This window comes from Pelmatolapia mariae, linkage group LG10_11 (genome assembly GCF_036321145.2).
Source record: "Pelmatolapia mariae isolate MD_Pm_ZW linkage group LG10_11, Pm_UMD_F_2, whole genome shotgun sequence".
In the NCBI taxonomy this organism is placed as follows: Eukaryota; Metazoa; Chordata; class Actinopteri; order Cichliformes; family Cichlidae; genus Pelmatolapia; species Pelmatolapia mariae.
This window is the reverse complement of record NC_086236.1, coordinates 17315609-17386892: the sequence shown is the minus strand read 5'-3', so window position 1 is coordinate 17386892 and position 71284 is coordinate 17315609. Positions and strand designations below refer to the sequence as shown.

Here is a 71284-nt window from a genome sequence, read left to right as displayed (position 1 = left end):
GGTACATTCAATATTCACAGTGCAAATTGTGGTTGATTTTAAAACACATCACCTAGCAAAGAGGTAGATTTTTAGGGTTTTTTTTGAGGATTTGGAAGGTATGTTTCTGTGCATCACATATCTCTGTCTTCAAAAATGTTGTATTTGTGTTTTGCCCTATAGTAGAAGAAAATGGCAATACATATGTTGCAAATAATCAGGGATACATCATATTTCCATTTTAAAAGGAGTGTTTTCAAATTCAGTTCATGTGCATCAAGTTATGTTAATGTCTCCTGTCAGGGACAACTTGAACTCTTCTGAATTTAATGATGAGCAATTTTTTGTGTACTTGACATTATCTTTTTGAGCCTATATAGTTTTACAATTTCGGACTTTGCTTAATATTGTGTGAACACAATATTAGCGTGGGCCTTGAGCCAGCTGTGTACGTCTAATACTTTATTAGGGCCAGCATAGAGAAACAGGCAGCTACACATCACTCATTCACAACTATGGCCAGTTTATACAGACAGTTTATACAGTACTAGTTACTTTTAAATGTACGAAAAAAACCTGGAGAGAACCCATGCACATAGAAACCCCACATTAAAAGGCCCCAGCTGAGGCTCAAACCATCACCTGGTGACAGTGTCAGTGACGACTTTGGTCAAATGTAGGAGTTGCTTTTTTAAAAATGTAACTGCAGTATATATTTATTGTTTGAAATATATTTATTGTTGTTCAAACAGGTATGCATAAATTCGGTGGCCCCTAGAGACAAAGCATGTACAAACTCCAAAACACTTACAAATTCCAAATAGCACGCACAAAATCCAAAACACGTACAAAATCCAAAACACATGCAAAATCCAAAACACATACAAAATCCAAAACACATGCAAAATCCAAAACATGTACAAAATACAAAACACATGCAAAATACAAAACACGTACAAAATCCAAAACAAATGCAAAATCCAAAACACTTACAAAATCCAAAACACATGCAAAATCCAAAACACATGCAAACTCCAAAACACGTACAAAATCCAAAACACATGCAAACTCCAAAACACTTACAAAATCCAAAACACATGCAAACTCCAAATCACAACGGAAGAGCTCCAGGACGCTAGGGGCAGTGTTGAGCTCGATTTGCAAATGGGACGGTCTAGTCTCCGTCGCGCTGCCCAGGTTGCCTAGCAACCATGATACTAACCGCTGGAAACGTGTCATACAACTTTGTTTGACAGAAATGAAGGAAAACATATTTTGTTCATTTGTTTGTTTGTTTCTACAAGAGCTTTGTGTGATTTGATAAGTATCTGAGGCTGAGACCACAGGACTGTAAAAACATGATTTTTGGGCTTCATTTCTGTACTGAACGGTCATTTTAAGATTAGCTAGTAAATAACAATTAGCTAATGTTTTTCATGAGACTAAAGTCATATCACTTTGGTAATGTAAATATAATATGGCCAATATTATAGTTATTATATTAATCATTATTAGCTATTACAGCAGTGAACATGAACTCTGTGTCAAATACTGAGCCTCAGTACAGATTCAAGTTGCAGTTATTTATATGTCTTATCACCTTAAATCTTCACTCAAAGACAAGTATCTTTGACAGTGCATATATAGGTGTATCATATATAAGAGACAAATGTTGTTCCTTCAGTATGTTGGCATTACTAAATTTGGCTCATCTTAAAATGCGGCCTTTAAGGCTGCAGACCCTGAATTGGGATACAGCCCAAATCCGGTCATTGGTACTTCCTGGCTTGTGTAGTTACTAGGTAACAAAAGCTCAACACTGCCCCTAGCGTCCTGGAGCACTTCCGTTGTGATTTGGGGTTTGCATGTGTTTTGGATTTTGTAAGTGTTTTGGAGTTTGCATGTGTTTTGGATTTTGTATGTGTTTTGGATTTTGTACGTGTTTTGTATTTTGCATGTGTTTTGTATTTTGCATGTGTTTTGGATTTTGTACGTGTTTTGTATTTTGCATGTGTTTTGGATTTTGCACGTGTTTTGGAGTTTGCATGTGTTTTGGATTTTGTAAGTGTTTTGGAGTTTGCATGTGTTTTGTATTTTGTACGTGTTTTGGATTTTGCATGTGTTTTGTATTTTGCATGTGTTTTGGATTTTGTACGTGTTTTGGAGTTTGTAAGTGTTTTGGAGTTTGCATGTGTTTTAGAGTTTGCATGTGTTTTAGAGTTTGCATGTGTTTTGGATTTTGCATGTGTTTTGGATTTTGTACGTGTTTTGGATTTTGTACGTGTTTTGGATTTTGCATGTGTTTTGGATTTTGTACGTGTTTTGGAGTTTGTGCGTGCTTTGTCTCTAGGGGCCACCGTACATAAAAGCACTTTTTCTGTGTTACACTTTGTTGTTGTACTTTGTTCTATCAGCTGTCCTTAAAATTGTAACTGTAAAAATACACTGCCTGTTTTATTGTCAGCTCTGAGAATGTCAGTACATTTTTGTTTCTTTGTCTTCCAGCTTGTAAATAATTATGTATGTTAATCAAAAAATTTATAGTGATTAGATGATTTTTGATCAATTTTATAGCCAGGATTGATCAGGTGACCCTAGGCCGTCCCTTTGTTGTGCTGCGTAAGGCCTTATCAGCTGGGGGTCTTCTCATGATGCACTGAATGTTATTCTTCACTCACCTCTCCTACTCTGTACACCACCCATATCATTTATTATGATTTATTTCTGGCTCCTCTACACAGTATGTATTTTCTAGTGTCTCTCTCCCCTCAACACTAACTGGTCGCGACAAATGGCTGCCCCTCCCTGAGCCTGGAGGTTTCTTCCCGTTAAAAAGGAGTTTTTCCTTACCACTGGTGCTGAGTGCTTGCTCACAGGGGCTCGTCTGATTCTTGGGGCTTCTCTGTCTTAATGTATAGTATGCAGTATTAATAATAATAATAATAATTGAATTTATATAGCACTTTTCGAGACCCTCAAAGCGCTTTACAATTCCACTATTCATTCACTCTCACATTCACACACTGGTAGAGGCAAGCTACAGTTGTAGCCACAGCTGCCGTCCCACAAGCGAGGCTTCCATATCGCACCATCGGCCCCTCTGGCTATCACCAGTAGGCGGTAGGTGAAGTGTCTTGCCAAAGGACACAACGACCAAGACAGACAGAGCTGAGCAAACTCTGTCCGGCAACCTTCCAGTTACAAGATGGGCTTCCCATCCCCCTGAACCACAATTGCCCCCGTAGTTCAGAGAAATATAATACACTCCTTCCCGTACCACTGTGCTGGAGCATGATATCGATGTAGGGGACCACCCTCCAATCAAACAGCATGACTACCGGGTGAGTCTCACTAAACGTGCTCTTTTCCAGACAGAAGTTTCTTCTCTGCTGGAAAATGGTCTTGCTGTTCCCAGAAAATGGTCTTGCTGTTCCTAGCTCTAGTGCATGGAGTTCCCCATGTCTCCTAGTGCCTAAAGCGGATAAAACCCCGCAGTTTTGTATGGATTTTCTGAAGGTGAACAGTGTGACCAAACCTGACTCCTATTCTCTTCCCAGTATGGAGGACTGTGTCGATAGGGTCGGTTCGGCAAAGTTTGTTACCAAACTGAACTTGTTGAAGGGCTATTGGCAAGCTCCATTAACAACACGTATGGCCGACATCTCTGCTGCCCCTGATTTTGCACGTCCTTTCAAATTAGAGGTAGATGGCAGTGCCAACGGAGCAGGTGCTTGGGTGTTAACAATGAAAGTGAAGGTCAAATGGTTAGCCAACCTAGGTATTCATGTCCCCCAATGCCTGGTATATTGTTATGAAGTTTGAAGCAAATTTATAAAAATTCCTGGATAATATAGTGTTCACTGATTTTCACATTTGGTATGACGTTGACCCAGTTTTCATCACAATGAAATCAGCTCAAGCTTTTATTGGTATCTACCATTACACAAAATGAAATCTTGGAAATTATGCTCCATGCTAGACTACTAACAAACAGACAGAAAAACAAATAAACGGAATCAATTAAATACTCCCTCCTTCCAGGGGAGAACCAACAACTGTGTCAATGTGTCACGGTCTGCCACTCAGACCGTGGGGACGAGGGAAGTAGGACCCAAAACGCGGGACTCTTCGATGCCACAGTGCACTTTATTTACAGTGAACAGACAGGTAAGTCCAACAATAAACTCAAAGGTGCAATATTCCAATGGTGCTCGTCTCCTGCTCCCAGAGCGTCCCGTGCTGTAGCTCCCTTAGTGCGTGTGCTCCCCAACTCGCTTCTCCGCTCGGCTATCCTGGAGGAAGAAGGAGAGTCCACAATTAGCCACACGCTGGCCGACTAACAAACACACACTGCTCGCATGGACTATACCAGTTCAGAGTAATAATCCCACGTCGACTGTCGCCGCGAGTCCAGGTTAAATACCTCTCTCCAGCCGGGAGGGATGATTACCAACAGCTGGTCAGGTAATCAGCTGCAGGAGGGCCGGTAACAGTGAAGAGGGACTCCCAATGACGACAGTCGCCAGGACACGCCTCTCCCACGGCGTGCACTTCTGTAAACAGCCCAAGGACCGGGGAGAGAGAGAGGGAGAAGCAAACCCACACGCAAACACACACTACACATTCAACTGTGGACCGAACAGTAGACGACACAGCCCCTAAATAATAATAATAATAATAATAATAATAATAACAACAGTCCATAACTGCTCACGGACCCCGGAGTCCTCCAGAGCCGGGTCCGTGACAGTACCCCCCCTCTAAGGGTCGGCTCCCGACGACCCAAAACAAAAAGCAAAAAAACCAGGAAAACCACCCCAGGGCGGGCGGCGGGGGGCCAGGACGGAGGGCCCCAAAACCCCTCCAAACCACACCACTAAACCACAAAAATGAAAAAACACAGTTCATCAGGCCAACCCCCTGCCCTAATGGCAGCAAACATAGTTCTGGCGGCTGACCCGGTGGACGGCAAAACAGGTGAAACCTGCTATGGATAGGCAGAGGCCGACGACCATTCAGGAGGCCTACCTTCAGTCCATCGGTGGAAACGCTGGATCTCCGGCGGACGGCCATGGGTCCAGCAGCAGCGACGAAACAGTTCTGGGGGCCTGCCACTGATCCAGTGGCGGCGGTGCTGCATCTCTGGTGGCCTGCCAGGCGTCCAATGGTTGCGGCGCTGCAGCTCCGGCGGGCGGCCACGGATCCGGTAGCAGCAGTGTTGCAGCTCTGGCGGGCGACAGAGTAGAACAGCCCATAATGCCCGGCGCGCTGGACGTGGACGGCGTGGAGGGCGCGCTGAACGTGGAGGGCGCGCAGGACGTTGACGGCGTGGAGGGCGCGCTGAACGTGGAGGGCGCGCAGGACGTTGACGGCGTGGAGGGCGCGCTGAACGTGGACGGCGTGGAGGGCGCGCTGGACGTGAACCCTGCACACTGACCCCCCGCGTAGACTGATCGGATTCCTCCCGCCCGCCGACCTCCGATGGCTGTGCGCGTTCCTCCGGCCTGCCGAGCCCCTCTCTCGATGGCGGGCACTCCTCTTGCTCGCCAAGCTCCTGCTCCGGCTCCTGCTGCAGCTCCGGCCCCTGCAGCTCCAGCTCAGGCGGTGCGCGCTTCTCCGGCCCGCCGGGCCCCTCTCTTGACGGTAGCCGCTCCTCCCGCTCGCCGAATTCCAGCTCCGGCTCACAGAGCTCCTCCTCAGGTGGTGCGGGCTCCCTCCACTCGCCGAGCTCCACAGTCGGCGAGGCGGGCTCCTCCTCCGGCTCGGCGAGCTCCTCCTCCGGCTCGGCGAGCTCCTCCTCCGGCTGCGACGTGGGCTCCCCCCGCTCGCTGAGCTCTGCCGGCTCGCTGCGCTCCACAGCTGGCGAGGCGGGCTCCTCCCGCTCGCTGAGCTCCACAGTCGGCGACGCGGGCTCCCCCCGCTCGCTGAGCTCCTCCTCCGGCTGCGACGCGGGCTCCCCCCGCTCGCTGAGCTCCTCCTCCGGCTGCGACGCGGGCTCCCCCCGCTCGCTGAGCTCCTCCTCCGGCTGCGACGCGGGCTCCCCCCGCTCGCTGAGCTCCACAGTCGGCGAGGCGGGCTCCTCCTCCGGCTCGGCGAGCTCCTCCTCTGGCTCGGCGAGCTCCTCCTCCGGCTCGGCGAGCTCCTCCTCCGGCTGCGACGTGGGCTCCCCCCGCTCGCTGAGCTCTGCCGGCTCGCTGCGCTCCACAGCTGGCGAGGCGGGCTCCTCCCGCTCGCTGAGCTCCTCCTCCGGCTGCGACGCGGGCTCCCCCCGCTCGCTGGGCTCCCCCCGCTCGCTGGGCTCCTCCTCCGGCTGCGACGCGGGCTCCCCCCGCTCGCTGAGCTGCTCCTCCGGCTGCGGAGCGGCTATAGATGGTTGATCCGGAGGTGAAGATGGTGATGCAGTAGCTGCAGGTGGCGAAGATGATGGTCGAGCGGGTGATGTGGATGCTGAAACAGATGACAACTGAGTGACTAGCTGGGCGGCAGACTGAGTAGAAGGTGATAGGGCTAACATGAGGGGCTGAGAGGAAGACAATGTTACCGCTGCCTCTGCAACGTCCAGGGGGCCAGAGCCGACTGAGGCTTCCAGTTCGGCCTCTGGGGAAGCCCTGGGGAGAATCCCAGCCTCCCGATTGCCTGTAGTGGCAGAACCATGTTCTAGCACCGGGTCCGTTAACAAATCAGCAGCCACAAAAACAGTTTCAGGATGCATATTAGCACAGTGCAGTAACTCAGAATTAACAGCTTCAGTCCATTTAGCCGCCACCCCAGCGCCTTCAGAGTTCACCGTTTTAGAGCTAACTGGCTCAGAAACGAAGGCTCCGTGTCCAGCACCAGAAAAACAATCAGCACTACTCCTTACATTACTAAATGACCCAGGAATAGCTTCCGGCCCACCTCCACTTTCTGGTAATGCAGACCTTCTAAGCTTATTCCCCATTGCGATCCCGGTTTTATTATTAACTGATTGGGCACTGTCCCTAGGTTTAAACGAAGCCCTCTCTGTTTTCATAACAGCAACATCTTTACCAACCACAGAGTCCGTTTCACTCACTGCGGCTCCTTGTGCGGCTAGTCCTGCGGCTAGCCCTGAGTCAGCTGGTTCTTCCGAAACAACCGGAGTGAGGTGAGCTTCGGTTTGATGAAGATGACGCCGACGCCGTCTCTTTCGTGATGGCGGGGCCGCGTCAAAGGAAACTGTCCCCTCCTGCTCGTGAGAGACTGGATTAAGTAAGGTGACAGAGTCTGGTTGACTCACTGTGGTTACCAGCGCTGCCGATCCTTTGTCTGCCGACACAGAGGACATTGAAGGAACGAGAGGAGATGGAGTAGGGCACCGTCTTCCCTGCAGTGGAGGGTCCAATAGGTGAGCAGCAAGCGGCGGTGGAAAAACTCTCCGCCTATGAAGAAAAAACCAAGCAGCAAGGGCTGCCAGGGAGGCAGCCGCATCCTCCTTGCCCGGACAGCCCAAACCAAACAGTTCGAAGCTGGAGCTTGCCCGCAGCTCAGTTACAATGTGAATGAGTTTGTCAATATCCAGAAAGCTCGTAGAGAAGGTAGTGGAGGAAAGATAATTATCAAAAAACACTACCTGTATGTGTCTCATGTGTGGATCCACAGCCTGGGTTACGCTCTGGCAGTAACCCCACAGCTGTGTGAGCGATCCCTCCTCCGTGGCAACTCTTGAGTCTGCTGGGTCCATGGTGGTTGGTGGGATTATTCTGTCACGGTCTGCCACTCAGACCGTGGGGACGAGGGAAGTAGGACCCAAAACGCGGGACTCTTCGATGCCACAGTGCACTTTATTTACAGTGAACAGACAGGTAAGTCCAACAATAAACTCAAAGGTGCAATATTCCAATGGTGCTCGTCTCCTGCTCCCAGAGCGTCCCGTGCTGTAGCTCCCTTAGTGCGTGTGCTCCCCAACTCGCTTCTCCGCTTGGCTATCCTGGAGGAAGAAGGAGAGTCCACAATTAGCCACACGCTGGCCGACTAACAAACACACACTGCTCGCACGGACTATACCAGTTCAGAGTAATAATCCCACGTCGACTGTCGCCGCGAGTCCAGGTTAAATACCTCTCTCCAGCCGGGAGGGATGATTACCAACAGCTGGTCAGGTAATCAGCTGCAGGAGGGCCGGTAACAGTGAAGAGGGACTCCCAATGACGACAGTCGCCAGGACACGCCTCTCCCACGGCGTGCACTTCTGTAAACAGCCCAAGGACCGGGGAGAGAGAGAGGGAGAAGCAAACCCACACGCAAACACACACTACACATTCAACTGTGGACCGAACAGTAGACGACACAGCCCCTAAATAATAATAATAATAATAATAATAACAACAGTCCATAACTGCTCACGGACCCCGGAGTCCTCCAGAGCCGGGTCCGTGACACAATGTGCATATCACATAAACAGCAATTTACAAGGTCCAGTAGGGGGCACTAAACTTAAGACAGAACCCCTGGTGACCAACTGCAAGAAACATCTTACAGCTGATGTTCATCCATTTTTATCATGGTTCCCTTTGGCTTGTGGGATACCCAGGGACTTGTAGCTTCCCTGTATATTTGCCTTCTGGCAACTCCACCCTTTTAGTGTGCATCACCTTCCCTCTTTTTGCAACCATTTAGCCACTCTTTTCTTGTCCAAATGACATCCCAACATTTTCTCTGCAGATCCTGGTGAGATGGATAAGTGAGTTTATATCTTTCTCACTCCTGGCATACAACTCAATCTTATCCATGTCCAGGAAGTGGTTGATAGTCACTGAATCTATATCCATAAACACCCTTAGCAATGAGCGGGCTTTGGGGTCGATGCCTAATCAGAATAGCATAGGGACATATTGCGCATGTTGGCATATTCCACACTTGATGGTGACTTGTGCAGTAGCCTTGGAGTTAACCTTTTGTTTTGTCTTCCACAGTCCCATTTAGTTGTTGATGAATATTATCAATGAACATACTTAATCATATTTCTCCCATACTGGTTTCTCTTCATTGGCTCACATTACATCAAGAACTAAAATTCAAAATATTTCTGATCACATATAATATCTTTAATAATCTGAACCCATCTTATCTTAAAGGCCTCATGGTACCATATCATAGAATGGGGTGACCTTGAAATCCACCCTTAAAAGGCCTGGGCTGCTGGGGGCTTCCTGTGATGCAATATTTCTTTTTCTCATCTTTTATGACTGACTGTTTATACACAACTTTGCATTTAATCATTGGTTATTATTAGTCTCTGGCTTGTTTCTACAGTCTGGTTTTGTCTATTGTCCCTCTGCTCACCTCCAGCCGGTCGCAGCAGATGGCTGACCTTCCCCGAGCCTGGTTCTGTCTGAGGATTTTTTCCTGTTAAAAGGGAGTTTTTCCTTCCCACTTCCCACTAATGGTGTATCACTTCAGCCTAGTGAAAGAACTACTGCTTCGAAGATGCCTTCCTGTTCATCAGAGGTTCCACGCTTGAGCTTGTTGGAGGCATTTGCTGTCCCAGAATATCCAGGGTGTGGCTCAAAAATACATTTTGCTGAAGCTTAAAACAATCACTATTTCAAATCCTATATTACATAACTTTTTAAAAGAACTAGTTTAACGGCCATACAAACAAACGTGTTTTACATTTGAATAACTTTTCTAGAGAAAAAAAACAACCTCACTGACTAACACTGAGTCTGATAAACAAGGCAGATGGAGTCTGTCATCTGAGAGACTCACTCAATGAATGACTTCCACTCACCAAGCACCTTCCTGTAAGAGGGGGTTAAATCTTTGAGTATTTCAGTTTGCAAGACAGACAGCAGCGTGGAAATGCACTTTGGATATGAGAGGGGGAGGGTATAGTAATATGCCATCAGATAGAGCAGTCCCTCATTAAGATCCTTCCGTGGTTCCAACAGCTATCATGCTATTGCCTTCAGAGACAAGCAGAACTGGACATGCCAGGGGTCGCTGACGCACGTAGCCTTCAGGGTCTTCTTAAGTCTACATGACAGAAAAAAAGAGGATTAGAACAACACCGTAAGAAACACAATTTTTGAGTTGCATTACAGTTTAAAATAGATCAATTTTTTCTGTAGGTTTTATTAACATCAACATGTTATGGGGATCTGAACTTTAAGAATATTTGACTGACTCCACAGTAAAATATATAAAATGAAAACATGAGTAACTGCAAAATACAACAATATATGCACATAGAATATTGCAGCCTTACCTTAAGGACATGGAAAAAAGCCTCACTACAGATGCCCAGCTTCTTAGGTGGTACTGTGCTGGAAGGGAAAAGCATTGGAAGGGCTCTGAACACAGCTGCTGCATGTTCCACTGGTTTGAAAAAAGAAAAATAAGACAGGGCAACACCATTAAGCATTGCAAATAATGTAATCTGCAAAGCATAAACGTAGACAAATCAAGCATTACCTCCATCCAAAGTTTTTGGCGGCTTTATAACTTTCTTCATGACACCATAAAACTGCACCTTCGAGTAGAAGATTTCCCATCTATCCTTCATCTCAGAAATGTATTTCAAGTTGCATAGTTAAATAATTCTCCGCAGCTCATCAAGGACCTGAAAAATACAGACAGAAACCCAACTAAGATAGATCTGTCTAGCTCTGTATCTCGCCTTGACAATAAGTGATAACAATTTAAACACGGGGGACAGTATTTAAGAAATTTGAAAATCATATCAAAATGTCCCCAAAGAAATAACAGGATGGTTAAAGAAATAAGCGCTGCTTACATGATCCAGTTCTCTGAAACAAGGATATGCCTCTAGTATCTTCACGGCTCTGTCAAAAGTCAAAAAGTCAAAAGTCAGTTTTATTTGTCAATTTCTTCAAATGTACTTGCCATACAAAGGAATTGAAATTACGTTTCACACTGTCCCATGCGTAGACATTGACAACAATAAAGTGCAGATGCACAACAAAAACAGTCCTAACAATGAGGTAATATTAAATAAAAAAAAAAGTGCAGGTAAACTTAAGACAGGTAACAGGATATAACAAGACAAGACCTAACATATAATAATAAAGTGTTTCAACAGTGTGCCCTGGAAAGTAGTATACTAGTCTACTTGAGGTAGTCCCAGGTTGTGGTTGGTAGGGGTTTTTGTTTTAATGCAGCATAAGACTGTAGCAGCAGTAGTAGTAATATAAATAATATAAATAGTACTAAAAAAATACTAAAAATATATAGCAGCAGGTGTGTGCAATTGCAATGCAGAGGTAGTTGTTTCCAGTCAGGAGTGTTTTCCAGTTCTTGGTTCAGAGAGTGTTTCCTTGTTGGGGAGTGTGCGTGGGTGGGGGGTGGGGGTAGAGTCCAGTCTGTCTTCCTATACTTCTGCCAATCTGGTGGTTCTGCTGGCTGGGAGCCGGGAGGGAAGAGAGTTCAGCAGTCTCACAGTCTGGTGGATGAAGCTGTTGGTGAGCCTGGTAGTGCGGGAGCGGAGACTTCTGTATCTCTTTCCAGAGGGCAGGAGGCTGAACAGACAGTGCGCGGGGTGGGTTGCATCGTTGACAATTGTGATGGCTTTGCGGGTGAGGCGAGTGGTGTAGATGTCTTGCAGGGAGGGGAGTGGTACACCAACTATCCTCTCAGCTGTTCTCACAATGCGTTGTAGAGCTTTCCTGTTATAGTCAGTGCAGCTACCGCCCCACACAGTGATGCAGCTGGAAAGGATGCTTTCAATGGTTCCTCTGTAGAATGTTGTCAGGATGGGTGGTGGAGCACTTGCCCGCTTGAGTTTGCGCAGGAAGTAGAGGCGCTGTTGTGCTTTCTTGGCCAGTGATGCTGTGTTGGTGGTCCAAGAGAGGTCCTCACTGATGTGCACCCCCAGGAACTTGGTGCTGCTCACCCTCTCCACCGCAGCGCCGTCGATGGTCAATGGGGGGTGACAGGTGTGGCCTCTCTGGAAGTTGACAATAACCTCCTTGGTCTTACTAACATTTAGCAGGAGGTTGTTGTCTCTGCACCACGTGGTCAGGAGCTCAACCTCTTTCCTGTAGTGGGTCTCATCGCCCTTGGTGATGAGCCCCACCAGCGTTGTGTCGTCCGCAAACTTCACAAGGTGGTTGGAGCTGTAGGTTGGTGTGCAGTCATGTGTCAGCAGGGTGAAGAGCAGAGGACTGAGCACACAGCCTTGTGGAGCCCCCGTGCTCAGGGTGATGCTGTTTGAGACCTTATTGCCCACACGCACCGCTTGAGGCCTCTGGCTGAGGAAATCCAGCAGCCAGTTGCAGAGGGAGGTGCTGAGGCCCAGTCTGTCCAGTTTACAGATGAATTGTTGTGGTATTATGGTGTTGAATGCTGAGCTGAAGTCTATGAACAGCATTCTCACATATGAGTCTTTCTTGTCCAGATGAGTTAGGGCTGGGTGAAGGGCAGAGCAGATTGCATCCTCTGTGGATTGTTTCGCTCTGTATGCGAACTGGTATGGGTCCAGGGTGGGAGGCAGGGTGGATTTGATGTGTGACATGACTAGTCGTTCAAAGCACTTCATAATAATGGGTGTCAGTGCCACGGGGCGGTAGTCGTTGAAACAGGCTGGAGATGGTTTCTTTGGCACAGGTATGATGGTGGCAGTCTTGAAGCATGATGGGACAGTGGCTTGCCTCAGGGAGGTGTTAAAGATGTCTGTGAAGACATCCTTCAGCTCCTCTGCGCAGTCTTTCAGCACACTACCAGGGATGTTATCTGGACCCGCTGCTTTCCGGGCGTTGATGGTGATGAGTGTCCTCTTCACGCTGGCAGCAGACAGGCACAGAGGCTGGTCGTGTGGAGGTGGTGGTGTTTTCTGTGGGCGTGTGTTGTTCTGTGCTTCAAATCGTGCAAAGAAGCTGTTCAGGTTGTTGAGCAGAGTGGTGTCGCTCTCACAGCTACGCGCTGCAGGCTTGTAGTCTGTAATAGCCTGGATGCCTTGCCATAGGCTTCGTGCGTCCTTGCTATCATTGAAGTGGGAGGTTATCTTGTGTGTGTAGTCCTGTTTCGCTTTCCTGATGCCACGGGACAGGTTGGCTCTCGCTGTTCTCAGGCCTATTTCATCCCCAGCTCTGAAGGCCTTGTCTCTGGCCTTCAGCAGCCTGTGGACATCTCCTGTTAGCCATGGCTTCCGGTTGGCTCGAGTTGTGATACTTTTCACTTGTGTAACATCATCAATGCATTTGGTGATGTATGAGCTCACCGTGTCTGTGTACTCCTCAATGTCTATGATGTTATTGTAGGTGGCTGCTTCCTTGAATATGTCCCAATCAGTTGACCCAAAGCAGTCTTGAAGAGCAGAGGTGGCCTCCTGTGGCCACACTCTTACCTCTTTCATAACAGGTTTGATGACCTTCACTCTCTGTCTGTATGCTGGCATTAGCATAACAGTGAGGTGATCAGAGGTGCCGATGTGGGGGAGGGGGATGGCTTTGTATGCTCCATTTTCCTGTGTGTAGACCAGGTCCAATATGTTGTCTCCCCTTGTTGGAAAATGTACATGCTGATGAAACTTTGGGAGAACAGTTTTAAGATCAGCATGATTAAAGTCTCCTGCGAGGATGATGAAACCGTCTGGGTGAGCTGTTTGTTGCTCACTGATGGCCTGATACAGTTCGTTCAGCGCCGCATTTCTATCGCTGTTGTTGCTAGATGGAGGTATATAAGTAGCGACCAACAGGATCGAACTTATTTCCCTGGGCAAGTAGAAAGGGTGACACTTCACGATCATGAACTCCGCCAGTGATGAGCAGTGTTTGCGTACTACAGTGGCATCACGACACCACTCGTCACGGATGTAAACACAGACCCCGCCACCTCGGGTCTTGCCTCCGTCTACGAGAGCCCTGTCGGCTCTGTAGCATGCTAGCTGCTCCAGTTGTATGGCCGAGTCTGGAATGTTGTCATTAAGCCATGTCTCAGTGAAAACTAGCACACAACAGTCACTTACTCTGCGATTCGCTGATCTCAGAAGTCGTATGTTATCCATTTTATTGTCCAGAGATCGTACGTTGGCCAAGAGGATCGATGGTATGGCTGGGCGAGTTGGCTTAGCCTCGAGCCTGACTCGGACACCTCCGCGCTTGCCCCGCTTCCTTGTCCTAGCGCACTGCTTTCGACGCCTCCTTGCCCGGGGAGGGGTAGCAGGCGAGTCCGGTGAGTTGCTAGGCCAGCTAGCAGGCTGTCGCAGAAGTCCTATCTCCCTTAGCATCTCAACGTTGGTGTTCAAAACTTGGCAAATCTTGCTTCTCCGAATGTGTAAGAGAGCCTGCCGACTGTACACATATTCCGACGTGGACTGACGAGAAACACTTGCAGAAAGACACTTACTTGACGAACAAAACACCGCATTTTCAGGAGAGCGTGAGGTCGCTGCGTCTACACGCGCCGCCATTTTAGTTGTCCTGCTCCTTTATAGCATCAGAGTTAATGAATTGTCTTCTAGACTCAAACTCCAGGTTCAGCAGTTGCGTGACAGCAGTTTTGTTTGGTTTTTTGGTCTTGTATATTTCTTGAAGTGTCTTGTAGTGTCTTGCCTGGGTTTTTTGGCTGTCAAAGAAGTCAGCTGAACCAGCTAAACACACAGAGCAGAGGTGTGTAAATCATTTATTGCCACAGTAAGGCTTTATATATCTATATCTGCAATAAAACCAAAATACCAAAATATATCTGTAAATTAGATCAACAAATTAACTAACCACCTATCTTTAAATTGTTCATTCATCCTGTCAAGTTGTCACTATTAAATGGAACGCAAAGATTCCAAGAAAAACAGTGAAGTAGTTGCGTTCCATTGTTAGCAGAATTTTTAAGAAAAAAAAAAGTATCGTCCAAACCACATTTACACTCAGGTGTAATAAGAGGGTGCATTATATTATACTTGCATTCTTTATCACTGCCATCCTGGTGGTGCACTGGGGTGCCCATGGATCTAACTGGTGATTTATCTAGAATAATAGTTGAGGCACTGGACTCCCCACTGCTGTCACTTTTTGCAACGCTTTCATTCCCATCCTTTCTTGGCTTCTTCGCAGGAGGTTTTTTGCCCTTCCTTGGACTTTTGACATTGGAGAGTCTCTTCATTAGCTTTTTAGCAACATGCTCCTAACAGGTACAAACGGTAAAAATTAAAAGATGATAAGATACATCACTCATGATTAACACAGAGTGGTATTGAGCAAATGCTACTTACCCACTCACCACACGTTTCTTTAAGCATAGGGTAGTACTCCATCAATCGCTTTGCCATGGCATCAACCTCATGTTTGCTGGGGTATTTGGAGTCCTCAGCTGCTCTTGCTATCGAAATCATGTTTGTCATGGTGTTTCTTACGAGTCGACAAAAGAGTTCTTTTGACAAAGGTTCAGCACACTCTGTCCCCAGCTGCTTCTTTTCAAAGTAGCAACGTCGAGCTTGCTCAAGTTCACTGTCTATGAAGACTATATACTCCGGGCTGGACATAGTCACAAACTTAGAAGTGCTGGGTTCCTCTCTGGAGAAGTCACCATCTCCAGCGGTTGTTAGCGTTTTTATCAGCAGCAGTCTTGTTCTAAAATACAGTGTACACAGGGCTAATTTCACATAAAATTGCACAAGAACTTTAGGTCTCTAAGACATGAAAGAAAGTAGAACAAAATATCAGTAAAGTATTGAACAATAAAAAATATGCATATTTAATAAATGTGTAGTCAAAATAAATGTTTAAGTCAAAATTAAAAGATGATCAACATCTCCTCTACTGTCTAGCCCCCGTCTCTTCTCATCTGATTAGTGTCAGCTGTGTTTCGTGCATGTCTGCCAAATTTCTCGTTTCCCTGTGTGTGTGTATATTTAGTGTGTGCTTCCCTCTGTTCTTTGTCGGATCGCTGCATTTTCTCCTCTGTGTCATCTGCGTTCCCTCCCCTCAGGTTTTCATGTCTCATGCTCCTTGCTCCAGGTTGTAAGGTTTTTGCAACATTTTACATGTTTCCTGTGTTCTTTAGTTTAGCTTTCCAGGTTTAGGTTTTTGAGGATTTGTAAAGCTTTTAAACTACAGTTAAGCTGCCAAATATCAATCAGCAAAAAATTAGTATCAATTTATTAAACTCAGCCTGAAAACATACATATTTTAGAGTAAATTATCAAATGCAGAATATAATTATTTAGAAATTATCAATGTAACTTGTAATTAATGTCCTTATCCTTAAGTAGTCAATTAATCAACTAATCTCGATTGCAGTTCTAGGAGGGAACCCTCATCAGCGGTGAACAGAAGTCTGAGTAACATGTGGGCCTACAGGACTGATCCAGTGGTCGAAAACCAGCCAACAAGCCAGCCAACAATGGATGCAGCTGTAGACACCAGATTGAACTCAGGAGAAGATGCAGTGATTGAGCAAAACACAATACAGCATGATCCAGACAGTGTGTGCCCAGAACATTTTGGTACTTTTGACAGTAATATGACATTGTACTCTGGCTTTGATGATGGCGCCCATATCTCGCAAAGGCCCCTTGTTCCATCCCAGACCAACAATTATACCTCGACTCCAAACATTTCAGCCGCTTGTCCAAGCTGGTTCGCAGATGGAGTAGCATCATCCCAATCTATGCTAAGTCTATCACTACTGAACAATAACAACTTCTTTTGATAAAACATTTTACCAGTTTATTACACTCCTATATTTATTTCTCTTTTCTGAAGGATGACTCCTGCCACGATGTTCTTACCAGACCAGCAACAGCTCTTATATTGACTGCAAGAGAGAAACATCGTCTTTTACAGGCTTGTGCTCATACAAAATTAGAATGATTATTTTAACATATGGCTATATTTATGTTTTTTTTTCTCATCAACAATTTTCCCTAAACTGTAATAGCCTTTAATTCATTCTGATTATCCTAATAGTAACTATGGAAAACTGAGCATCACTTGTATGTGCCTCCAACTTTCCAGTTTACCTAAGGCAGTCATAGTCTCCAGCAGTCCATCCATTCGCCTCCATATTACAGGTTCACACACAAAGATATGACATATGCAGTCATGAAATCTTACCTATGTGATGTAATTGGACTACACATGAGCTCAACAGATGTTTTATAAAAGCTACACTCCTTTACATGCATGAACTGTATTATCAGGTTATTGTTTTGGACAGTTTTGTTGTTGATTTTTCTATCAAATCTGACAGTTTAATGAGATTGTAGCATTGCCATAGTGAAGATATGTCTACTGATACTTCTATGATGCTGATCTATTAATCTGTTTGACCTGGCCTAAAGTGAATGAGTTGTGCTGTTTCTGTTTTTCAAATGGGCCTGTATTTCATGTTTACCATGTGCTTTTAGGTCCAGCTTTTGTTCATGTACTGCATGTTGTGTCAAACTTGACAGCAATTATATTACACTTTAGTGTCAATAAATACATTTCTTAAACTGAGCAGCTGTTTAAGTGGCCTTACTCTTGAAATGAGAAAAATAATCTTGTTTTTATTCTGGAATATCAACAAAACCATTTTCATATCTTGTAACTGGTAAATAAAGCTCAAGATGAGCTGAAATATCCTTTTAAGCAAAGGTTAGACATATTTTCCTAGATTAAGATTTATTTTCTCGTGCAAAACTTGCTTGTTAAGAATATATTTTCTTTTTAGACAGAAAATAAGAAAAAATGTCCATAAACAAGGGTTTTTTACTTTCTTGAAAATTGTTTTTTGCAGTGCAGGTTTTAAACTGTTCTGGCAGTTCAGACCCCTCACTTTGTAACATATTGGCACAGTATAAATTTTGAATTATGACAAAGGAAATGCTGAACATTTAAAATCCTATATCAAACAAACAAAGGAAAAAAACAACATTTGAAACTACCCCCCACCACCCACCCCCACCGATACCACACACACACAGACACACACACACACACAACACACAGAGTAGCTATTGGTTTGATAAATATAAACACTGAGGGGATCTGCAAACAGCTAGAACTTCATCATCAGGGGTACTCCAGTTTGCATAACAGAATCATGATGTGCAGTACTGCTGTCTGCATTATCAGAGCTTAGGCAATATAAGATTGTAAGATTTTTTGCCAATGGATCTTTTCAACTCTGCACTTGGTAAAAATATTACTTTTTTGCGTCCTGCATTTTTCATTATAAGTGGATTTATTGGCATCCCTAATATAAAATATTATTATGCCTTTCTGTTTTTTGTTTATATTATTTCTGTCCTGGCAAACACAGCTGTCATGGCCGCAATATATTTGGATCACAATCTAAGAACACCGAAATATACTGCAGTTTTCAATCTTGCATTGGTTGATCTGTTAGGTAACTCTGCCATGGTGCCAAAGGTTCTCGATATCTTTTTGTTTAATCACCCCCACATTTCATATAATGACTGCTTGACATTCCTGTTTTTCTGCTATGTATTCCTTTCGATGCAAGCTCTAAATCTGGTTGCACTGTCGTATGACAGAGTTATGGCAATCGTTTACCCACTGCATTATCAACTGAAGGTGACTCACAGGTTCATGTTCTGTTTAATTGCCTCTTTCTGGGTGTTTGTCATTATTGTTGTACTTATTGCAACTGGCCTTCTTACAAGGCTTTCTTTCTGTGAATCAGTTGTTATTAAAAGCTATTTCTGTGACCATGGTCAGATATACCGGCTTGCATGCAATGATTTTACACCTAGCGATATAACTGCTTGGATTTTGCCAGCTCTTATTCTTTGGCTTCCTCTTACAATTGTTTTGTTGAGTTATCTGAGTATAGGCTATGCTTTAGCTAAGGTAGCCACAGTTCGAGAAAGAATGAAGGGCTTTAAAACCTGCACATCTCATCTTTCATTAGTGGCAATCTATTTCCTCCCAATATTAATCACATTTACTCTAGGTGCAAACATAGAGCCAAATGCCAGAATCATAAACCTGTCTCTGACATCAGTCTTTCCTCCAATGCTGAACCCTATCATATATGTTCTTCAGACACGAGAAATCAAAGAATCTCTAAAAAAGTTAAAGGGAAGAATCACAACACACTACAAAATTAGAAAAGTCAAATTTAAAAAGTAAGAATAAATTTGGCATAAATATTTTTACCCCTTTGTTTATTTAAGGAATGCATATAAAATAAAGAAAAATATGTTCAAGTATGTTTAAATACTTCCAAATAGAACCCAAATTACAAATGTCCCACTTCACGGGCCAATGTGTGGTTGATTTGAAAACACATGATGTAGCAAAGATTTGTGATTTGTAATTTTTTAAGCAACTATAATTGTTACTGTTAGGACCAACACAGAGAGACATACAGATACTTATTCACAACTATGGCCAGTTTATGAACGTGAAAGTTTAGGAGTTTATCATAAATAAAATAAAATAAAGCCTGTTGAGAAGTCATGCACAAACAGGGAAAGCATGGAAAGGTGAAAGATTAGGTTCAAAGCAGGGACCTTTATGCTGTGAGGTGATAGCGATAACTAATCATATTTATCTTTAGCCAAATGTAAGGGTTGCCTTTCTGAGATGTATACATTGCAGCATGACATATGCTTGTTGTTGTTTTTTTTTATTCAGTAAAGCTACTATATAACTACAGAAATACATTTTAATGACTGTTTAAATAGATCATTTTCTGCTATGAGAATATGTCAGGAAGCCTTCCAACTTCTCTGTCTTCCAGCTTCTATGTGGATATGGTACCGCCTTTAATTAGTGTTTCAAAGAACGTCCAACCAAAATGTAAATATAATGTAAAGGACTGACTAAACTGGTAGAAACCTAGAAATGTTATTTTTTGTGGCAAATAAACTGAATCATTGTGTAGTGACCCGATTGAGTAAATTCTACTTATAACAATATGATCACATGGTTTGATTACAGAGGGAACACAGGGCTACTAAAAGTGACAGACCATGTGGTTACATTTTAACATTGGTTCTCTGAGTAAAGACATTAACAGGCCAGCTTTTGAGCTCCTCCTCATGGTCACGTGCTGGTGTTTTATAAACAGGAAATTTTTGAGTCCTTAAGTTGAGACTATGATTCGTATTCTTTATATTGATGAGAAAATTCATATTCTCTCACTAATAAATTAAAAAACATTGGTGAAAAAAAGTTTAAAAAGCACAGGAGGAATCAGCAGTACTGAACAGGCCAATTGCTATCCGGTAATCAGGTTACACTGTAGGGTTTCTGAGGGATTTGCAGTTAGTAGTAGCTATGATGTAGTTTTCCTGCTAAAGCATAAATCCCCAGTAACAAACCACCCAAAGTGTAAACTCAAAGTGTAGACTCTACACACTGGGTACTCTTCAAGGGGTGGAAAAGAAAATCTCGCCAGTCTGTACAAGAGCAAGGTCTAACCAAGTGTGTTAGCTCACATACTGTAATATGTAATTTGCTGGTAATAGAATCACAGTCAGTCTTCCAGTAACAAAGGACAAAGAAACATAAGCAAAGAAAACAATAATCCTGGGAGACTACTTACAGAAAAATGCCTAAACATATAAGGTCAATGGACAGAAAGTTGTAACTCATACAAAACACTTGCACTAAGAACACTTGAGTACAACACATGCTGTACTCACTAATTGTACTCACTATACCTGCTGAATCAAATCATGTTATATGTACTAGTGTCCTTAAAGCTGGATGTGCGTGATAGTGAGCAGGCTCAGGGTCACTATTGCGGGGACCCAGTATTCTTGGAGTTCTTGGTTAGCTGGTGAAAGTCACCCCACTTCGGGGCTCCATTATTATACTGGGGGACTTTTCTTGGTCAACAACAGTGGGGTGTGATTGGGAGGAATGTCCTACACCCATGACAAACAATATGCTTAAATATAAGTGTGTGTATACCTCTAAGTGCACATATGCAAGGGTGCCCTAACTAAAAAATAAATAAAAATAAATAAGTAAATGGAAGCGTACAATTATTCATTTTCTGTGCTGCTGTCACTCTCACCTGGATGGTACTGGTGGCATAGCGAGAAACATGTTTTTCAAAAAAATATTTTTCCAGTACCCTTTATACCATCCAGCCATTTCTGCTAAGTGAGATTTCCAGTACAACAGTGGAATATGCCACCTGCAGAAATCTTCTGATGACACTGCAGTGGTTGGGCGCATTAGGGTGGGAAGGAGTTTGAGTACAGGGATCTGGTGAGGAAGTTTGTAGAATGGTCTGAAAGAAACACTTCTTTCTGAATTTCAGCAAGACAAAAGATATGGTGGTTGACTTCTGGAGGAAAAAAAAACTGTGAGTTGGCCCATCACAATATCATGGGTGAAGACCAATCACATCTGCTGCACTCCAAACTTCCAAGGCAGTGCACAACATCTGTCTATCTTTCCATTCCAGCCATCCATCCTCTTCTGTCTTGTGAAAAAATATTTTACCTTTGATGAGTCTTTTAACATATGTTAGCTTTTACCATTATTGACTGACTTCTATTAACTAAATTTGCTACTTACGAGCTTATTGACACAAAGTAACAGTGCCAAACAGCAAGCTTGGCAGGACAGCAAAGCCGGTATTTGGTAATCTTAGATTAATATCAGGAGTAGAAAAAGGGTACACATTTTTCACTAAGTACCCTTTCCAGCTTTTTAATTCATCCGAAACAACATGATGTTGAGTTGTATTGTCAGTCTGAGGTTGACCAGCATTCAGAAAAAAATTCAGGATAGCATAGATGGCAGTCAGAAAATATTAACCATTATGTAATATTCCTATTAGTTAAATTGTCTGTACAAAGTTGTAACCATATGGTTTGATGTCATAGGGGAATGCAAAGTGACTATAAGGGACAGAACACAAAGGTGCTCTGCTTCCATTTGGAGCCAGTCTTAACTAAACAAGGTTTGCCCAAACAGAAAATAAAGGACATTAACTTTAACCTTACAAGATTAACAAAAAAATATTCAAATGGAATTTTTGAATTCAGCTGTTGGGAAAAACATCACATTTGTGAAACCTGCATATTTCATAATAAGTGCGTTTAATGGCATAGCTAATATTAGGTATTACTTGGTCTTTCTGTGCTTTATTTACATTTTTTCAGTGGTGGGAAACACACTAGTGATGATTGTCATAATTTTGGATCATACATTGAGAGGTCCAAAACATATTGGAGTTTTCAACTTTGCATTTACAGACCTGTTAAGTAGCTCTGCTTTGATGCCAAAGCTTGTTGACATTTTTCTGTTTAACCATCACCATATCTCCTACAATGACTGCTTGGCATTCATGTTTTTCTGCTTGACTTTTTTTGCAGCACAGGCTTTTAATCTGGTTGTATTGTCCTTTGACAGAGTCATGGCTATCATATATCCGCTGCACTACCAAATGAGAATGAGCCACAAGCTCATTTTATCTTTGATCGCTTTTTTCTGGCTTCTTGCAATTACTATCATACTCACTGCAGTTGGTCTTCTCACAAGACTTTCTTTCTGCGACTCTGTGGTTATTCAGAGCTATTTCTGTGATCATGGACCTGTGTATCGGCTTGGCTGCAATGATCTTACTCCAAATCGTGTAATTGCTCATTTGGCACCAGTTCTTGTTCTTTGGGTTCCACTGGCATTTATCGTGGGAAGTTACTGCTGTATTGGTTATTCTTTGTCAAAAACTGTTACATGTAGACTAAAGGCTTTAAAAACCTGCACAGGTCACCTTTCATTAGTGGCAATTTATTTCCTCCCTACACTATTTATCTTTACCTTTGGGAGTACAATACTTCCAAATGCAAGGACTATAAGTCTATCTTTGGCCACTGTCATGCCTTTGACTTTAAATCCTATAATCTATGGTCTTCAGACACAGGAAATCAAAGAATCGTTGAAGAAGTTATTAAAAGTTAAAATGCAATTTAAAATTTCTGCAAACAAATAAAAAGCATTCAGATTTGAACCTTGGCAGTACCCAATCATCCTTTGTGGGGGGTTTTAAAAAGCTGAAAACAGACTAAAAATTCATATAAAATAATCCAAAATATGGCAAACAAAACAATAATGTTTCATGTCTCATAATAACAATATAACATTTTATAATTGTTGTTGAAAATTGAGACTATTTAAAATGTAAAGTATAAAAATCCTAAAAACAATGTGTGAACATTTTATTGTGAACAAAGAATGTTGCTGGAGTAATACATTTATAAGTAGAAAATATTTTAAATCTAATTTCCAGTGTTGAGGTCATTTCTTTCAGTGGTACAATGCCACAATTTATGCTATAATTTTTTGCTCTTAAAACATCACGTATACGGTTATTGTGTGTGTTTTTGTGAAAGACTGTAATGTAATAGTGTATTTGATGCTGGTCAATGAACATTACAAAGCATAATTATTAATTTTAATCATTTCTTTACATTCTCATTTGACTTTAAACCACAAGGCAGTTAATAAAAGCCCTACTGTGACTTTCAGGATATCTAGCTGTGTTAGTGGAAGTTTCTGTTTTGTGTATGGTCTTAGTCTCTAAGTTTTGTGTGGTTATTTAATTGTCACTTCTTATGGTGGAAACTTATGTCCAGAGTATATTTTAGCTGTGACACCTTACTATTAAATGCACTTTAAACCTGTTTAAAACCCTTTATTGACCATGGGCCCACCGGCAGGCCCATTTTACAGGTAAATTTGAAGGGCCGGTCAATAAAGGGTTAAGGTAAATAATTTTAAGAGTAAAATATATACTGTAAATCTAATTACAGTCTTTCTCATTTGAAAACACAACTTTATGATATTATACAGTTATTTTATTGCAAAAATCTACTTTCGTAGTACTTTAGTGTAGTACTACTGGTAGCTGTTGTAACAACCCTTATTGTATTATAGCACCACTGGGGGGGGGGGGGGGTTGCCCTACTATTGTAGTAGTTGTGGGAGTCTCCTAGTGGGTGTGTGAGTATAGGGTGGCAGCCATTACATGCTGCTCGTGTGTCTGTTCTCAGAGAAACCTTACCGTTGTAACGGGCTGGCGCTGGCTGCTACCGATCCCCGCACATGTATGTTTGGACAGAGTAGAGCCGTGGAAACCTGGCTTGTATGGTCTTGTGTTGCTGGCAGCGAATAAAGGTCTGTTGTCTGATTTAACTGACTGGCTTTGAGTTATCCGGCTAACCTTCACACCCTATGCCTGCTGGACCTGCTAGCCGCTCCTTCCTCGCCAGACTGCTGTTACACTGTGCTCACCAGAACTTTACGGTTCAACACATAAGAAATTATACTTGACTGGCATTTACGGTCATCCACTGCTTATGGTTAATTGAAAAGGTAATAGCAGATAAAGTCCACTGCAAACAAAGACACACTGTTAACTTTAAAAAGCTTGTGGCATTTACACATTCTATGTGAATACAGATTTAAGAGATCAAATTAGTTTCCAATATGTCTAGGGATGGGAATTGCTACGAATTTACTGATTTTAATCGCATTTTCAAAGTCAATTATCAATTTGATTTCTTATAGATAACTGGATGTTGTGTGGTTAAATGTTTGTCTGTGTTGGAGGTATTTCCCCACTTTGTAGTGATCGGTGTGGAAGTTGTTAATGAAGTAATGTATTACACATATTACATGGAACATTTTTCTTAAGTTATGCAGTATGTTACTTAATTACTCCCAGAAGAAAGTATTTTATTAGACCGCTTATTACTGCTGATTGTGCTGGTTAGGGATGGGAATTAATAAGAGTTTAGCAATTCCGATTCCATTATTGATATGACTTATCGATTCGATTCCTTATTGATTCGTATTGGCTCCAGTTTGAGAGTCACCACCATCTCTAAGCAGCATATCAAAGACATTACATTCATGCAAGTTAATTATGTGCTGCGTAGTCAAATGTTTGGGCATGTTGGAGGTCTTTCCCCTCTTTGTTGTGATCAGTGTTACTGAGGGTCATTACTCAAAAAAGTAATTATTGCAAATATTACACAGAACACTTTTCTTAAAAGCAATGAAGTATGCTACTTAATTACACCCAGAAGAAAGACATTCATTATACTTCTTGTTACATTGCTTTCATGTTACTCTGTTACTGTTACTCTGTCTGAAACATACTGTCTCATAATTACTATTTAACAATATAAACCTACAGGCTACAGCCCCACACACCAGCAAAAATATCTATCCTAATTAGGACAGACGTGATCTTTCTCTTAGTATTCTAACATTCACATATGCTCTCAAGCACCAGAGGTTTTGATCTCAACACGATTTATTGTATAGGGTAAAGGAAAACAAGCCGTTAACCCCGTGGAGAGTCCTCACTCTCCAGCTCCGAACAAGAACAACAGCAATAACCCCGTCCCCTTCCTGCACACACTCACTCACTTTTTCTGCAGCACAACCAAACATGTCTCTTAAAGAAACAACAACAGTCCACAGAGATAGTTGACCTGTCAGAGTAAAATAACCTTTAACAATCGTTACAGTGTTTAGTTATGAACACAAAGTCGACAGCACCAAAATCAAAGTTGTAAACCAGCACAAACGGACTTTAAAGCGATCATCACAATGATTCTACCGTAGAAACATGAACGGGTAGAAACGGACTGCAGCCTGACTGCTCGTCAGTTTCTTACCTGTTGAAGTTCATCAGCGACTGACTTTATCCCAACTGACGGCTCACTTTAGCACAGTGTTGGGCTGGGGTCAGCATTTACTTAGCTTTAACGTCACTCCGGGTTCTTGGCTAGCTTAGCATTAGCATGCTAGCTGTGCAGGTGCTTGTGAGGAGCTGAAGTTGTGTTAACAGTATGATCGGCTCTTGTGAGAGTGCAAGAACCAATTCGGTGCAGGCCAAATGACACCACCCACCCCCAACCAGTGGTGAACTACACAATAGATGGTGAGACACTTGTGTTAATAGCTGACACAGGGGCAGCCATTTCTCCATCAACTCAATGAAACGATTGACCCACAACAGCTTCACTGAAAGTTGGATACTCAGGGGAACCACAACATCAGTATTTCACAAAACCATTGGATGTGACTTGTGGAGATCAAAATTTGAACATCAGTTTCTCTATGCACCATATTGCCCTCTCAACCTACTAGGCTGTGACCTGCTGACTAAATTGGGTCTGACTATCTCCTGCAATGAACAAGGACTATTGGGCCTGACTATCTACTGCAATAAACAGGACTCTGAATCTGCTTGCCACTAAAAGAGCAACTTGGCCACAATCATTAAGTCCTACATATGGCACTAAAGCAGAATCAGAAGAAAATCTGACTAAAATCTTTTGGTCATGACTAGTACGCAGAACCCAAGACATCACACATTCACTACCAATTCATGGCCGTGTGGCCAGCTGCAGAGATGAAACAGTTCAGGGGGCTGAATGGGAGGCCGGTGATGAAGACGGAGCAGATCTGGAGGCTGACAATGATGGCGAAGATCCTCAGCTGACGGGACCGGAGGCTGACAATGGAGAAGACAGAGACGGAAACTATAAGGTGGCCTGGCAGATGGCCAGTGACAGAGACCCTCAGGTGGCTTTGCTGGAGGCTGATGTTGATGAGGAAGGAGACCCTTGATGGAGCAGGACTGGGTTTTGGCGAAGCAGGACATGGCAGTGCACTGGCTACCAACTCGGGTGGAGCCCAGACCTCTGGCTCAGGACCTGGTGGTGCAGTGAGCACAGACTTGGGCAGAGTGCAGACCTGTGGCTCTGGTGGAGCAGGACAGTACGGTGCAGAGACCTTTGGTGGAGCAGAAACAGTGCCAATTGTTGTGGAGACTGAGCTGGTTGGGGCAGTGCAGGGGCACAGGGGGCTGCGCGTGGCACACAGCCTGCTCCAGATGCTTCCCAGATTCGGGCAAACAGGGACCCTCCAGCTCAAGTTTGTGCACAGATGATGGGTGTTCTTCAGGCTCAGGCAGATGGAAACCTGCAGGCTCAGGCGGCAGTGTGGAGTCTGCAATAGGCTGGGTCAGCTCAGCTGAGCTCCCAGCTGACACAGAAGTCTGAGACGGCTTGGCTGAGCTCCAGATGCAGGAAGGAGACCTTCGGTGGTCCAGAGTAATTTAACCTGGCGCAGGTGAGGGTTCTTCCAGAAGACTGTCAGTCGGGCTGAACTCCAACGAGGCAAAGTCCATGAATGCCCCGAGGTGTGGGCAATGTGCCTCACCAGACTCTAGAAGTGGACCAGATCTCTGTCCCTCCTGGGGTGATTTGAGCCCGCTGAATTCATGTTGTGGTCGTGTCGTTCTGTCATGGATAGCTGTGTGGCAAGCAGGAGTAGGAGCCGAACACAAGACTCAAAAATCGAAGGGATAAAATACAAGGGGTAGCTTTATTGCTGTACAAAAAAGTTGAACGCTACAAACAAGAAAACAAAACCTAAACTAGAAACATGGAACTAAGAAATGAGAACAGAGAACTAGGAGCAGCCAGGAACATGAGGAGCACAGGGAAACACACAGTGACATGGACAACAAGCAGAGCAAGACAGAGGGCTAAAATAAGCACAGGGTAATGAGAGGATGGGAAACAGGAGGGAACACAGCTGGAACTAATCAGACATAACAAGACGGGGTCGAAGCAAAACTGAACATACTAAACACAGAACGAGAGACTGTCAAAATAAAACAGGACGTATGATAACCATGGAGACAAAGATTAAGACATGCTGGCTTGACACTGGGATTGGGGGAAAAACAGACATGGGAACACAATTGACTGGGCCACAGAAAGGGAACACTGAAGGAGGAGGCTGGCAAACATGGAACGTGGAACACAGGGGAGTCATGGAAACAACCTAAAGACCAGAAAGTGCAAATATATCATAAAACAGAAAACAACAAAGAATATTACTTAAACCAGATTCAAACTGTCTGAAAACATAAACACTGGGTCATGGACCCAGGACCATGATACCATGAAAGATCGATGGGCGTATCTGAAAGGGAACTATATTTGCTTTATTTGCTTTGGACAGCAAACAGGAAGTTCTTTTGTTCTGCTCAGTCAGACCAAGCAGCGGGCCACACAAGGCATTTGGAATAAGCCAGTGATTTTAGGTAGAATACTATGAAGTACGCTTCTATGTGCCTCCAAATAAAGATGTATTTGTATATGTTTCATGTGAATGGGTTGTCAAGCTTTATAGTTAACAATGAGTTAAAAATCATTAGGTTATTTCTTGTTCAGTTCTCACTTTGACTAAACATGATGCAGTTTCTTGTTTCTTTTTTTCTTTGATATAGGACTGTTTGGACCATCTGAACTGTGCATTTGTGAGTGGGGCCTAAACAATGCACTACAAGTACATATTGTGTTTTTAATCATAACTGTTGGGGTCTTTTTAGCAGTTATATATGAGTTTTGATGTAATTGGAAAACAACCCACTATAGCTGTTGACCCAGTCAACCACAGACTATTTTTTGCTGTAAGGAAATTGAGAAACTTGCTGCTATAGTAGTCAGACAAGCTTGACCCTTATTCAGTTACCCCCATTGCCTAACCTTCCTGTATTCAGCTTTAATCACCGTTACTTCCACAAGGGAACAGATAGCTGCTATAAGGAACAAAACACAAAGCTGCTTTGCTTCTATTCAGAGGCAGGCTTCACTAAAGAAAGCTTGGCTGAATTGAAAAAAAAAGAAAAGAAGAAGACAAAAAGGTCTTCAAATGGATTTTTTAAACTCAGCTGCTGAGAAAAACACCACTTTTGTGCGACCTGCAAATTTTATAATAAGTGGATTTGTTGGCATACCTAATATTAGGTATTACTTTGTCTTTCTGTGTTTTATTTACATTTTTTCAGTGGTGGGAAACACAGCTGTGATGCTTATAATAATTTTTGACCATACATTAAGAAGTCCTAAATATATTGCAGTTTTTAATCTTGCATTTACAGACCTGTTAAGTAGCTCTGCTTTGGTGCCAAAGGTTCTTGACATTTCTCTGTTTAACCATCACTATATTTCTTACAACAACTGCTTGACATTCATGTTTTTCTGCTTTACTTTAATGTCAGTGCAAGCTTTTAATCTGGTCGTTCTGTCCTTTGACAGAATCATGGCTATCATGTACCCGTTGCACTATCAAATGAGAGTGAGCCACAAAATCATTCTGTCTTTGATCACTTTTTTCTGGCTTCTTGCTATTGCTCTAACAGGAACTGCAGTTGGCCTTCTCACAAGACTATATTTTTGTGAATCTGTGGTTATTAATAGCTATTATTGTGACCATGGCCCTATATATCGGCTTGGCTGCAATGATGTTACCCCTAACAAAACTATTTCTGCTTGGTCAAGAGCTTTTGTTCTATGGCTTCCTCTGATATTTGTCTTGGGAAGTTACTGCTGTATAGGTTATTCTTTGTCAAGAATTTCTACATGTAAGGAAAGAGTGAAGGCTTTGAAAACCTGTACAGGTCACCTTTCATTAGTGGCAATATATTTCATTCCTATTTTAGTTGTTTATAGTTTTGGAAGTACAATACATCCAAATGCAAGGATTGTAAACCTATCTTTAGCCAGTGTCATGCCTCCCATGTTAAACCCAATAATCTATGTCCTTCAAACTGCAGAAATAAAAAAATCTTTGAAACGGTTGTTAAAAGCTAAAATACAAATATCACACAGAGTGCTGTAGTTTAATGAAACACATGTAGCAAAACATTTACAATTCAGTGTGTACGTAAAAAAAAGTCACATTATATAACCATGACACTAAAAAGGACAACCATTTGTGTAGGATTTCCCAAAGTGGGAAATCCTAAAATAAGTAAATTAATGTTTTATTTGAATGTTTCTTAATTGTATTCTGCAGGGGTAATTCCTTCCCTTAACATGTAGAAATGATTGCAACTTGTATCCAATGAAAAAAGTATTAGCAGGACAAACCACTATACCTTTCCACAAGCAATAGCTAGCTGCATATGAAGTTTGTTTGTTTTGTTTTTTTAATGTCTTTCATTAAAAAAATAAAAGGCAAAAATGAATTTTGTTTTTCTAGAAAGAATACTAAAGGATTGATATTTTGAGCATCTTTCTAATTTCAATGCATTATACGTACATCAGGAAAAATTATTTGAGTTTTATGTTGTGATTTATGAACTTTTTGTAATCATCTTGGCTTAAATGTAAGTGTTGCCATTTTAGGACATAATGCACCATTGTTTAAAGTTTACTTTTTTAAAACAGGTATGTAGAAAAACATATTTTCTCTTCTATACTTTGTTTTATCGGAGTTCACACTGAAACTAAAAGTAACTTGCTAAAGATGTTTATTTATTGTTTGATCTAAGAATATTTCAGCATGTACTTCTGCCTTTGTCTGTCATGAAAATGTATATATATTACTGCAAATACCATTTTAACAAAAGTCTGACCAATTTTGTAATAAGATCTGACCAAACTGAAAGAAAGCTAGAAATGTCAAGCAAGCTCAACCATTACTTAGTGACCACTATTCACTAAATTCTCTGCATAAAGCTATGATCACCTGATTTGAAGATGCCGGGGAACAGACAACTGCTGTAAGTGACAGAACAGTGTTGCGTCTATGTGGATCCAGTCTTCACTAAACAAAGCTTGCCTGAACAAAGAATACAGGGCTTTGATTTTATAGAAGATTAACAAAAAAAGTGTTTATGTTTTGTTTTTTTTAAACTCAGCTGTTGAGAAAAACATATCCTTTGTGCATCTTACATATTTTAAGTACTGGCCATTCTTTCTTAATAATTTATACATATAGAGAAGAATAAGGCTTTAAAACCTGCACAGGTCGTCTTTAATTAAAATGAATCTATTTCCTCCTTAGAATATGTATATTTATTTATATTCAAATGCTAGGATTATAAATACCTCTTTAACTTCCGTTATGTTGTATGTTAAACCCAATAACTTTTGTTCAGACTGGAAATCTAGAATGCAATATAAAATTACAAGAAAAATGTGAGAGTAAGAAAGACATTTGCCCAGTAACATCCAAGCTAAAGGTTTTTATTAAGGTTAAAAAATGTACCGTTTATGTATTTCATACTATATACTGCCTAATGCTACATATCCACTCAAAATTTTCTGACTTGTATCCATAAAACTAAAATATTATAAAACTGTCTTGGAATGTGTCTTGGAATCCCACAGGCAAATGGGAACCAAAACAAGATCACCAGGAAAGCTCCAACTGGCAAATACCTGCATAGTGACAGGCAAGTCCTGAAGAGTCAGCTGAATGCAAAGAACAAGAATGGGGCAATCAACATCTATGCCCTGCCAATTATCAGATACCCTGCTGGGATAATAAGCTGGCCAAAGGAGGAATAGAATCCACTGACATCAAGACAAGAAATCTCCTTGCCAAGAATGGAGGATTTCACGCCAGGTCCAGCACCATGAGATTGCACGCTAAGTGGAAGGAAGGAGGCCGAGGACTAATAAATGTCAGAACCACTATCCAGCTATCTTTGTTATTTGAAACAACAAAGATTCAACTGACTATGTGCTTACTGAATACCTCAGGCAGCAGAAACCCGAGAAAGAAAAGGAGATCCTAGGAACGACATCTGAGATCTCTATCCAGAAGAATACAGTCCTAGGGACAGCAAAGACCCTCAACCTCCAAGGCCTCTGGTAGAGAACCTGAGATTGAAGGCTAAAAGTCTGCCCACATGGCCGAGTGGGAAAATTTAAAAAACAAATATTAGTGTTCATCACTAATATGATGAACACTACGACTTTGCACAAAGTCGTAGTTGTGCAAAGTTATAGACTGATGTGATAATAAAGTGTATCTTTTCACACTTTACTGACTGCTGTTTATTTCATACACTAATTGCTCATATAAAAACAGTAAACTAGTTGAAACATCATCCATCCAATTGCAACATGAAATATAAAAAATGCATTGATGGTTCTGTGTATATTTTTAACATACATGATTGCATTCAGATGTACTGAAATAAACTTCACATATATCCAGAAGAAGACAGTTTCTCTTTAGCATCGTCTTTCAAAACAGGTAAACATAAAGAGAGCTCTTCCCCCTGAGAGTAAGGTGCTTTGCTCCATCTACATAAGAGTATAGAGTCGTGATACTAGCGCAAAGGAGAGGCATCTGTGTGGACATCACTGTGCTATAGGCATCTTTACAATGGAGTTATTCAACTCAGCTCTTGGGAAAAATATAACTTTTGTACATCCTGCATTTTTCATCATAGGTGGTTTAACTGGAATCCCAAGCATAACATTTTACTATGTCTTCCTATTTTTTGTTTATATTGTTTCTGTGGTGGGAAACACAGTTGTGATGGCTGTAATATGCTTGGATCATAATCTGAGAACTCCAAAGTATATTGCAGTTTTTAACCTTGCATTTGTGGACCTGTTTGGTAACACTGCCCTGGTGCCAAAGGTTCTTGACATTTTTCTGTTTGGGCACTACTATATCCCCTACAACAATTGTTTAACATTCCTGTTTTTCTGCTACACTTGTCTATCACTGCAGTCATTTAATCTGGTGGCACTCTCATATGACAGAATGGTGGCCATCATCTTTCCACTCCACTATCAAGTAAAGGTGACCCACAGGTTCATGTTTTCTTTGATTGCCTCTCTTTGGGTTTTTACTATTATTGCTGTACTAATTGCAGTTGGACTACTTACAAGACTTTCTTTCTGTAAGTCTGTGGTTATTAATAGTTATTTTTGTGACCATGGTCAGATATACCGACTTGCTTGCAATGACCATTTCCCCAGCTATGTCATTGCTTGCTTGTACCCAGTGATTATATTTTGGCTTCCTCTAGCTTTTATCCTGTTAAGTTACCTTTATATTGGTTATACGCTGGTTAAAGTTGCCACACTTCAAGAAGGACTCAAGGCTTTTAAAACATGCATTGGCCATCTTTCATTAGTGGCAATCTATTTTATTCCACTGTTAACTACGTTTACTTTGATGGAAAAAATACAACCAAATGCTAGGATCATAAACCTGTCTTTGACTTCTGTCTTCCCTCCCATGTTGAACCCAATAATTTATGTTCTGCAAACACAAGAAATAAAAGAATCTTTAAAAAAGTTATTAAAAAGGCGAGGAAAATCCAAAATAATAATTAAATATTAACACTGATGTGAGCATTTTCTGCACTATATATTGTGTATGTTCATGTTTCTTTAAAGCAATCTGTCCTTTCCAATAGAATTTAAAGTAGAATTGTTGATTTGTTTAATGTCAGTATGAGTTAGGACTGTTTGCAATAAAAGAATAAGTAATTTCACGGGAATGGAGATGATTTTTTTAAACAAAATTTAATCAAAGATAACACAAAAAGTCTGTTAGGATGCACGTATTATTTGTGATCAAGGTGATTATGGGGTGTTTAAAAAGCAATAGTACTTAAAAAAATCATTAATTGTCTCACCTGTTATTTTGTCTCTGTGCTGGTAATCATTTCAAAACAGAATGCACTTATTTTATCTCAGTCTAATTTTCTTCTAGGAGGGGTTATTTGATGAAGAAAGCAAAACATATATGCATAGTTACTTTACTTTTTGATATCTACGATTTCTAATAAAATCACCATGCCAGCTTGTCTCTGTGAGGCAGCACACAGGCGACCACTGCTTTGACTGAGAGCCGGCTTGTAAAATGTTTGCAATGGTAGTGCTGGTGTTTATAAGGTGGAAAGTGATTTTTGAAACAAAGTACAGCTAACTCTGATGGTGATGTGATTACTTTTGCAGAACCAAAACATTGGAGAAGTTGAAATTTGTACTTGATAGTGACATCAGATAAATATTTTAAACTATCTTCTTAAAGTCAGCTAGAGCCACCTTCATGTAAGTATCTAAGAAGTGATAGAAGCTTAAAAAATCCACCCTGACACTATCACAGATGATGCTGTAGCACACTGCATCAGTGTACTGCATCATAAATACATGATTGTGTTCTATGGGCTCAAACTGTGGTCATAAATATTTTGTACTTGTAAATCAGTTTTGTACTTGTAAATCAGGATTTGTATGTGTAAAAATAATTTGTGTGTGTGTAAAAAAGATTTGTATGTGTAAAAAAGATTTGTGTGTGTGTAAAAAAGATTTGTGTGTGGACTTAGCCAACAAAAACCCCTGCAAGTTACAAGTACGAATTTTGACCCTATTTTTCTTCCTTTCATCTGATTGGTCAATGTCATGTCAATCACAAATGTAATAATCCAATCAGAGAACAGATGGGTTTGGCTGTCGGAGGGGCACTTTTTTGAAATCTTTTTTACACATACAAATCTTTTTTACGCACACACAAATTCTTTTTACACATACAAATCTTTTTTACACACACACAAATCTTTTTTACACATACAAATCTTTTTTACGCACACACAAATTCTTTTTACACATACAAATCCTGATTTACAAGTACAAAACTAATTTACAAGTACAAAATATTTATGACCACATTTTGAGCCCATAGTGTTCACCCTGACTCACAGGTTTGTGTATGAGCACAGCTCTCATTTATTTATATTTGATACAAGTTACAACTTCTGTGAGGCTTGCTTAAATGACCTGTTTTTTGCTTTGTTCTTTGCAAGTATGCAGTTATGGATACACGCCACAATGGCATGTGACAGACAAGTTGTTGTCCATTAAGTGGCAATCGGATTATTACCAGAAAATGCAGTGCTGCTGTTTGTATGGATGCTTATTACAGTTACGACAGCATCTACTGCTGTGCTTGTTTAATTCTTTCTGCTGTTTTTGTTATTATGAACCAGTATATTGTTTGGCCTGTAATGATACATCTTTAAATAACATCATGGACGTTTTGACATACAGTGCTAAAGAAAAGATAGCAGGTGGCGCTTAAACCTACCGTAGTCTGCCCTTTGACCCTAGCCACATGCAAAACTAGGAAAAAACCTGTCATAGGTCTCCACCTGTAAAACCATTCCTGTTTTGGGAGTTGTCTCATAGTTGCCCCTCTAGTGCACCTACTGATGTTTAATTAACCTCAAAGCAACTGAAAATGATTAACAACCTCTCTGCTAGTTAACTGGCCAGATTAATATCTTCCCATCGAAAAGCAGAGTGACCCTGTATTTAAAATGATCATGTAAAAGTCTTAAAAACTTTTAGTTTTAATTTAATTTTTAATGACACTTTTGCTTCTGACTGTCCCCTAGGATGAAAGTTTTGTAGTTTAGTTTTTTCCCAGTATAGTTTAGCTTTTGTTCCGTTCTGTCATTGTCCACCCCGTGCTTTATATTTTCAATAAACCACCTTCACATATCAGCAAGGGTCTGCATTTGGATCCTCCTTTATTTTTCCCCACACGGCTCATCCCACTCGCCGTGACAGTACAGGCAGCAAGCCAAGGGGATACTAGGATACCCACCCCAGCTCGCCGCCTCTCACCATTGGCAACTTCAGACTGAGACAGAGTCCAGCTCCTCTCCAGGGGACTGGTTCCAGAGCCCAAGCTGTGCGTTGAGGTGAGCCTGACTATAACTAGCTGGTACCTCTCAACCTCACGCACTAGCTCAGACTCCTTTCCCACCAGAGAGGTGACATTCTATGTCCCAATTGCCAGTTTTGGTAGCCGGGGATCAGTCCGCCAGGGCCTCCGCTCCTGGCCGCTGCCCGGCACTTAATGCACCCGACCCCTACGATGCCTCCTGTTGGTGGTGGACCTGGAGGAAGATGGGCTCATGTCCCTTTTTCAGGCTGTGGCTGGCCGGGCCCCATGGACTAAGGCCTGGCCACCAGACACTCCTCCTTGGGCACCATCCTCAGGCCTGGCTCCAGGGCGGGGCCCTGGTAACCCTATACCAGGCAGGGTGAACTGTTCCCCAGGTGTTCTTCTCATAGAGGTCTTCTGAATAGCTCTTTGTCTGACCAATTTGCTATGACCCTACCCTACCCTACCAGGGGGCAGAAGCCCCCGGACAACATAGCCCCTGGGAGTCCCAAAGCGAGTCCCAATGCATTTATTTTATTTGCAAGGAAGCAAAAGCATACACAGTAAACGTCTATGCAATGGCTCGCCAGGGTATTCCTGTGAGTTTCAGTCATAACTTTTTCCAGCTTTATCCTTGGAACAGATATGTGTGTGTGACGCTGTTACAGAAAAGCAGTTATTTGGTGTACTTGTACTGAACATGATTCTAACTGTACTTTGGATTAAAGAGAGTGAAAAATTATTTAATTGGTTCAATCAATTAATTGATTCTGAATTAATATTGCTGTTTACTTAGTTTGTAATATTCTTACAGTGCAATATTTTTTTTCCAATAATTATTTCATTTTGTTACTAAAAGGATATGAATCAGCTGTGTCACTTCACTGACATTTGAATGTATGAATATTCCGTTTATGACCATGTGACACAACTTCCAGTGATGGAGGTAAAATATAAATGACACTCTTTGCAGTTTAGAGGCACACATGATAGTGTTTGTGGGGAGTTTACAATTAGAGCAAATGTTATTAAGCAACTGTCTGATATTCTGTTATATGTATAGTTATATACTTTGCACATGTAGGAGGAAACATTGCAATGGGTTTGGAGCAGAAATTAATTATTGGATTTAATGCCACATTTGTTCACCCAGGAAGATTCTATCTTGGCGGGTTTTCTGACATGGCTCATGATAATTATTACTATGTCTTCCTGTGTTTTGTCTACATATTTACTGTTGTAGGAAATGTTTTGCTCATTTTAATTATTTTTCTGGTGAAGACTCTCCATACTCCAAAATACATGATTGTGTTCAACTTGGCTTTGGCAGATTTGTGTGGGAGCACAGCTCTCATCCCAAAACTGTTAGACACATTTCTGTTTGAAAGAAGATACATTCTCTATGAGGCTTGTATAAGTTATATGTTCTTTGTTTTGTTCTTTGCAAGTATTCAGTCATGGACACTTGTCATTATGGCGTATGACAGATTTATAGCAATTTGTTTCCCTTTAAAGTACCATAGTATTGTGACCAAAACATCTATTGGTGCAGTGCTAGCCTTTGTGTGGTTGCTTATAAAAAGCATCATAGCATCTACTGTTGGGCTTATTGATCGCCTTTCCTTCTGTGGATCTTTTGTGGTGAAAAGCTTTTTCTGTGATCATGGACCTGTGTTTTATCTGGCTTGCAATGATACGTCTTTAAACCACATAATGGCATATGTTGCCTTAGTTATTTTCATCTGTATTCCTCTAATATTAATAGCATTCACTTATGTTTGCATTTCCATAGCGCTCAGCAGAATTGCGTCAGGAAAGGAACGACTCAAAGCACTGAAAACTTGTACTTCCCATGTGATTCTAGTTGCTATTTTCTTTTTGCCATTGGTGGGAACAAACATAGCTGCAGTGGCCTCCTATATTCATCCTAATGCCAGGATCATAAACTCAACTTTGACATACACCATACCAGCTTTGCTTAATCCTATTATATATGCTTTAAAGACAGAAGAAGTAATGAATGCCGTCAAGAAGCTTTTGAAAAAAAAAAACTTTTATAAACACAGCATAAAAATTATGAACTTATTTCACCTTTCCCTGACATAAAATCGCTCTGTTACAGAATCGTCTTCACAATACCCGCTGTTTTAAAAAAGCTCAGAACATTATAAAAGATACCTCACACCCTGGTCAATCCCTGTTTGAACTGTTGCCCTCGGGCAGACGGTACGGAGCAGTTAGTGTAAGGACAAATAGACTCAAACACAGCTTTTACCCAACCGCAATAACATGTCTGAATGCTGCTACTGAAAAAAATGTCCATCACGGCACTCTTGAAATGATCTGACTGAAGCATGTGTGTGGGAATGCATGTGAATGTTTGCTCATTCTATTCTTATTAGCACTCTAAGTATTTTATTTATTGATTTATTAAATTTTATTGTTTTAATTTATATTTTCATATTTTTATGGATGATGCACTGATCGGAGACCACTTTTAATTTCGTTGTACAATTGGACAATGACAGTAAAGACTTTCTGATTCTGATAAGCTGTGCAGTTATTGCTATCTGTACTTGCTATCATGTATATATACACCCAGCTCGCCCCTGCGGGCGGTTTATCCTTCAAGCTCGGGTCCTCTATGCAGTCACTGCACCTAGTGCTCCATTACCACAGGGACCACCGTTACCTTCACCCTCCACATCCTCTCGAGCTCTTCTCTGAGCCCTTGGTATTTCTCCAGCTTCTCGTGTTCCTTCTTCCTGATGTTGCTGTCATTCTGAACCACTACGTCTATCACTACGGCCGTCTTCTTCTGTTTGTCTACCACCACTATGTCCGGTTGGTTAGCCACCACCATTTTGTCCGTCTGTATCTGGAAGTCCCACAGGATCTTAGCTCAGTCATTCTCCACCACCCTTGAGGCCGTCTCCCATTTTGACCTCGGAACTTCCAGGCCATACTCGGCACAGATGTTTCTGTATACTTTGCCGGCCACTTGGTTATGGCATTCCATGTATGCCCTGCCTGCTAGCATCTTGCACTCTGCTGTTATGTGCTGGATTGTCTCAGGGGCATCTTTACACAGCCTGCACCTGGGGTCTTGCCTGGTGTGATAGACCCCAGCCTCTATGGATCTTGTACTCAGAGCTTGTTCTTGTGCTGCCATGATTAGTGCCTCTGTGCTGTCTTTCAGTCCAGCTTTGTCCAGCCACTGGTAGGATTTCTGGATATCAGCCACCTCCTCTAGCTGCCGGTGGTACATACCGTGCAGGGGCCTGTCCTTCCATGATGGTTCCTCGTCTTCCTCCTCTTTCTTGGGTTTCTGCTGCCTGAGGTATACACTGAGCACTCGGTCAGTTGGGGCCATCTTCCCAATGTATTCGTGGATGTTTCTTGTCTCATCCTGGACTGTGGTGCTGACACTCACCAGTCCCCGGCCTCCTTCCTTCCGCTTAGCGTACAGCCTCAGGGTGCTGGAAGACTCTTCATACTCCCAAATACATGATTGTGTTCAACATGGCTTTAGCAGATTTGTATGGGAGCACAGCTCTCATTCCAAAACTATTAGACACATTTCTGTTTGACTGGAGATACATCGTTTATGAGGCCTGTTTAAGTTATATGTTCTTTGTTTTGTTTTTTGGAGGTGTGCAGTCATGGACGCTTGTCACGATGGCTTATGACAGACTTATAGCAATTTGTTTCCCTTTAAGGTAGCATAGCATTGTCATGGTCCCTGTGCCTGCTCAGCTGACTCGGTATGGCTACAAGTGTTTTTGTTTATTTTTGCTCCCCTTGCTCCCCTCCCGCGCCCTGCTCTCTACCGGGGCGGAGTCATGGTGACTCCTGCCTCTGGCTCCTGCACCTGTGAACGATCATCTAATCAACGCTCTCACTACTTAAGGCGGCCGCTGGGAATGCTTCGTCGCTGGATTATTGTGTAAACACTCCTCAGTGTTATCACTAGTCTCATGCTTCGTTCTGAGCTTCCTTCGTGCCGTGACTTAACCTGCTCTCTTCTCCCTGTGCCAGATTCCACCTGCCAGCTTGAGGATCGCCGCTACTGTGAGCGTAAGGCCTGTGTGAAAGAGCTAAGCCAGAGAGTTTCGAGGAGGATTGCTGTAAATAGCCCGCTTGTGTTTCCCTCCCCGTGCCTGTGTTCCCCCGGAGACCCCTACCTGCTACCTTCACTTGTATATATACACAACATTCTGCTTTCTTAGCTAGCTTTGCATTAAGATGCTGTCTGTGCAGTACACAACACATTTTAGTGCATTTCACACCTGATAGACTTTGGGGGGAGTTTGCATTTGCCACAGCAAATTTCAGCTGGTTATTTTTTACTGTATTCTGCTGTTTTTAAACTAGGGAGACAGATAGTCCTAATTTTTTCAAAAGAAAAATCCTCTACCATGTTTAACAACACATTTGTACACCCTGCAAAGTTTTATCTTGGTGGGTTTTACAACATCCCTCATATTAGGTATTTCTATATCTTTCTGTGTTTTGTCTACATCATCACTGTTTTGGGGAATGGCTTTCTTCTCTTAGTTATTTGGCTGGTGAAGACTCTTCATACTCCTAAATACATGATTGTGTTTAACATGGCTTTGACAGATTTGTGTGGGAGCACAGCTCTCATCCCAAAAGTCTTAGATACTTTTCTGTTTGACAGGAGACACATCACCTATGATGCCTGTTTAAGTTACATGTTCTTTGTTGTGTTATTTGCAAGTGTGCAGTCATGGACACTTGTCACTATGGCATATGACAGACTTATAGCCATTTGTCTCCCTTTAAGGTACCATAATATTGTCACTGAAACAACAATTACTGTAATTCTCCTGTTTGTATGGATTTTTTTTGTCAAGTGTAATAGCAACCATGGTTAGTTACTATTACAACCAACCATGGTTGTAATAGTATTTCATTCTGTAGATCTTTAGTATTAAACAGCTTTTTTTTGTGATCATGGACTAGTATATAATCTAGCTTGTAATGATACATCTTTAAATTTCAAGTTAGCAGTTTTTCTAGTCATTATAATTCTCATCATTCCCCGAGCATTCATAGTAGCCACATATATCTGTATTTCCATAGCACTGAGCAGGACTGCATTCAGAGAGGAATGACTCAGAGCATTAAAGACTTGTACTTCTCACCTGATCCTTGTTTCTATTTTCTTCCTACCATGGACAGGTAGTAATGTAGCTGCAGTCAGCTCCTACATTCATCCTAATGCCAGAATGATTAATTCCACATTGACCCACACCATACCACCTTTGCTCAATCCCATTATATGTGCTTTAAAGACAGAAGAAGTGATGAATGCTATCAAGAAGCTTTGCAAAAGACATGATTTTAGTAACAAGAAAAAAGAAAAATATAAAGGAATGCTAAAGCAGAATAAAGTTACTTTATTTTGAATTATCTCATGAGTATTGCAATGAATTAGCTGCACCTCAATCAACTAATAACAGCCTCCCATTGCAGAAGCAAGTTTAAATAGATGTAGACTGTTGTTGTAACTGTATACAAAGTTAAATTTAATCTAAATATTAAAAACCAATAAACCCTCTGTGTTAAAGAAAAGGATCAAGTGATATTTTGTTTTTCCCTCTGAATTCTTGCACCACATCACCTACTAGCTTTTGTTATCTGAATACATCAATGCATAATGAAAATATTTGAAAACACAAAAGTAGCTTTTCAAAGTAAAGAAACAAGAATATTTTCAAAACATTTTTCAGTACCTTTGTTATGAAGTTGTATTCCTTTCTTTCCTTCTTCTATAAAGTTGTATTACTTTCTTGTAATGTCTGTAATTATTGCAATTGTTTTGGAAAAGACTAAAGGAGATTTCAAACAATGTATACGTCTGATTGTGTGATTTTGTGGGTACATGGGGAGAGGTGCAGAAGCAGTGGACAAGTTGAATAAGAGCCAATGCTATGGAGACAATGTGTCACGTTCAATTAAGCAGGATTCAATGGCAGGACTGAGCTGTGCAGTCAAAGGGGATTTATTTACAACACTGGTGAAATATTTACATATATACAGTCACAGGGAGAAGAGGGTTCCAGGGATTCCAAGGCCGGGGCCAGGGAAAAACATGCTCACACTCCTCTTCATACAGGAGTGTTAGTTGTTATTATTATCACTTGTCCTGTTTATGACAGTTAAAATAAATAACATTCATATAAAACTATCTTGTGTAAACTGCATATGGTGTTAAATAGGCCTATACTACTGTACTTTAATGGTGGTCATGAGTGTGGCACGTCAAGAGCAATTGTGAAAAGTTTGAGAACCACTGCCTTAGGCAGTAAAATTAGACAGCATAGCATGCATTTTCACTACTATGCAGATGATACCCAACTTTAACTATCCATATGTTAAACTGCAGGAATGTGCTAAAGACATAAAGACCTGGATGACCTCTAATTTCCTGCTTCTAAATTCAGATAAAACTGAGGTTATTGTACTAAAAATCATATAAATGCGGTTTCTAGCCAGGTGCTTACTCTGGATGGCATTCACCTGGCCTTCAGTAACACTGTGAAGTCTTGGAGTTGTTTATTACCAGAATATGTCCTTTAATACCCATATCAAACAAATATGCCGTGACCTGATGCTGCTGTCTACAGTGGCTAACTCTAACCCTATTTACCCACCCCTGTTGCTTGTCATGTGTTTTCATGGTGTTATGGTGTTACGTTCCTGTGCTTTTGTGCTGAGGAGTTTTTGTTTTCTGTCTCATAATGATCCCCTATTAGGAGCTCAGTCTGAGTAGAGTTCTTTTTTTCTCCTCCACTCACCTTTTGTATTGTACATTTCATTGTTTTTCTTTACGCTACCTGTTATGACCTGTCTCAACAGCAACAACAACAGTGTCCAACACAATCCGAGTGTTTGTAGGCAAGAGTTTTTGTGCAAGCGGGGTGGGGGAATCAGTGAAAGGGCGATGGTGGTGGTTCAGAGTTTTGAATGTCTGAGGTGGGGTGGGGGTTCAGAGGGAAGAGAGGAATGCAGGTCTGGATTTGTGTGTGTGTGAGAGTCGAGAGGGACAGAGCAGGGAGAAAGTTCAGCATCCTGACAGCCTGATGGATGAAGCTGTCTCTCAGTCTGCTGGTTCTAGCCCGGATGCTCTTCAGTCTCCTTCCTGATGGCAGCAAAATGAAAAAGTGTTGGACGGATGAGTGGAGTCACCTGTAAACAACCGGAGACGTTTCCAGTGTGGGGAAAATCTAGTAGCGGGGGTCGCTGATGCTAAATGCCTCCGAAGCGGTCTGCAGTTCATTAGCGTAATTTGTAGCTCTTTCATGTATGAAAAGTTTGTGGATTTGCTTCTGTTGATTTTGAGCAGGAACTCACGACTGTATGAGCGTTTTTGTGAAAAACAAGAAAAAGAGCATAACAAAGACGGGAACACTGTTTTGTTGGGGCAGAGAGCAGTTGCTGCATGTGTCTGCGCCGCCCTCCTGAAAAAGGAGTCCTTCTAGGCTGGACTACTGTAAGTCGTTATTATCAGTATGTCCTAAAAACTTCCTTCTTTGCCTTCAGTTGATCCAAAATGCTGCAGCAAGAGTACTGACAGCAAGTAGAAAACGAGAGTATACTTCCCATATACAGGCTTCTCTTTATTGGCTCCCTGTTAAATCCAGTATTGAATTTAAAATCCTGCTCCTCACATATAAAGTCTTGTATAATCAGTCCTCACCTTATGTTAAAGATCTTATAGTACCATAAAACTTTCCTTTCTGCCAAAGCTAGGGCTGGATCAGGTGACCCCGAATCCACCCTTAGTTGTGCCACTCTTAGTGAATAGACTTAGGATGCTGGAGGCTTCTCATGATGCACTGTTTCTGCTGGATGCTTCTTCCGGTTAAAAGGGAGTTTCCTTTCTACTGTCACAAAAGTGCTTGCTTATAGAGGTTTGTTTGATTGTAAGGGTTTCTCTGTGTCATGGTCCGGGTGTGTGCTGGATTTTCCCAGTGTGCCGGTGATTCCACTTATGGGCGGAGCTAGCGCTCAAAAACACTCATGGCGAGAACATCAACTTACCCTCGTTGGTGAAGGCCTCACAGTCATAGGGCCTCATCATAGTTAATCTCAGTACTAACCTCTTTTTCCTCTGCTCTCAGTAGTCTGTCGGATGCCAGTGCCTCACCGCCATAAACCTGTCTTCATACAGCTGCTGGTCTGCTCGTAGCTTCTTTGTTTCACCCACCTGCCTGCCCTCTGCCCAGCTTTGCTCTAATTCTTGTCTCCCTCATTTTTATTGACTCTGAGACCCCCGCTTTGCAATCCTGACTTGCCCCACAGTACAGGGTTCCTGCTCTGGAAAATACCCTGTGTCGGGTTCCCTGGCTACTGCCCCTGCCAGCAAGAGACTTATTCACTGGACTCTCCCATAGCACATAAAGTGTCATTCTTGTTCACAGTTCATGCTCATGGTTTATATTGTTGTTTCTCTCTTAGCGCTGTCTAGTTAAATCATAGTATAGACTTGTTCATAGCATAACATAGGAATGTTTGAGTTGTTTTCATAGTGTTAGTGTTTGGAACTCCACAGAATGTATTGTGAATATTTCCATAGCGTAACTCTAGTGACCTGAGCTCCTCATTATCGTTCAAGTTCATAGTTTAGTCTAGCATTTGTTTTTTAATTTCCTCCAGAGATTTTTTAGTGCCTCTCACTCTTAGTTCATGGTTTGTGTTTTTTTGCATTCAACTATTCCCCACTGTGTGTCACATCTTGTTTGCTGTAATAAACAATCGCGTTACATTCACACTCCACGTGTCCGAGCGTTGTCTGCACCTGAGTCCATTCATCTGTGTTGGCCGCCCAGCCGTGACACTCTGTATAATTGTAATCTTTACCTTACAATTTTAAGCACCTTGAGAGGATTGTTGTTGTGATTTAGAGCTATATCAAAATAACTGAATTGAACTGAACTGAATCGGGTGCCTGTTTTGTAGATTTTCTCCCACTCTGAAACACATTCTGACAACTCACAGCATAATGGCACACAGCCATTATGCTTTGTGCCATTGAACTCAATTTTTTATATATCAAACATTCAGTTCAATTAAACTCAATTTTTTATATATAATTACTTTAAGGCACTTTATATTGAAAGGTAAAGACCCTACAGTACCCCTTATTTTTCTATGAAGAAAAACTGCACTTTATATTAATTTTTTTATTATTATTTAGAGACAATACCATTTTGAAAATGTACTTCAAGTACTTAAAAAAGTACTTTATTTTAAAGGCTGCCCAATTTTGGACAGGGATATTATTTTTGTTTCTATGTTTTGAATTGAAATGCAGTTGATTTTTTTTTTTCCCCAGAAATTAAAAGAGCTTGAGTTTACGATATTCCTGTCCATGTCTATTATTTGATTCTGTCGCCCACTAAAACCCTTTTAAATTTAAACAAACAGTTGTGCGTTGGGGCAGATTTTCTTGTGCAATTAAATGTGATTAATCAAGGTTAATTAATTAGAAAGCCAAAATTAATTAGATAATTTTTTTAACTGAGTCCCCCTAGCAATAACTTTTTTACTTTACTTTTTTTGAGTAATGTTCACAACAAAGAGGGGAAATATCTCCGACATACACAAACATTTGAACACTCAGCATGTAATTATTTTGTGTAAATGTAATGTCTTTGATATGCTGCTTAGAGATCACGCTGACAATGAGCTGATGAGAATCGATAAGGAATCAAATCGATAAGTGATATCGATAATGGAATTGGAAACGCTAAATTCTTATCATTCTTATCCCTGAGGAAGACAGTACACACTCACAGACACAAACCAGCTGGAATGAAATTCCCCATTTACATAAACTCTATGACAAAATAGTTCCCTCATAACTTCAACTGAAAATTTGGTTGCTTGTATAAAACACAGTTCAATTTAAATCACTTAATTTCCTATACAGTTCCACTTTCATTGTATTGTGTTGAGCTTTGACTAAATTTTTATGTCAGTAATGATTTAGTGCTATGTCTAATACAACATAGCCACCACCCATGTTACATCAGCTCACTGATGGATGGCATAAACTCAATTCAATTTATGAGCATGTGACACACATATCTGAATTTCTACTGTCACATAGACATAAAATATAAATACCACATCTCTCACACTACAACATTCTTTGCTGCATTGTGTGCTTGATAGAGTGTGGTTTGGGGTTAGGTTTTGCCTCAGCAAGAATCTTATACATCATTATTTTTATGAATTCTGCTCTTTTTATGTTTAGGGAAACAAATATTTGTAATGGGATCAGAAGACCAAGCCACTACCATGTTTAATAACACATTTGTTCGGCCTGAAAATTTTTATCTCAGTGGATTTTCCAACATCCCTCATATTAGGTATTTCTATGTCTTCCTGTGTTTTGTCTACATCATGACTGTTTTGGGGAATGGCTTTCTTCTCTTAGTTATTTGGCTGGTGAAGACTCTTCATACTCCTAAATACATGATTGTGTTTAACATGGCTTTGACAGATTTGTGTGGGAGCACAGCTCTCATCCCAAAAGTCTTAGATACTTTTCTGTTTGACAGGAGATACATCATCTATGATGCCTGTTTAAGTTATATGTTCTTTGTTGTTTTCTTTACAAGTATGCAGTCATGGACACTTGTCGCGATGGCATATGACAGACTTATAGCCATTTGTCTCCCTTTAAGGTATCATAGTATTGTTACTGAAACATCAATTGCTGCTATTCTTCTGATTGTATGGATCTTTTTGGTGAGTGTAATTGCAACCATGGTTGGGCTTCTTAATCGTCTTTCATTTTGCAGATCTTTAGTAATAAACAGCTTTTATTGTGATCATGGGCCAGTCTATCGTCTAGCTTGTAATGATACATCTTTAAATTTCAAGTTAGCAGTTTCCCTAGTCATTATAATTCTCATCATTCCCCTAGCATTCATAGTAGTTACATATATCTGTATTTCCATAGCACTGAGGAGGACTACGTCAAGAGAGAAACGACTCAGAGCATTAAAAACTTGTACTTCTCACCTGATCCTTGTGGTCATGTTCTTCTTGCCAGTTGGAATCACTAACATAGCTGCATGGGCCTCCTACATTGATCCTAATGCCAGAATGATAAATTACACATTGACACACACCATACCACCTTTGCTCAATCCTATTGTATATGCTTTAAAGACAGAAGAAGTGAAAAATGCAATAAAAAAGCTTTGCAAAAGAAATAATGTCAGCAATACAGTCACAAAATGGTGAATCATATGCCTCTACTTAGACTATTACTGTAGACTTTCTTTTAGCAAATAAACTACAACTACTGACCTGCTCACTATATGTGCTATAATATTTAGAAATAATAATAATGTGTTATGTGTTCATTACTGTATATCATGTTTACATAAAATGTTGTATATTGTATAAAATAATAGTATATTTTAGATAAATTATTTTACAAGCTTAACACATATAATTTAAACAAAACAAAACAAATTACGTGTGTATGTACTTTATGTTTTCGTCATGCACACACATGCATTCCTGTCATCTTAGGCCCTCCAAAAGAAAATAAATGTGTGAAAACTGAGCTGCCTTTCACAAAATATCTGAAAACTAATTTGTACAAATTTAAACTGAAAGTGTTTTTTATTACAATTAATCCCCAATCAGTTATAAAAAAAATTGTAGTGATGCTTTTACTACAGTACATTTATTATAGTCTAATTTAATGGTTACATGAGAAAATGTCAATATATTGAATGAATAAAAACTTCCCCATTCTCTTTTTAAAGGAAATTCAGTTGTGAAAATCTTTCTAAACTTGTGCATGTCAGTATGTTTTGTTAACCAAGAAGTTGCATGGCTGGCACCATGTATTCACTTTCATTTCAGCAAGAAAGAAAACCATGTAAAGAATTTCATTTGCAGGAACGTTCTTACACATATGAGTCACCGTGGGTTGTTGTTTAACAGGTTCTTTTAACAGGTGTAGTCCTATCCCACATAGCATAATTGGTATGGTCCAGATCTGGCCCACACAATGTGCTTACACATGGGCCACATACTGCAAAGAATGACAGCTCTTTGGTGGCCCAGATCTGGTTTGCCAAAGGTGGCTCACACATGGGCCAGCTGCAGACACAGTGGAGGTCCTTTGCTGGCCCATGTGTGGATTACCTCTGTTCAGACAGTGAATGGACTGATTCTTACATAGCATTTTTCAATTCTCCCAGATTAACTCTCCCAACCACACAGTTTCTCTTAACTGGGTGCTTCCTAACTACATTAATACACATTCACACCCACAATATGCAAACTGGAGAAGCCAGGGATGAAACCACTAACCTTCCGATGAATACGTGACCTGCTCTATCACCTGAGCTACAGCCACCCAATGGCAAAGATGAGTAGACCCTCACTAGGTTCTGGATAAAGTGTACACTCACAAACCTATCAAACCTGCATTTGAAACGTTGGCTACCACAGCAGTATAGAATTGCAACATGGCATTTGGGTCTTCTAACTAAAATAGGAAAATAGGAACATAAATAGTGCATCATTGCCAGACCTGGCCCACATCTGGTTAACATACACCTTGCCATAACACCGGTCAGTCAGAAGTGCCAGCTTGATGCCGGATCCCTGCCAAAGCTGTTTTCTATGGGCCTGGGCCACATAAACCAAACCATAATCGGGCCAGATATGGCACGCCATCGCATAAACAGTGGCGTCATTGCCAGACCTGGCGCACATCTGGTTGACATACACTCTGCCATGACACCAGCCAGTCAGAAGTGCCAGCTTGATGCCATATATGGGCCAGGCCTGTTTTCTATGAGCCTGGGCCACATAAACCAAATCACAATCCAGCCAGATGTGGCAGGCCATCACATAAACAGTGCCATCTATTCCACTCCTGGTCCATATCTGGATGACATACGTCTTATCATGCCAGAAGTCAGCCAGCAGTGCCGGCTTGATACCAGATCTGGGCCAGACCTGCTTACTATGTGGGATTGTGACACTTATATAATACATGTTGTTTACATGAGAGAGTTCTTTATTCTCTACATATACAGTCAGGTCCATAAATATTGGGACATCGACACAATTCTAACATTTTTGGCTCCATACACCACCACAATGGATTCCAAATGAAACGAACAAGACATGCTTTAACTGCAGAGTGTCAGCTTTTATTTGAGGGTATTTACATCCAAATCAGGTGAACGGTGTAGGAATTACAACAGTTTGCAAATGTGCCTCCCACTTCTTGAGGGACCAAAAGTAATGGGACAGAATAAGAACCATAAATCAAACATTCATTTTTTAATACTTGGTTGCAAATCCTTTACAGTCAATCACAGCCTGAAGTCTGGAACACATAGACATCACCAGACGCCGGGTTTCATCCCTGGTGATGCTCTGCCAGGCCTCTACTGCAACAGTCTTCAGTTCCTGCTTGTTCTTGGGGCATTTTCCCTTCAGTTTTGTCTTCAGCAAGTGAAATACATGCTCAAACGGATTCAGGTCAGGTGATTGACTTGGCCATTGCAAAACAGTCCACTTCTTTCCCTTCAAAAACTCTTTGGTTGCTTTTGCAGTATGCTTTGGGTCGTTGTCCACCTGCACTGTGAAGCGCCGTCCAATGAGTTTTGAAGCATTTGTCTGAATATGAGCAGATAATATTGCACGAAACACTTCAGAATTCATTGTGCTGCTTTTGTCAGCAGTCACATCATCAATAAATACAAGAGAACCAGTTCCACTGGCAGCCATACATGCCCACGCCATGACACTTCCACCCCAATGCTTCACTGATGAGGTGGTATGCTTAGGATCATGAGCAGTTCCTTTCCTTCTCCATACTCTTCTCTTCCCATCACTCTGGAACAAGTTGATGTTGGTCTCATCTGTCCATAGGATGTTGTTCCAGAACTGCGACGGCTTTTTCAGATGTTGTTTGGCAAACTCTAATCTGGCCTGCCTGTTTTTGGGGCTCACCAAAGGTTTACATCTTGTGGTGAACCCTCTGTATTCACACTGGTGGAGTCTTCTCTTGATTGTTGACTCTGACGCACATACACCTGCCTCCTAGAGAGTGTTCTTGATCTGGCCAACTGTTGTGAAGGGTGTTTTCTTCACCAGGGAAAGGATTCTTTGGTCATCCACCACAGTTGTTTTCCGTGGTCTTCCTAGTTTTTTGGTGTTGCTGAGCTCACCAGTGCGTTCCTTCTTTTTGGGAATGTTCTAAACAGTTGTTTTGGCCACGCCTGATGTTTTTGCAATCTCTCTGATGGGTTTGTTTTGTTTTTCAGCCTAATGATGGCTTGCTTCACTGGTAGTGACAGCTCTTTGGATCTCATCCTGGCAGTTGACAGCAACAGGTTCAAAAAGCAAACAGCACACTTGAAATGAACTCTGGACCTTTTATTTGTTCATTGTAATTGGGGTAATGAGGGAATAACACACACCTGGCCATGGAACAGCTGAGAAGCCAATTGTCCCATTACTTTTGGTCCCTTAAGAAGTGGGAGGCACATATACAAACTGTCATAATTCCTATACTGTTCACCTGATTTGGATGTAAATGCCCTCAAATAAAAGCTGGCAGTCTGCAGTTAAAGCACATCTTGTTCGTTTCATTTGGAATCCATTGTGGTTGTGTATAGAGCCAAAAATGTTAGAATTGTGTCGATGTCCCAATATTTATGGACCTGACTGTAAATCCTATGTGAGTGTATCTTGATTCCTCTGCCTTTTCAGAAAAAGATGTTATTGTTTTTTATTTCTTGATTAGTTAAGTTTTGTCTTTATTTGCATAGTGCAGTACCATGCAGCAGTACTGCATTTTCTCAAAGAAAGGATGTGTGTTAACTTCATTTTCTTGTGTCCTGAGTGAACACTATTTCAGTATTTGTCCACTGTTTTAGAAAATGTTTAATTTAAGAAATGTTTCGTCACTCATCTAAGTGACTTCTTCAGTTAAAGAGACTGAAAAAAAATGTATGCTATGCCTTCTAATGTTACTGCCAAAGGGAAGCATTCATAATGTAAACAGAATTCGTCCTTTCATGCAACCCTGTGAACTCCATTATTAACCTTAGTGTGTGATGAGGACTCCCCATTTAAATGAACAAATTGGAGCCTATTAGACAGATATGATTCAAACCACTGCAGTGCAGTACCCTTAATACCTATGGCATGTTCTCATCGCTTTAGTAAAATATTGAGGTCAACGGTATTGAATGCTGTACTCAGGTCTAGCAGGACAAGCACCTAGATGGGTCAAGTGATGGCTTTTTAAGGGTTTAACTATTGCCAGCTTAAAGGCCTGTGCTTTAAAGCCGATTATTAGAGATAGGTTGATCATATTTAAGTTTGACATTAATTAATGGAAGGACTCCCTTGATTAGTCTTGTAGGAATGGAGTCTAAAAGACACATTGATGGTTTAAAGAAAGTAATTACTGAAGTTAACTCAGAAAGAGTTAACTTCAGTAACTTCGAAGCTGCTGCATTGAGCTGTGGGCGCAAGGTGGTTGGTGCCTGTCGTGGTGGTAATCCTTGAACCAAATGGTGGACACCAGAGGTGAAGGGAGCCACCAGGCTGAAGAAGGAGTCCTATCGGGTGTGGGAGGAGTTCGGAGAGGCCATGGAAAAAGACTTTCAGACTGCCTCGAAGAGATTCTGGCAAACCGTCAGGTGTCTCAGGAGGGGAAAGCGGTGCTCTACCTGCACTGTGTATAGTGCTGGCGGAGCGCTGCTGACTTCGACTGAGAAAATTGTTGGGCGGTGGAAGGAATACTTCGAGGACCTCCTTAATCTCACTGCCAGTCTGGGGATGACGGGGATGACCCGCCAATTTCCGGAGGCGAGGTCACTGAGGCAGTTAAACAACTCCTTGGTGCCCGAGCCCCTGGTGTGGATGAGGTCCGCCCCGAGTTGCTGAAGGCTCTGGACGTTGTAGGGCTGTCCTGGTTGACACGCCTCTACAATGTTGCGTGGAGATCAGGGGCAGTACCCCTGGACTGGCAGACCGGGGTGGTGGTCCCCATCTTTAAAAAGGGACCGGAGGATGTGTTCCAACTACAGGGGGATCACACTCCTCAGCCTCCCTGGGAAGGTCTATACCAGGGTGCTGGAAAGGAGAGTTCGTCCGTTAGTTGAACCTCAGATACAGGAGGAACAATGCGGTTTTCGTCCTGGTCGCGGAACACTGGACCAGCTCTTTATCCTTTCAAGGATACTTGAGGGTGCATGGGAGTTTGCCCAACCAGTCTACATGTGTTTTGTGGACTTGGAGAAGGCATTCTACCGTTTCCCTCGGGGTGTCCTGTGGGAGGTGCTGCGGGAGTATGGGGTGTCTGGCCTGTTGCTACGGGCCATTCGATCCCTGTACAACCGTTGCAAGAGCTTGGTTCGCATTGCTGGCAATAAGTCGGACTTGTTCCCGGTGGTTGATGGGCTCCGCCAGGGTTGCCCTTTGTCACCGATTCTGTTCATAATTTTTATGGACAGGATTTCTAGGTGCAGCCAAGTGGCGGAGGGCTTTCACTTTGGTGGCCTCAGAATCTCATCTCTGCTTTTTGCGGATGATGTGGTTCTGTTGGCTTCATCGAGTGATGGCCTCCAGCTCGCACTGGAACGGTTCGCAACCGAGTGTGAAGCAGTGGGAATGAGGATCAGCACCTCCAAATCTGAGGCCATGGTTCTCAGCTGGAAAAGGGTGGAGTGCCCACTCCGGGTCGGGGATGAGCTCCTGCCCCAAGTGGAGGAGTTCAAGTATCTTGGGGTCTTGTTCGCGAGTGATGGGAGAAGGGAGCCAGAGATCGACAGACGGATTGGTGCTGCGGCCACAGTGATGCGGACGCTGCACCGGTCCGTCATGGTGAAGAGGGAGCTGAGTGTAAAAGCGAAGCTCTCAATTTACCGGTCGATCTACGTCCCTACCCTCACCTATGGCCACGAGCAGTGGGTAGTGACCGAAAGAACAAGATCGCGGATATAAATGCGCTTCCTCCGAAGGGTGGCTGGCCTCTCGCTTAGAGATAGGGTGAGGAGTTCAGCCATCCAGGAGGGGCTCAGAGTAGAGCCGCTGCTCCTCCACATCTTAAGGAGCCAGCTGAGGTGGTTCGGACATCTGACAAGGATGCCTTCTGGGCGCCTCCTGGGTGAGGTGTTCTGGGCATATCCCACCGGGAGGAGGCCCTGGGGCAGACCCAGGACACGCTGGAGAGATTATATCTCTCGGCTGGCCTGGGAATGCCTTGGTGTTCCCCCGGATAAGCTGGAGGAGGTGGCTGGGGAGAGGGAGGTCTGGGCTTCTCTGCTTAGGCTGCTGCCCCCGCGACCTGGCCCCAGATAAAGCGGAAGAAGATGGATGGATGGAACTCAGAAAGATCAATTGGAAAAAAACAGTCTAAATAAATATCAGTGGTACTCAAAGTACCATTGTACTGCTTTGCGGGCCATATTTTACGTCTACCTCCTTATCGCCCGGCCAAGATTGCCATTACATGGCTCCCACGCACTGGCAAGCGAAAGCAAGGCAGACCAAAGATCACATGGCGTCGATCATTTATGGATGATCTGAGAACCGTCGACATTGCCTGGGACGAAGCGGAAGCCGTCGCCGCTCGTTAGCTGCCCGATTGGCGTAAAAGGAACTAAGTGCTAAATGCTAAAGGTTCTGAAAGTAGCAGTACATAATGTTACTGTCATGGTACTGGATCTTTGAGGTAGTGTTTCATTGTTTTCTATGTTTCCGGAGTGTTTACTGGAATATTCAATAAAGGTTAAAACCTAAGTATTAATCAGTATTAGTGTGAATAGCTCTTACAGGTTACTCTAGCCCTTTAAAACTAACAGACCCCTGGGGCCTACTGTTCAGGCCACTAAACTGTATGCAATTATATTCCAAGTGCACCTATCTAGAGGGGATCTGCAGTAACAGGTATAGTGTAGCAGATTTCAAACGGTTGACTGCGTTGTGACAACAGACAAAGAATGGCTGGAAACTGGATTTATTTTCTAAAAGACAAAGTGGAGCAGCAAAATCAGTGTCACACAGCAACAGCAGGCCTCTCCTCATCCCAGTGTGGAGTCCATGCAGCTCTGGCCCACAATATATAAAAGAAAATACAATATGTAAAAGAAAATACAAACTATGAAAACAATGGTGTGGTTTCTCTCAACAACCACTTTAAAATCAAATGTAATAGTGGGGTAAAACAGAGACAAATATGAAGCAAGGTGTAGTCAAAAATAAGCCACTAATAATAACAACTTGTAATATTTAAATCCCCACTAAGATGGATCAGTTACAAAATATTCAAACAAATGTAACTTTTCCCAACATGGCTGAAAATACTATTCAATGTGCAGACTCAGATGATCAAAACTCATTATACACATAAAACAAAACCTATACATTTACACATACCTAAAAGACAAAGTGGAGCAGCAAAATCAGTGTCACACAGCAACAGCAGGCCTCTCCTCATCCCTGTTTAGCACAAGTGAGGAACACATAAACGGATGGTGTAACAGATAAAAGGCAGTTCCAATTACTATTTTCCGCGTTCAAAGTAATCAAAAACACTTTGGGGGCCTTTAGCCATAAGAACTAATACTTAGTAAAGAAAAATACACCAAATTTAAACGTATAATTTAGTACAGGGAGAGGAGCTACAGAAAGTGTGCCTTATCAGTGTGGAGTCCATGCAGCTCTGGCTGGGAACCCCCACACATGCAGCATGTTTACAAGTGGTGTCACACTGATTAATGCCCCACTTCAACAGTGACATGTGGAACCTTAGTTTTACAAAAATTAAATTTACACAACAAAAAAAATAAACTATATACAATACAGTTTTGAGAATGTTCACACTCAGTATATTATATCTCAGCTACAATAGCTTATAGCAGACCTTCCCAAAGTGTGGGGCCCGCCCCCTAGGGGGGGCGCAGAGCCATTGCAGGGGGGGGCGCAGCATGAAAAGGAAAAAAAAAAAAAAAAAAAAAAAAAAAAAAAACAAGGCTTGGACACTGCTAGCACGGGGCGCCTACACAAACGCAAATCAGGAGATGAAGCATAGCTGAATATGTTTCCAAACCAACTTCATTCTAAGCCAAAGACTAGAAAATATGGTGAAGCATGTCTTCCCTTTGGTTTCACCTGGACAAGTGCCAAGGTAGATCTCCCCTGCAGAATTGGTTTTCCCTGTGTAGGGAGCACGCGCTGGGCTGTTCAAATCACGGACAAACAGTATCCCACATTCTTGATTTTTAGTCCACAAACACTTGTTGTAATGACTAACTACTCCTGACATTTTGGAGATGTTAGCTCTTTATAGAGTAAAGTTAAAGTAAGATACAAATAACATCAGGCTGATCCTGCCACGATTTGTTCCCCCTGTTCAAATCACGGACAAACAGCATCCAACAGTTGTTTATGTTTTTGAACCCATTTTGCAGAAGGATTGAAAAATGTATTGATAGCAATGTTGAACATTATTACACAGGGAAAAAAAACAACTATATGTAAAATAATTACACCGTGACGCCTCTGCCTTTCTAAATGCAGGGACAGTAACCGCGTGTGTGTATGTAAGCGTGTAAAACCTGAAGATAGAGACGAAATACTGTTAATCTGACTATCTGCTATTTTGCAATTCATCTCATGTAAACAATAACGTGGCGCACAGCGTGACGTGAAAAAAGGCACATACCTTGCGTGACTAACTCTGTATTCCTCGTCCACACGTAAATGCAAAAAAGGAGTTTAAAAAATCTCCGTTCTTGGTGAAACGCTGTTTCCGTGTGGCCAAAACAGCTGCGTTTTCAAAAATACCCATTGTAACGTGTGGTGGAGATGAAGCCAGCCGCGGAGGTGTGCAGGTGGATAGCGAATGAGCAACAGCTTCTGACTTTCCAAAAGTACTCATTTATTTACAATATCAAAAATAAAGGTGCCACCTCTACCACACATTACTAAAGAGCACACTAGTCCGCGTACACACGGGAGCATCCATTACAGGGAGAGTACGAAGAAGAACAAAAAGGGGGTGACACACCAGTCATGAGACAGAAGGCGCCGCCATGTGGTGATACACTGCATTACAACAGCAACTGTTACATAGTCCCCCCTGGTGAGAAAAAGGCTGTCCTCAGCCGTACACAGCTGAAAAAGCACACACCACACCTAACAGAACCCTATACATAGAGGTTACAGTTAAGATCGGCACACACACAGGGCAAAAGACCATTTAAAAATGAATCTGGTGAAAATAAGATGAATATGTACAGTGGAAAATCAGTTTTCTTTTTTTTCAGTAAATGTCAAGAATGAACCTTAACGCACTAAAGAGCCATAAAACTGGATTAAGTAGAGCAAAAAGAAACATCTACATATCATGACTCAAAATAGCAATGCAACAAGATAGCATCAAACAGGTTTAACCAAAACATTTCACTTCAGATCAAGCCTGGTTGTGTGAAAATCATTAGTCCAACTTTTGTTGTTCCAGCCAGACGTAATTCTGGGGCAACGTCTGGGCCTGAGATTGTAATGTCCACCAGCAGCTGGGTGCTGAACAGATCTAGGTGAAAGACTGTCTGAAACAGCACCCACACCAGAAGAAGAGTCAATGTCCGGTAAATCAAAGGGGAATGGCTCAGAGTCAATGTCAGTGACTGCAGGGGACTGTTGAATGTTCACAACATGATAAACACCTGCATCCACACCGGAGTCCACCCAAGCGAGCCTGTAATTAACATCACTGAGTCTCTGAGATACACACAATGGTCCCTCAAACAGTGGTGCAAGTTTAGCAGTAAAGTTAGACTGAGCGTCTGACCTGGGGTGCGTCTTAACTCTCACAAGGTCACCAACACGAAACGTGGCATGTCGATGTCTCAAGTCATAGTCATGTTTTTGTCTGTCATGGCTATAGTCCAGAGCTGCTTTGGCGTGGTCGTGAGCTTCCTGTAGGGAGGCTCTCAGAGTAAGGTACACTCGGTTCATCAACACCTGCTGTAGAAGGCTGAGTGATAAGGTCAAGCGGGGTGTCTAACTCACGACCATAAAGCATCATGGCAGGAGTCATACCTGTACTGTCATGGGGGGCGGTACGCAGAGCAAAGCAAATCTGAGGGAGAAACTTGTCCCATGATGTGTGTTTATCACCTACATAAGCGCGGATTGCAGTTTTCAGAGTCCGGTTGACACGTTCAGTAGCATTCGTCTGAGGGTGATAAGCCGTAGTTAGTCTGTGCACCGACCCTAAGGCAGAAACAACATGTTCAAAAAGCTTACTCACAAAGGAGACCCTCTGTCAGAAATCAGGTAAGTGGGTGTACCATGTCTAGCAAAAATGTCAGTGACAAATTTACCAGCTGCTACCTGAGATGTAGCTTCTTTGACAGCACTGGCTTCGACCCATTTAGTCAAATAGTCAAACACGATCAAATATGCATTACCAGCGGGGGTGCGGGGCAGCGGTCCAACAAAATCCACACCAACATAATCCCAGGGTTTCTGGGGGACAATGGGAACCATAAGACCGGCTGCTTTTTTCTGACTTGGCTTGGTGAGTTGGCACACTGAGCATGAAGTCACATAGCGCTTCACATCAGCAGCCATTTTGGGCCAAAAGAACCTAAAGCGCAGTCTAGCCAGTGTCTTAGAAACACCCAAGTGACCTGCTGTAGGGTGGTCGTGGTAATAGTCCAGCAAGGTGCCTCTCATGGAAGTAGGGGCAAACAGTTTCAGCTCTTTCAAAGGGTGCAAAGCACATGTGGACTTGGGGTCTCTGTAATACAAAAGAGAGTCATACATAACATACTGCAACAAGGTGGTACTGTCTGAGTTGTTCAGAGAGTCTGCTTCAATGTCTCTGAGGAGTGGACCTGTGACGTGATCATCTAGCTGCAGCTGTCTCAATTGTGAACGGTCAGCCAGAATGACGGGGGGCAGAGTACGAATGTCCAGGCTGCCCATGACAGCATGATCTGGTAAAAGATCCGTCGGCCTGTCAGAGGTCAGAGGCAAAGGGTTGCGTGACAGTGCGTCGGGAACTTTGTTTTGTGCACCAGGTTTGTGCACTATTGTGAAATCAAAGTCCTGCAAACGAAGTGACCAGCGGACGAGTCGGCCCGTTGGGTTTTGACGAGACATGAGCCACCTGAGACTGTTGTGGTCAGTGAAGATAGTAACATGAACACCTTCAACATATGGGCGGAAGTGTTCCAGGGCCCATATCACAGCAAGGCACTCCTCTGAAGTGCAGTAGGGGAGTTCAGCTTTGTGAAGGGAGTGACTAGCAAAAGCCACAACATACTCACGACCCTTGTCATCCTTTTGCATCAACGCTGCTCCAAGACCAATGTCACATGCATCGGCGTGAATGGAAAAGGGACGGTTGAAGTCTGGAAATGACAGGATCGGGGCTGATGTGACATGGTCTTTCAAAGTGTCCATGGCTCTTTGACAGCTGTCGTCCCAGTGGAAAGCATTGTCCTTTCTGGTGATGGCGTGAAGAGGTTCAGCATGGCGGGCATAATTCTGAATGAAGCGCCGATAATAGCCAGTCAAGCCAAGGAACTGACGGACGTGTTTCACCGAGGCTGGGGTATCAAACTCCTTGACCCTCTTTACTTTGTCTGGATCGGGTTTAACACCTGATGATGTGATGCGGTACCCGAGAAAGGTGAATTCATCGAGGCAGAATTGGCACTTTTTGAGCTTCAAGGACAAGCCAGCAGCCTGGAGTCTGCCCAGCACCTCCTCAAGATCCACCAAGTGCTGTTCAAAGGTAGGTGAGGCGATAACAATGTCATCCAGGTAGACTGCGCACGTTTTGTAAATGAGGCCAGCAAGCACAGAGTTCATGAGCCTCTGAAAAGTTGCAGGCGCGTTGCAGAGCCCAAAGGGCAGCACCCGGAACTGGAAGAGACCGCAGTGAGAGATGAAGGCAGTTTTAGGCTTGGAGTCTTCTGCTACAGCAACCTGCCAATAGCCTCGCGCTAAGTCCAATGTTGTGACAAACTTTCCCCGCGCCAGAAAGTCCAAAGACTCATCCACACGAGGCAGGGGATAAGAGTCTTTTCGGGTAACTTGGTTGAGCCCTCGAAAGTCCACACAAAACCTTGGTTCCGTGGCCGCTCTATTGACAATGACTACAGGAGCTGCCCAAGGGCTTGTGGAAGGTTCAATGATGTTGTCCTTCAACATTTGTTGCACTTGTTCTTCAATCACACGTTTCTTAGCAGGTGACGTGCGATAGGGTGGGAGATTGACAGGTGTTGCATTGCCAGTCTCTATGGCGTGTTCAGTGAGAGCCGTTCGACCAAGATGACCATCAAACAAGGAGCTAAACTTGCTGAGCAGATTGAGTAAAGCATCCTTGTCATTCTCTGACAGACTTGCTTTAGACAGTTTGGCTGTTAAGTCTGAGCGAATCAAGTCCAAAGACATCAGTGTTCCAGGCGAATGCGAGTAATCATTTGGAAGGACCTCTTCATCGTCTGCGAGTGGGCAGGGGATGTCCTCAATGCAGACTGTTCTAGTGGGAATGTGAATAGAAACAGAAGCTCTTGCCATAAAATCCATTCCCAGAATGAAAGGAGAAGACAAATCTGGTATTATTGCAAAACGCTGGTAAAAGTTCTTGTTCATGAATCCAATATTGAGCCAAATAACACCCTCAGGGATGCAGGGAGCATTATTGGCGAGGTTAACTGCAGGACCATTCCACCCACTTGTGTTTCTAGGGTAAGAGTCATTTACTTGAATGAGATCTGGTCGTACAGCTGAGAGGGAAGCTCCCGTGTCGAGGGTAGCATCCACAGATGAAGCATTGAAGTTCACTTTCGTTCTTAGTGGGGTATTCCAGTGGACTTGTGAAAAATTGTCTTCCAAGTGTCCAAGACTGTGTCCACCCTGCAGTGAATGGGGCATGTGAGGCTCCGTTAGTAACTGGGGGAAGGTTGGCCTCTGTGAAATGTCCTCCCCCCCCTGTAGTTTCCCGACTGCTTGTATTGCGGCTGGGATGCAGTGCTGCTTAATTCCAACCTTTCGTGGCCTGGGTCAGAGGGGCCAGGCGTCGGCAATGGCTGGACCGGGCCATGCCTAGAGGAGTTTGAGGGTCGTTGTGGCAAATGAGGTTGGGTGTTACAGTTTGGGCAGGTGCGTGTAGTGAACCCTGGCTGACAGCATTTGAAGCAGTAAGGTTCAGGCTTATAGTTTTCTTTGCCACTCGAAGGAGGCTGCGGTCTATGTGGTCCAAGCACTGAGCGAAGCTCATGAGCACGCAGCAGCAGGTCCATTACAGAAGTGACATTAGCGCCGTACAGGGCAACTCTGTATTTTTCAAGAGCATGTTTACTAATTAGGTCGATTCTGTCTTTTTCAGGTGGAGGGCTCTTCAGTTTGTCAAACTCGCTCAACATGTGGGCAACAAAGGTTGGGAGCGGTTCGTCCTGAGCCTGAACATGATCCAATATCCCTCTCAGGATGCGTTCTTGGCTGTCGGAGGGCAGAAAAACTGTCTTAAACAGTTGACAGAATTGAGCCCATGACGTGATGTGGGAGCTCAATGCCTTGAACCATTTCCCGGGCTCTTTTGCAAGAAAGTGTGGCAGTTCGTTTAGCAATTGCCCATCGGTTAGGTTCAATGAGGCTTTGTATGTGCCAACTGCATTTAACCAGCTCGAGTGAGTGAGATGGGAGGAAAGGATTTGTAGGTTGAAATGGGTTGCTGGGCAGGAACGGATTGGTACTGTTGGTGGGTTCAGTTTTGTCCCTCGCAGGAACATGAGGTGTCGATGTGGCCATCGGGAAAACAGGAGACTGTGGGACTGCAGGAGGGGGAGAGTTCCCCGTTGTGAGTTGGTCCCACTGCTTTAGTAAACTCTCCTGTATGTTCAGTTAGTCACGTAAACAGTCACTAAGCCTATTCACCTCAGTTCTTAATTCCACCACTTGTTGGCTAAGGATAGGAGTTACATTTTCAACTATCTGGCACATTGGTAATGAGGTAAGTTCCATGTCTGAGTCAGAGTCATCTTGGCTGCTCCAGCACACAGCCCAGTCATTTATATAGCAGTAAAAGAGTCAGTTAGGTCAGACTACAAAGACAAAACTGCAAAAAATGCCGTTCAAGACTAAATTTGGAAAAACCACATATGAAAATGTCACTTAACAACTGAAATTAGACTGGAGTGATCACAACCATGTTATTACAATAGCATGTATGCAACACTAGAGCTCAATGCAAGATCAGTTTTAAATCGTTTCGTTATAGTGAGCCGAAGACCAGCACCAACAGTTGTAGTCGGCCAAGTTATCACTTACATGTGCTACACTCCATCTAGTCTCAGCAGAGGGAAAGGGGAATGAAAAGCCAGCAGAAATGTTCATGTCCAGGCTCCCCACAGAAGAATTAATCCTTAGAAGACGAAACCAACAGCATGTCCAAATAACAGATCCACAGACTCCATTCGCGTTGCGGAGTTAGCTTCTCTCTTTTTCTTTTTTCAAGCGGAGCAGCGGCACACCGCGGCATTCAGAAATTAGTCGGGTCCCACCTGAGCTGAGGCTGCGGCCATGGCTGGGGAAAACGTCCGAGCGTCCGCAAAAGTGAGGGGATTTCCGAGACAGTTCACGTGCTAGAAGAGAAGAATCGTCGGCGGGACACAAAAATCGTCTGAAGTCCAAGGGGAAAAAAGTTCGGGCGCCAGTTGTAACGTGTGGTGGAGATGAAGCCAGCCGCGGAGGTGTGCAGGTGGATAGCGAATGAGCAACAGCTTCTGACTTTCCAAAAGTACTCATTTATTTACAATATCAAAAATAAAGGTGCCACCTCTACCACACATTACTAAAGAGCACACTAGTCCGCGTACACACGGGAGCATCCATTACAGGGAGAGTACGAAGAAGAACAAAAAGGGGGTGACACACCAGTCATGAGACAGAAGGCGCCGCCATGTGGTGATACACTGCATTACAACAGCAACTGTTACACCGTGTAGGTGTGGACGTAGCATAAAAGAGTTAGTAGTTTATTTTCTTACTACTTGTAATTTATTGCAGATTACTTGTATTTGCGTAATTGTTTACTAAATGTTTGAGGTGTGAAATAAACCGCAATGGAGCAAAATAAGGGTGTGTGTGGTTGGAGGATGCGTGGGGGGGGGGGGCATTTTTCTTGTAAAACAAGGGGGGCCCAGCAAAAAAAGTTTGGGAACCACTGGCTTATAGGTACCAAGCTAGTTAGGTAGTTAGAACTGGGCAAGTTCCCTCACCCATCAGCTCCATCTGAACTCTGAATTGCCTGCTGGAGATTACGAGAGATGTTTAAACAGAGAGCTAATATACACTTCCTGTATTGGGGTGCTGGTCCCCAAGACATAGTTTCCCACAGGGGTCACTGTGTTGTGGCTTCTAACCCTTCCTCTTTGAGGAGAAGTGGAGAAATGAAGGGTAGAATGCTGCAACCCTGGCTGTTCATCGCTGCCTTTGTTACCTGTTGAAGCTGATGGACTGACTGATGGGCTAGGGTAAGCATGCGTTCAACTTTAAACATCATTCTGTTTTTTTGGCTAGCTTTGTTGGGGTCTGTGCAGATGCTTGAATAGAGTTGAAGTCGTGTTCAAATCATAATGTAATTGTTTCTGTGTTGAAAGCAGTTAGCACTTTTTATCAATATACTCATGTCCTTACATGATATAATAAAAGTATTGTCCATATCCCTAGTTCTCAAAAGCTGTAAACCACTGCACCGTTTTCACCATTTTCATTCCTAATGCATTAGCTGAGTATAAGCAAGTACAGAGGAAGAAAAACTGTTATTAAGATCATGAAAGATAGAATTAAACATTCAAATTCAATTCAAGTTTATTGTTTTTATATTTAACAGGGGAGATATATGAGAGGGCCACATGGACCAAACTATGAAGGTGATTTTGGTCTATAGTGTTAGAGCTGAAAAGGATCCAGCAGAAATGTCTGATATGATCGAAGGCATAGCTGGACTGGCCATTGGGCATACCGGGCATTTGCCCGGTGGGCCGCTGGCGATTTTTTTGTTTTTAATGGGCCGATGGATTTTTTTTTTTTTTTTTTTTTTGGAAGGGTATATATAATGAAAGGTGTTGGATTGGCCAATTGTTCATGATCGACTCTGGGCTGGACCAATTACAGCCGAGGAGGCCAGATGCACCCTCCCCCTTGTTTAGCAATCTTATAGACGAACTAAAGAAAATGGAGAACAAAAAAAGGAAAGGAGGTGTTTATGAAAATATCACTAAATCTGTCATTTATTAATTTTAATATTAATTAATGATCATGTCTCACCTCTAGTGTTCTTGGTCTTAATTTAAGGTTTTTCCTATAGCGATTGACAGATCACGTGACTTTCGCGCATTGCATGCCGGGAACTCGAGGCAAAACAATCCAAGTACCGCATCAAATGCAAGCATTTGCAGCACCGCAAAACGTTCATTGTCCGGTTCCAATACCTTCTTGGTTTTTCTTTGCCGCACAAAAAAAGGAATGTACAAAACTAAGGAGAACAATGCCGGTCCGTACAAAGACAGACTCGACGAAAAGGCAAAGAAAAGATACGAGGAAAAAAAATCAAAGGAGTGAAAGGGTCAGACCCTTACGAGCACACAGAGTGGACAAAAGACGTCAGCGTGCTGCCCAACTTTCACCACGCTCAGATTTATAATTATATGGTTCTTGGAGTGAGTGCATACACTCATGAAGTTTTTAGTAACTTCAGGTCACTGCAACAAGCCCAGGTACAGTTTACCGACGGATGGGTACAGGACCTTGAAATGCACCGTGTAGAACGAAAGACCATCGTACAAACAAAGGTAAGTTTACCAGTCTCACAAATCGTGGTCATAAATACACATTCGTTAACCATTTATTAATATAACCTTTGAGCTCAACGGTAATTAATTAGTAGTGGAAATAATTTCTGGTACGCATTACAGAAATGTAGCAGTGACAATAATATTGTATGTTGTAATCGCACTGGACAATTAGTGATACAAAACAACTGTTTTATCCTGTGAATAAAAGTGTATGTTTTTGTCAATGTACCATGGTAATAACAGAAGCGAAACGCAATATTGTGTCAGGACAATTCACTATTTATGCACAATAAATAAAGGAGCATAGCGCGACAATTTCTGTTCAGCGCCGGACTTGCTTGTAACCTATATCACCAATTATGTTAAGAAAAATGACATTAACTACTACAAAACACTGACCTTTGTGGGAATGCTTGGAGCAGACTAACATGTGAGCTGGAGTGTTCTGAGACGTTATATTTGGTATATCCAGACCATCCGTCGGCTCTTACTTCGGAAACATGGCTTAAAAAATTTCTCTTCAACGACGTAATCCGATAAAAAAAAAACAAAAAAAAAAAAAAAAAGATCTCTTTACCCGTCGGCTTCCCGTGGCTGTCATGCGACCGGCTATTGCAGTTAATAATACAACAGCTTCTTGCCATTTTTTGGGTTTCTTTTTATCGCTGTGTAACTGAGTTCAATTGAAAGCCTGCGTGCGCTAGTACCTCTTGCCTCAAGTTCCCAGAATCCTTTGCGGTTTTACCCCTGAATGACGTCACATTTTCAATCTCTATCCTGGTGGGCCGGTCTCTAGTCAAAATGCCCGGGCCGATTTTTTGTCCCAGTCCAGCCCTGATCGAAGGAAACCAAATACTGAGCAGTTTGGGGATGTCGCCACAACCAGTACTAAGAGAACAGTTTAATACTAAAATTCTGAGAATGCAACAGTATTTGCTTTTTTAGTGCCATATTCTATGCATACAAACTGATGGGTTAAACAGAAACATTTTGAGGTAAAGAAAAGTGAACATGTTTTTGTAACATGCTTTTAGTAAAGTTGGAATCTCAGAATGCAAAGAAGAAAAAAAACAGCATATACAAAAACTGTAACACTAAAACATATGCCTCAGTTTTTATTTCTTTGCTTTCCAGTGCTTTGTCTACATCATGACTGTTTTTGGGAGTGGCTTTCTCCACTCATATTTTTCTTTAGTGAAGACTCATACTTCTGAATACATGACTGTGGTGTCTTAATGCATGCTCAATCATCCAGGTAAGGAAATCTCAAAAAGTTCATTCTGGTCATCTGGACATGGCATTTTCAGTGGGAGAAACGTTTCATCACTCATCCAAGTGACTTCTTTAGTCTCAGCTGTGGCTTTTAAACCCCAAAACATGCTGCGCCAAAAATTGGTCCACCCCAAGGATCAGGTCCCCTGACACAAACAGAGTATTATAGTGTACGTTGTTAAGTGCCAGGACGATTGCTATGCTTTATAGATCAGGGAAACCTGATAGTATTGCAACATGGCATTTGGGTCTTCTAACTAAAATAGGAAAATAGGAACATAAATAGTGCCATCATTGCCAGACCTGGCCCACATCTGGTTGATATACACCCTGCCATGACACCAGTCAGTCAGAAGTGCCAGCTTGATGCCAGATCCGGGTTAGACCTGTTTTCTATGAGCCTGGGCCACATAACCCAAACCACAATCAAGGCCAGATATGGCATGCCATCACAGAGACAGTGCCATCTATGCCATGCATGGCCCATATCTGGATGACATACATCTTATCATGCCAGAAGTCAGCCAGCAGTGCCGGCTTGATACCAGATCCAGGTCAGACCTGCTTGCTGCTTGGTATCATTAATAATATTTATTTTAGTTTTTAGTGTAATTGTTCTTGAAACATTTATTTTGTGCTAATAATGATTCAGTGCTCTGGTTACAATAACAAGCAGTGAGTTGTAACATCTCATTGTTTACTTAAACATAGTTACCAAATAAAATATATTAATAATTGTAAGCATGTGACCCAGCATCCTTCACTTCTACTGCCACACTGAGATAAAAATATAAATAACACATCTCTCACAGTATGACTCACCTTAGTGCATTGCACACTTGATAACATTTGGGTGAGTTTTGCTTTTGAGTATAAATCAGCTATATATTTTTTACTTACTCTTGAGTTTTTACTCTACGGATATATATATATATATATATATAGTGAACAGAAAAAAAGTCCCTTACTATGTTTAATACCACATTTATTCGGCCTGCAAAATCTTTTCTTGGTGGGTTTTACAACATCCCTCATATAAGGTATTTCTATGTCTTCCTGTGTTTTGTCTACATCATCACTGTTTTGGGGAATGGGTTTCTTCTCTTAGTTATTTGGCTGGTGAAGACTCTTCATACTCCTAAATACATGATTGTGTTCAACATGGCTTTGACAGATTTGTGTGGGAGCACAGCTCTCATCCCAAAAGTCTTAGATACTTTTTGTCACGGTCTGACTGGCAGACCGTGGGGATGTGGGGAAAGGAGGACCCAGTCGCGGTACTCTGTGTCTAAGCAGTGCGTTTATTTACATTGAATGAAACAATAACAGTAAATCCCCGTGCTCTCTCTGAGAACCAAAACAAGCAAAAACAACATAATAACAAACCCTCCCCATTCACAGTCCCAAAGTCAGACCGCGCATCCCGCAGCGGTGCAAAAAAAAGAAAAGACGCCACAAAACAGTCCCAGACGGCCCATCACTACAACAAAAGAGTTCAGGCGGCCTACCTCGAGTCCAATGGCGGCAGCGTTGCAGCTGCGGCGGGCGGCCATGGGTCCAGCAGCAACAGCAAAACGGTTCTGGGGGCCTGCCCCTGATTCAGTGGCGGCGGAGCTGCAGCTCCGGTGGCCTGCCACAGGTCCGGCAGCAGTGGGGAAACGGTTCCAGTGGCCTGCCCTGGATCCGGTGGCGGCGGCGGCGCTGCTCCTCCGGCGGCTTGCCTCGGGTCCGGTGGCGGCGGCGCTGCTCCTCCGGCGGCTTGCCCCGGGTTCGGTGGCGGCGGCGCTGCGCCTCCGGCGGCCTGCCCCGGGTTCGGTGGCGGCGGCGTAGCTCCGATGAGCAACCGCGAGGTGTGGCACCTCATCTACGATGTGCTGGTCGCGGACGTGCGGGTCGCGGACGTGCTGGCCGGGCGGGTCGCGGACGTGGTGGTCCCTCCGGCACTCCGAGGTCTTTCGCGGGCAGCACGGGCTCTTCCGGCTTGTCGAGCTCCTCCGGTGGCGGCGCGGGCTCCACAGCCTCGCTGAGCTCCTCTGGCGGCGGCGCTGGCTCCTCCAGGTCGCTGAGCTCCTCAGCTGCTCCGGCTCGCAGGGCTCCGCAGCTGGCGGCGCGGGCTCCTCCCGCTCTCCGAGCTCCTCCGGCTCCGGCTCGCAGGGCTCCGCCACTGGCGGCGCGGGCTCCTCCCGCTCTCCGAGCTCCTCCGGCTCCGGCTCGCAGGGCTCCGCAGCTGGCGGCGCGGGCTCCTCCGGCTCGGGCCGAGCAGGTCCGGGCGGCGTCGTAGCAGGTGGTGAAGAAGATGGCAGAAAGGTGGCTGCAGGCAGATGAGAGAATGGTGGAACAGTCACGGCACATGGTAAATCCCCGTGCTCTCCCGTGACTCCCGTGTCGTTTCTTCCCAAAAAGTCCGTGCTCTGTGTTCTCCACTCTCGTGTGTCCACACACACCCCGTGCCTGCTGCCCTCTGATGTTCCACGCTCCTCCTGAGGGGGAAATAACAGAGGCAGCCGTCAAGACACTTAATTCCAGTAGGCATACACTCGCAGACTTAACTAAACTGAAGACTAACGTGGAGTCTCATGGAATGATCCCGCGTCGGTGGGAGCTCTAAGACTCTCCTAAGTAGCTCCCCCGACGAGCCCTGATCAGCGGCAGGTGTGTAGCTTCGGGTGTGGCCAGTCCCCTAGCAGGGCCACACCCACCAGGCCTGAAGGCGCCTGTAAACCAGTGTTCAGACACACCTGCACCCATACACACACACTCACATCTACAAGCATGGAGAAGAGCAGCAGCAGCACCAAAAATACATATAATATCACAAGTCCATGACTGCCCAGGGATCCTGGGTCGCTCAGACCCAAGACCCTGACACTTTTCTGTTTGACAGGAGATACATTGTCTACGATGCCTGTTTAAGTTATATGTTCTTTGTTTTGTTCTTTGCAAGTATGCAGTCATGGACGCTTGTCACTATGGCATATGACAGACTTATAGCCATTTGTCTCCGTTTAAGGTATCATAGTATTGTGACCGAAACATCAATTACTGCAATTCTGCTGTTTGCATGGATTTTTTTGTGCAGTGCAATAACAACCATGGTTGGGCTTATTATTGGTCTTTCATTCTGTAGATCTTTGGTGATAAACAGCTTTTTTTTGTGATCATGGACCAGTATATCGTTTAGCTTGTAATGACACATCTTTAAATTTCAACTTAGCAGTTTTTTTAGTCATTACAATTATCTTAGTTCCTCTAGCATTCATAGTAGCCACATATGTCTGTATTTGCATAGCACTGAGCAGGACTGCATTCAGAGAGGAACGAGTCAGAGCGTTAAAAACTTGTACTTCTCACCTGATCCTTGTGGCTATTTTCTTCCTACCATGGATAGGTGCCAACATAGCTGCAGTAAGCTCTGACAACAATCCTAATGCCAGAATGATAAATTTCACATTGAAAGACACCCTACCACCTTTGCTCAATCCTATTGTATATTCTTTGAAGACAGAAGAAGTGATGAATGCGATTAAGAAGCTTTTCAAAAGAAATCATGTCAGTGACAAGAAAAAAGAAATTTTCATTAATGCTGCATTTAAACATAAAGGTCTGCTAAAGCAGAATGCAGTCATTTCATTATGAATTTTTATTCTTAAGTATTACAGTGAATTAGCTGTATGTTAAAACAGCCATCCATTCCAAAACCAAGAGATGTTGTAGACTCTTGCCGTAACTGTACAGTCCTTAAAATTTAATCTAAACCTTATTGCCTTTGTGTTAAAGAACAGGATCAAGCTATAAAATTCTCTCTGAATGTCTGCATCACATCATTTACATAGCTTTAGTTAAGTACTTCAATGTGTTGATAATATTGCAAAACACAAGAGTAGTTTTAAAGTAAAATGAGAAAATATTTTAAAATATTCTTCTATTTAAAAATATTCTTCAAAATATAATATTAGTACATATATAGTGAAATTATATTGTTTGCTTGTAATGTCTGTATTTGTTATAGTTATTATTCTGTAAAGAAACATTTTAAAGGAGTTTGAAAACAGTGGTTATGTCTGAGAGTGTAATGATGTGGGTCCATAAGGAAATGAGGAGTAGGTTCTGAGGAGTGGGATCTACAACTTTTGTTTGCCTTGCAAACCTTTATCTGTTACAATATATTCCTGTGTTTTGTGTCATGACTGTTTTGTGTAAGGGGTTTCTTCTCGCAGTTATTTGGCTGGTGAAGACTCTTCATATGTCATGGCTTGTGCTGTGGCAGGCAGGATGAAGTAAACTCAAAAAGGCAGCTTTATTGCGCTGTAGCAGAAAATAATCAAAGCCCAAAACTCACAGGAACTAAACCTAGACTGGAAACTGGAAAGCTAAGAACTAGGAGATTAGAAAACAGAGAGCTAGATGTTACCAGGGACACAAGAAACACAGAGACACTCACGGCACATAAGGTAACAACACGACAATGGACAGAGGGAAACACAGGGCTTAAATACACCAGCTGGGACTAATCTGACATTCAAGATTCAAGATTCAAAGCATTTATTGTCATGTGTACAAAGAAAAGCATTTCTCTGTGCAATGAAATTCTTTCTCTGCCACACACAGATGCGGGTTAATATGTGCAAATAGAATTATTTATTCATTCCATTCATACAAATGGTATGAATAAATAAATGGAGACGAAAACTGAAGTATTATGTAAAAGATTTATGAGCTTAATATGCTGGTTTGATATGTAAAATGACCTGATGTGCAAAAATCATTATTAATGTTAAAATAGGTCAGCTGTTCAAGAGTCTGATAGCAGTGGGTAAGAAGGAGTCGTTGAGTCGGGATGTTCTGGATTTCACACTTCTAAACCTTCGTTCCGAGGGCAGAAGTGTGAACAGTCTGTGTTGGGGGTGTGTGGGGTCTTTGAGGATGGAGGCAGCTCTCCTCTGGACTCTGTGATGGTAGATGCTCTGCAGAGAGGGCAGCGGGGTCATGGTGAGCTTCTCCACAGTTGTTATCACTCTCTGCAGGCGTTTGCGGTCCATAGCAGTAGTGCTGCCGTACCATGCAGTGATGCAGCTGGTCAGTGTGCTCTACACAGTGCAGCTGCAGAACCTGCTGAGAATCTTGGCAGACATACCAAATTTCCTCAGCCTCCTCAGGAAATACAGCCGCTGTATCTAAAGCTGCTCACCCTCTCCACTTCAAGCCCCCGGATAAACAGCGGCTGGTGAGGCCTCCTCTTCTTACTCGTGTCCACTATCTCATTTGTCTTATCAGTGTTGAGGGTGAGGTTGTTGTCCTCACACCATGACACCAGATCGGCCACCTCTCTCCTATAAGGTGCTTTGTCCCCTCCAATGATGCGACCAATCACCATCAGTGTCATCTGCAAACTTCAGTATGGTGTTATCCCTATTGGAGGCGAAATAATGTTGGGCGTACAGGGTAAATGGTAAATGGCCTGCATTTGGCCTGCGCTTTACTTAGTCCCTAAGGACCCCAAAGCGCTTTACACTGTAGAGGATGGGACTGAGAACGCAACCCTGTGGAACGCCAGTGTTTGTAATAATGCTGGCTGAAGTCCTGTTGCCAAACCTGACGTACTGGGGCCTGCCAGTCAAAAAGTCCTGTAGCCAGTCACATTGGATGGGGTGTAGGCTGAGTCTTGCCAGCTTGTGAGTGAGTTTGTATGGGATGACTGTATTGAAGGCGGAGCTGTAACCAACAAAAAGTACCCTGATGTATGAGTCTTGGGGGGTGATCTGGGGGTTCTGGAAGGTCTGGGAGGTTTCGGCAGTCTGGAAGGTCTGGAGGATCTGGAAGCGAGTGTAGAATCCATTGAGGTCATCCAGCAGACTGCTTGCAGAGCTGATGGTGTTGATGGCAGCCCTGTACTCTGTGATGAGCTGTAAGCCTTGCCACGTCCCCCGGGGTCAGCAAAAGAATAGAAGCCATCCAGCTTCTCTCTGTACTGCCTCTTAGCCACTGTAATGGCTTTCCTCAGTCCATACTTTGTGGACCTGACATAACAAGACAGGGAGGAAGCAAGACTGAAAACAGTGAAAACAGGACACAAAACTGTCAAAGTAAAACAGGAAATACAAGACCCAGACTTGACAAGGAGACACGACTGACAGGGAAAATAGAGTGAACATGTAGCACAGAGACAAGAGTAACTAAAGATGAAACATGGGACATGGGGAAAGCAAGGTAACAGAAACCTAAGGACTAGAAACTAAGAATACAACATTAGCAGAAAACAATAATGAGAATCAAAACCAACAAATCCAAACATATAACTGATGAAAAACAAAACACAAAGGGTCCCACACTGGGCAGGTGGAGGGGGTCCAGGACAGATGGCTCAGGACAAAAGGAAAACAGAGTCCAAAACAAAACCATTCAGGAAGCTGACCTGGAGGCCGACAGCACAAGAGTCAAAAACACAGTTCCAGGAGGCTGACCGCAGAGCCAGCAACAGTGACGGAACATCTCTGGAGGACAACAGGGAGAGTCAGTGGCGGCGATGGAGTATAAGCAGGTCCAGAGGCCGACCACATGAGAAGTGGCAGTAGCCCAGGCGAAGTAGGTGTGGAGGCCGACCGCGTGGGAAGTGGCGGCTAAAAGACAGTTCATGAGGCCACCTTTGACGATGAAGACCCACAGTCAATTGCCTGGAAAATGGCTAGTGTTGGCGTGACTGGGTGGAGGGATGTGGCC

General features: G+C 42.8%; 7 protein-coding genes and 2 pseudogenes across 7 annotated transcripts in view; all 9 read left to right on the top strand.

Annotated features, from left to right (window-relative positions):
- LOC134637515 (olfactory receptor 1500-like) overlaps nucleotides 1-6356 on the top strand; it is a 7450-nt gene extending 1094 nt beyond the window's left edge. Inside the window, exon 2 of the mRNA XM_063487962.2 lies at nucleotides 6237-6356. Within this exon, the coding sequence (XP_063344032.2) occupies nucleotides 6237-6356 (120 nt within the window). The remainder of the gene's footprint in view (nucleotides 1-6236) is intronic.
- An 11691-nt stretch (nucleotides 6357-18047) lies between these two features.
- Nucleotides 18048-19031, top strand: LOC134635310 (olfactory receptor 1E16-like). Its single transcript, XM_063484704.1, has one exon. It carries the CDS (start codon nucleotides 18048-18050, stop codon nucleotides 19029-19031), a length of 984 nt encoding a protein of 327 aa, XP_063340774.1.
- A 2860-nt stretch (nucleotides 19032-21891) lies between these two features.
- LOC134635309 (olfactory receptor 1E16-like) lies at nucleotides 21892-22857 on the top strand. The gene has a single exon (XM_063484703.1). The coding sequence runs from the start codon at nucleotides 21892-21894 to the stop codon at nucleotides 22855-22857; it is 966 nt and encodes a 321-aa protein (XP_063340773.1).
- Nucleotides 22858-28607: 5750 nt separating this feature from the next.
- Nucleotides 28608-29576, top strand: LOC134635307 (olfactory receptor 11A1-like). The gene has a single exon (XM_063484702.1). The coding sequence runs from the start codon at nucleotides 28608-28610 to the stop codon at nucleotides 29574-29576; it is 969 nt and encodes a 322-aa protein (XP_063340772.1).
- A 2502-nt stretch (nucleotides 29577-32078) lies between these two features.
- Nucleotides 32079-33050, top strand: LOC134635306 (olfactory receptor 6C4-like). The gene has a single exon (XM_063484701.1). The coding sequence runs from the start codon at nucleotides 32079-32081 to the stop codon at nucleotides 33048-33050; it is 972 nt and encodes a 323-aa protein (XP_063340771.1).
- Nucleotides 33051-36482: 3432 nt separating this feature from the next.
- LOC134635305 (olfactory receptor 1-like) lies at nucleotides 36483-37490 on the top strand. Its single transcript, XM_063484700.1, has one exon. The coding sequence runs from the start codon at nucleotides 36483-36485 to the stop codon at nucleotides 37488-37490; it is 1008 nt and encodes a 335-aa protein (XP_063340770.1).
- Nucleotides 37491-39226: 1736 nt separating this feature from the next.
- LOC134635304 (olfactory receptor 8G17-like) lies at nucleotides 39227-40816 on the top strand (annotated as a pseudogene).
- Nucleotides 40817-45436: 4620 nt separating this feature from the next.
- On the top strand, nucleotides 45437-46670 carry LOC134635303 (olfactory receptor 7A42-like). The gene is made up of 3 exons (XM_063484699.1): nucleotides 45437-45516; nucleotides 45761-45927; nucleotides 46477-46670. The coding sequence occupies exons 1-3, from the start codon at nucleotides 45437-45439 to the stop codon at nucleotides 46668-46670; spliced, it is 441 nt and encodes a 146-aa protein (XP_063340769.1).
- Nucleotides 46671-65536: 18866 nt separating this feature from the next.
- On the top strand, nucleotides 65537-68362 carry LOC134635302 (olfactory receptor 1-like; annotated as a pseudogene).
- The last annotated feature ends 2922 nt before the right edge of the window (nucleotides 68363-71284 follow it).

Coding starts and splice junctions, on each gene's coding strand:
- LOC134635310 (XM_063484704.1), top strand. CDS start 18,048: ATGGATCTTTTCAACTCTGCACTTGGTAAAAATATTACTTTTTTGCGT.
- LOC134635309 (XM_063484703.1), top strand. CDS start 21,892: ATGGAATTTTTGAATTCAGCTGTTGGGAAAAACATCACATTTGTGAAA.
- LOC134635307 (XM_063484702.1), top strand. CDS start 28,608: ATGGATTTTTTAAACTCAGCTGCTGAGAAAAACACCACTTTTGTGCGA.
- LOC134635306 (XM_063484701.1), top strand. CDS start 32,079: ATGGAGTTATTCAACTCAGCTCTTGGGAAAAATATAACTTTTGTACAT.
- LOC134635305 (XM_063484700.1), top strand. CDS start 36,483: ATGGGTTTGGAGCAGAAATTAATTATTGGATTTAATGCCACATTTGTT.
- LOC134635303 (XM_063484699.1), top strand. CDS start 45,437: ATGTTACATCAGCTCACTGATGGATGGCATAAACTCAATTCAATTTAT. Junction 45,517..45,760: donor CACATATCTGAATTTCTACT/GTCACATAGACA, acceptor TTTTTATCTCAG/TGGATTTTCCAACATCCCTC. Junction 45,928..46,476: donor CATGGCTTTGACAGATTTGT/GTGGGAGCACAG, acceptor TCTTCTTGCCAG/TTGGAATCACTAACATAGCT.